Genomic DNA, 66,527 nt, shown 5'->3' with positions numbered 1-66,527 from the left:
TCATCTTCTGTGTTTAACTTTGTATTTTTATTCTCAAGGAGCAAAGTGTACAGACCTACATTATACAGCCATGAACATAATTTTACTGAGAAGAACTATGAGTGTTAACCACCAAATTGTACTGGATGTCACATAACATTTGGCCATTTCATTTCTCTCATACAAGGCAGGGAGAACAGCATGAAGCCCTCTATAAGACAGCTATGCTTATTAACAGTGTTTAATTAGCTAGATGAATATAGCGCAGCTGAGCTTAGAACATGGCCTACCTCATTGCCACACGAATGGGAAGCAAGCATGTGTTGTGATTTGGGATATGTTTTTCTTTGATTTGTTGAGTTTTGGAGGCAAAAAGCCTCTAAAGATGACATCAGAAGTTATCCAAGAACTTACAGCATCAATGAGAGGATTATGAGCTACTGTAATCTTTTCAAGTGGCTAGCACACATCATAGACAAGCTGCTCAGAAGTGATGTGGCTGCCTTGCAAGTGATATAATCTTCAAACCAAAAGGAAATTTAAGATAGAAGGCAAAGAGGTATCACCAATACAGCAAGGAAACCCCACCTTTTGAAGTTATAGTGGAGAGAAGAAGGGGCTGAAGTAAAGAAATGCTGAGTATCTCGTCTTCAGCAATCCTTCAGGGATTTATCAATTTCCAGTGTGAATTTAGTTGTTGCTGGGATCATCTTCATTCTGGACAGTGTGGCATCCACATCAGAGGTGTGTAGGTATGAGCTCTAATTGATCTGCACACCTGTATTTCACTGATTTGAGTGAAATAACATTTTTAGACTCGTGTTTTATGTCATTGAAAATCTGATCATCTTAGTTTGATTTTGAAACCTGAAAATAAAAAGAATTTTTAATGTCACACAGTATTATTCATGGTATCTAAAGTGGAAATAAAACACAGATTGTATTTTACTACAATTAAATCTATTTTTATGGCCCTCTGATGACACAAACTGAGTGAAATCTCTTTGGATATCAGTAACATTCCCATTGAATTCATTGGGCCAGAACTTCACTCCATGACTTCTACTCTGTTTCCATAGCAAATAATAAATTTTTTCTCATCTCCAGACATATTCATGGATTCTTTCAAATATTTCCAGCAGTAGAGTTTCTCCCTTTAAAGCTTGCAATTTACTGGTTAAATAGGAATGCTTTTTATTAAAACCTTTTTGGTTTTTTACAAAGATGCAGCTTGTTTCCCTTTGATCTTGTCCCATGATAAAACAACCAATTTCATATCCATACATTGGAAAATACAAAAATTCTTGGATACCAGAAGAGTGTTCTTGAATGGAGAGAGAACCATTCTTACATCATAGTGCAAATTTGATGCCCTATATTAATACAGACTCTGCAAGAGGCAGTACAGTTTGAACAATCAAATCAAAACAAAACAAAACAAAAGGATGCAGGATCTTCCTTTTCACCTCAACTAAAGCTTGCTTGGAATTAGCTTCAAGTAAGGCTGCTCCAGCCTGGATTGTGGCTGGAGTGGGCCTTTCAGTAGTTTAGTTTACATCTGCACCAAGGGAGGGGAAAAGCAGGGACTTAAAATACATTGCAACCTCTCTTGACTTAGAGAATTGAACAGAACTTGAAATCCCACGTGATTTTTCCTTCAAGAAGAAAAATGGAAACAGGTATTTCTTTAATGCAACTCTGTTCATTTACAAAGGATGTTTACAATGATTTCCCCCCCCATGCTCTTAGGAAGACTATTTTGCTTTGAGCACAGGTTTGTCTTTTCCTCTGGGTAATGTTTCCTATAGGGCTGATCTCCATTCACTTTTTAAGATCATGCTTTTGTGGCCATCTTTGAGGTGTTTGTGATGGGTTTGCAATTTCTTTATTTTGCATGCACATACAGACACACACAACCTACATAACTGTTGCATTTTGGTATGAGAAACTCACTAAGTGCCTGTACCATCTGGCCCAGCCACAACAGTGCACATTTGCATGTGGTCTGGCTCCTGGGTGGCATTTTTGCATTGTTTCAGCCATCCCTAGACAAAGAGGCATTTAATTGTGTTTTCAATGAGCATGAACAGGAGACAGCTACCAAGAGCTTCACTGGGAAAGGGGGGCTGCCCAGCCCCCACTGCTGCAATGTAGAGAAGCAAAGCGAGGAGGGGGGGACCCAAGCTGAGGTGCTCTCTTAATTAAGTCATGTCAAATTCAGTGGCCATTTTGTCCCTAAGCTGCAGCTGTCTCAGCTGCCAGCTGCTCTCGCTTTTGCGCAGCTGATCTCTGACCCGTGAGACAGTGCTGACCTCCCCTTCTGCCCTCCTGGCTGCCCTCACGTTCTCCCAGCCCTGCATCACTTTGGAGAAGCTGGGAGGACAGCAGTGGACACAAATCAAGCCTCACCAATGGGCTGTAAAATTCGTGACTCACGCGCTGGTCTCTGTGTGCGTTGGTCTGTAACACAGGGGGACAGGCAGCCAGAAAGGGACGTGAAAAGCCTGACAGAGAAAAAAGACCTCTGCTCAGGTAAGGTCATAGCAAAGGTCAGTGAACTTCCCCAGTGAGAATGAGTGTGCCACCAGATAATGGGAAATGACATGGACGGACCTCCAGGATGCGGGAGCCAGTTCACTTTTTAAATCAGAACATCAAGGCCAAATTGGAAAACAAAAGCGTTGAAATACCACAGAAAACGCATACTTTTTAATATGGGGATGATGATGCAGGGTTGTTTAAAAACCATTTCAACAGCAAACCCTAGGCCAGATCTTTCAGAGTTTGTTATTCTAGGCTGATCTGCCATTGCAGTCTGTGTTCTTTCCAAAGACTGTGGAGAACAAGTACACAAGATTGCAAATTCCTCATTAGGGGGATTGCTGTTCTTTAAATTACACATATATTTAAATTGTTTAATTAATACATGCATCCTTGGTTTCTCTAAGGAAGCAGGGAAACAGCATGCCTTTAATTTGCACTTCAGAAATACAGCAAATAAATGAAACTGAATAACAGAATGAGCCTCATCTACTAGTTAAAGCAGGAGTCCTCTTTTTTTTCTTACATGCCTCCTTGTTGACCACTACAAAATGAGCACAAGCATATACTGACATTGTCCCAGTAAGGATGAAAGACAGAAATAGGAATAAATTGTGAATTTATATTCAGATATGAATTTGAATGTGAATTAGATGATCATAAAATTTAGTAAAGTATCCTAAATTATTAATAACGATTGTACTGAAATCTCATCAAGAAGCAGATGATGACATTTGAGCAGGAGACACTGAAACTAGATCAGCCAGTATCCTTCAGGATTTTTACACCATGTCAGTGACAACAGGTACTTGCAAACCCTGCTTAACCAGGTAAACGATGTCTGCAACTCCTCAGGGCTCCTTAAATGGAAAAAAGAGGCAACTAAAGTGTATGAAGGTACCTGTCCTGCTTTGCTTGATAGCTTGGTTTGTTGGTTACTTGGAAAAGCAGCACTGATTTTTCACAGTACAGGACCTGCTAGCACATGGGTCATCAAGGAGTGATTCTGCCCATTCAGCAACACTTTCCTTCAGGAAGGTTAAAATAAGCACTCAATGATGTGTCCTTTAAAGATATTTCATGATGTTGGTTGGCAGTTGGTTGCCTATCTTCAGAATTTGGACATAAAAACTGTCACAGCGTGAGCTGCATGAATCAGAACACAGCTATTTTCACTTGTTTAAGAAAATAATTATTGTAATCTTTGTGTTTTGCAGGCACCCTAGAAACATTCCTAATTTGCTCTGACAGTGAATTCATGCTTTCTACAAATGGTAGGCTATGATACAAGTATTATCAGTACTGGAGAAAGGAAGGTGAGAACTCTCAGAAACACAGGTGTTCACCTGCAACTACACTTCAGTAATAGCGTGACATCAAATTCCTTTGGTTAATTTGCCATGCTAAGCAAACCTGGATCACACACTGTATCTGCTGCCCTTGTCCTATAGGTGGCTGGGCTACTTAGCCACTTTTTGCCAATTAACACTATCATAATGCATCAAATAGATTTATATGAATACACTTATTCTGAAAAAATAGGATGTATGCTTTTCTGTTCTGGGAAAGCAAAAATTTTCACCAAACCTCTAGCCTAGGAGATAAGCCTAAGCCTAGGAGATTAAGATTTTTTTAATTACTGTTATTCTTTATTAAAGATGGGACAGAAGACCACAGGAAATAAGACAGTTGCAGGAAAAACTGAGATTATAGTTTGGATTTTGAATCACACTTTCTGGGGAGTCATCTGGATGCTGGGAAATCAGGAGAATATTTTGCGTACTAAGATCAGAATAAAGATCGGTGCAGTTTCATTGAAGTTAATGGCACTGAAGTAGAAAGACAGAATCTCATCCTGCAAAGTTTTAACTGAAATCATAGCCTGTACTTGCCAGCAGTGGGAAGACAGATGAAACTTAAACAAAGAATGGGATCCCAGTATTAAGGGCTGGATCTTGCATATACATGCTCTGAAGTGTTTTGCAGCTATTCTCCCACTCAATAGGCATCTCCCTGTGCTCTTTTTGAAAGCAACTGCTTATTGACATGAACCAGTAAAAAGCACCTTGCACTGATATTAAGTTAGAGATGTTTTAGTACATGGGATAGTGATCATTCCTCTGTGATACTGTTGAGGCTGCATCTTAAATCCTGTGTCCAGTTCTGAGCCCTGCACTACAAGGAGGACATTCAGGTGCTGGAGCATGTCTAGAGAAGGGCAATGGAGCAGAGGAAGGAGCACAACTCTGGTGGGAGGCAGCTGAGAGAGCTGGGGGTGCTTAGCCTGGTGAAAAGGGGGCTCAGGGAGGATTTTATTTTTCTCTACAACTCCCTGAAAGGAGGCTGTAAGCCATGTGGGGGTTGGTCTCTTCTTCCAGGTAACAAGTGACAGGACAAGAGGAAATGGCCTCAGGTTGTGCCAGGGGAGGTTTAGATTGGATATTAGGAAAAGTTTTTTTCCTGGAACAAGTTATAAAGAATTAGAACAGGCTGCCCAGGGAGGTGGTAGAGAGTCACCATCCCTGGAAGTGTTCAAAAAACATAGATATGGCACTTGAGGATGTGGTTTGGTGGTGACCATGGTGGTGGAGCAATGTTAACAGCTGGACTTGATGACTGTAAAGGTCTTTTCCAACCTTAACAACTCCATGATTCTACATTGACATTAAGTTTGACAACACCCAGAGAACATAAGCACTGTCATTTTACAGGCACAGGTAGTATCTTTTTTCACTCTCTAACCCATGCAAATGGAAGAAATATAATAAGTGCATTAATCACATTTATTTTTATGACAGAACATTGGTTTCTAGTCTTCTTCTTTCCAGGAAGACAATCAGCATCCTTCATGTGACAATGCCACCTTGACTCTGCAGCCTGTTTTTCTAATTTTAGTTACTGCCTTACTGAATATTGAATTTGTGATGGTTTGAGCTAAAAATAGAGCAAAAGAATTGTTATAAACCACACAGACAGACCTACATACCACAGCCCACACTCCATAATAAAGAAGATATGCTTGAAAAATTTCTTGTACAGCCTCGCAGTTGAAAACTACTGGAAGTTCTTCACGGAATCAATTAGGGTTGGAGGGGACTCTGGAGATCATCCAGGCAGGGTCACCAGGAGCAGGTGAAACAGGAGTGTATCCATGAGGCTCTAGAATGTCTCCAGGGAGGGAGAGTCCATGACCTCCCTGTTTTACCCTCATTGTAAAGAAATTCTTCCTCACGTTGAGGTGAAGCTTCTTGTGCTTTAGTTTATGGCCGTTAACTCCTCATCCCCACCGAAAAGAGTCTGGCACCATCCTCTCGACACCCACCTTTGAGGCATTTATGCGATCCCCTCTCACTGTTCTCTGGGCTAAATAAGCTAAACACCCTCCGTACTGCGAGGGTGCCGAGGCGCTGGCACACGCGGCCCAGGGAAGCGGCGGACGGCCCCTCGCTGGCAGCGTTCACGGCCGGCTTGCATGTGGCGTTGAGTGCCCGGAGCCTCCTCCCTCTCCCCTCCCTCTCCCCTCCCTCCGTCCCGCTCTCCCCGCCCGCCCCAGCCGGCGGCAGCTCCGGGCGGCGGCTCCTCCCCCGTGGCCGCCCGGCAGCATGGCGGCGGCGGTGGAGACCCGCAGAGTCTGCGAGACCGCCGGCTGCAGCAGCGAGGCCAAGCTGCAGTGCCCCACCTGCCTCAAGCTGGGCATCCAGGGCTCCTACTTCTGCTCGCAGGTGAGCTTCCCCGCGGCCCAGACCCTCGCTCGGCGCTCCGGGCGTGCGGCGGGCGCAGGATCCAGCTCCCCGCGCCGGCTCCCGGCCGCCCGGGCCCGGCCCGGCGTGCCCGGCACTGCCTCTCTGCCCGCCCGCTCCCGGCCAGCCTGGGCCAGCAGCGCCCGGCCAGGGAGCCCGCACGAAGTTCCCCCTCGGTTCCTCGGTTGTTGGAGCCGGGGGAGCCGGGCTGGCGGCCCCCCGGGGCGGGAGCCCCGTTTCTCCTCGTGGCCCGGGCGATGCGGGACCTCGGCGGCACGGAAGCGCAGCCGGAGCGCTCGTGAGGGGGTGCACGGACATTCTCTGCCTGAGGGGGTGGGTGCTCCGTGTGCCCCCCTTAAAAATAAAGGCTTAGTGGGACAAAGTGAGGACGTGCTCATCAAATTCCAGCGGCTGCGTTTCCCTGCCGGCGTCAGCTCTGGAGTTGCTCGGCTTTGATAGAATAGACACCGGGAGACTTGTTGCTCTGAAAACAGATTTTCTTTAAGTTATGAGTTTCTGTGAAAACTATTTGATACTCTTCATGTTTTGTCTTATTCCCTTTTCATTCCTAACTTTTTTTTTTTCCCACTGTGTCCTTCGGCGTTCTGCTCTGAGGGTGCCAAACAGGAAGGTTCAGGTTAGGCCACATGTCATAGAGCAGTCAGCTCCCTCGTGGAAATGTCAGGATTGAACGTGTTCTGTGGGCCACCGTGGTAACACAATGTGGTCCTTCAGTAGAAAGAGCTGTCTGATGACTGTTTGAGTGTGCTTTTTGTTTGTGGGGTTTGTTTTGGTTTTGGTTGGTTTTTTTATTAACTTCCAAATGTGCACTGAAATACATAGCCTAATCCTTTGAACTTTTTGTATGTGTAATTCTGTCAAAATCAGTGAGGACGTACGCGTTTAGTGCAGAGATTAACACTGCCTTTCTTTGTCACAATTATAACACAGAGTAAAGTCATTGAACTTTTGTGGATAAACATAAGAAAACAATTTAGTCACATCAGCCAGATTAATTTATTAATGGGGAAGAAATTTTCTGAGTCAGGATCTAAGCTGATAAAGGTTTGCATAGGACTAGGGGAAAACTTCCCACGTGCTTGTGACACACCTACTGCACAGTTTCTGGTACTTTCCCCTGAGGTCTCTGTGCCCTATGTTGGGAGTTGGTGCCAAATTAGAGCAGCTGCAGCTCAGAATTGTTCTGACAGTTCTGCATCTCTAGTTCCCACGTGGTGCTTGTGGTTAACTTCTAGGATTTGTTCTAGGTTTTATTGTGTGTTTTGACATGTCTGATATAAAACTCATCATAAATGCATCATCGGTGTATACAAATATTGGTTGGTGATGACAAAACCATTTGTTAAGAGAACGAACAGGCCAGTGTGAAGAGTTCCAGTTACATTTTCACTCCCCTCCTTCCCATCTCTAACTCAGCTAATTCCATATGGAATGCAGAGATTCTTGTTTTCTATATACTGAGTTTAGTTATTTGGAAATATCTGCTACTGTTGTTAAGTAAAAGAGAAATTACTGGAAATACTTTTTGGCTTGTTAAAATAGGCTGCTGGATAACTGACTGCATGCTTGTAAAGCATGTAGAAAATGCCTAGAAAATGAAGTACTGAACTGGGAATCCCAGTCATTTCATTTCTGAGTGACTTGGGGCATGTTGTGCCTTGCTGTGCCAGTCAGGAATGTGGGTAAGCACACTGAAGGTGCCTGGCAGGTGTTGGGGCGAGGTGTTACAGAGAAGGACATTAGTGTCAGCCTGTTTTAAAGATGTGCAAGAAAAGTCATGCACAGAGAGAAGAGTGCCCATGTTCACCCTTTAGCAAGGATCCTTAGCCCCCTTAGTACCCTGTGTTGGCCCAGCATGGAGCTGTCCCGAGGCTCCAGTTTTCCTTGTCACCTGGTGCATGCCATGGAGGAGACTCGCTGCTGTCCTGCCCTGGTGTCTGGCAGGCACAGTCAGGAGGGTGAGGTGCTGCTCACAACCTGGCTGCCTCTTCAAATAAGCACATGGCAGGTGAACTTCCAGCTTATTTTCCCTGAACTTCCAGCAAGTTTCGCCTGATAGCCGTGGACTGGTTAGCATCCGTGAAACTTTTCTGGAGCTCTCTCTTTGGTGGTTTTCTTTCCATTCATAAATAACTCCTAGATAGGCTAGTGAGTGGACCTAGGATGTTATTCCACATCACAGCACAGCCTGTGTTGTAGCTGGCTTGGTGCTGCTCCCTCCCTCTCAGGATGCATCCTTTACCCTTTGCCTTAGGCTGTCCCTGATTCCTTGGTGATCCACTTCTGAGGTCTTCAGAGTTTTCTTTTAAATGGAGGAAAAGCAGTTACATTAATTGTTTGGGGTTTTTTTGCTGGTTTAGCACTGCAGGGTCATGAAACACTTCAGGAGAGTGCTGCTGAAGAGCAGGCTTGCCCAGTGTGGCCCAGTTTAGCCCAGCCATAAAGTCAGCCTGTCCTTATGGAATGCACTGGTGGTAGCCAGGTGTGTGGGTGCTTCCTTTGGGCTGAGGGTGGATTGGGAGCCACAAGCTATCTGGCATCTCCTTGACAGGTAAAAGCATCTGTATGGGCATGGACACCAGGTAATTAATTTGCTTGGAAGCCTACAATGACTTTTCTGTACAGCCAAAACTCCAATTAGAGCTAAAACCAAATTTGTAGGAATTTATTTTCTCCAGTGCTAAGATTAAACAACAGAAAATTGTGAGCTGCTGTAGGATGGTAACCATGTGAAGGCATGTGTTTGGATTATAAGTCACTAACATATCATTTGCTAAGAAAAAATTGATATAGGACTGAAAGGTATAGGAGGTATAGTAAGTATAGGGCTGAGAATCCCAGTGTAGTGTGGAGATTGATTAAAAAATATTTTTCATGACTGCACATAGAGAATTTAGTGAACTTTCCAAGTAGATTGCATCAAGACAATGATTTCCCTGGTGGATTTATCATTTGTGTTTCTACTTTCCTGGAGAAAGGGTGTTACTCTGGTCACTTATTTTTTTCTCTTTCTCTGCATCAAAATGTATGCCTCAGCAACATGCCCTGAAAATGCTTAGGCTGGAGTAATTTGACATTCTCTGGGATTTCTTTGAGCCAACACTGTTTCCTCTCTGGCTGTTGGGCACCTTGGAAGCTGGGTACAGCTGCTAGATAATAGTTGTGCTTGTGGATCATGGATGGAAAGGGGGCCATGTGGCCAGGTTCTGGCCTAGCAGGGAGGTTCTGAACTGGTCATGGAGACAAGGTAAAATGGCTTTTAGCAGCAGGGAAGCTCTCGAGGTGGTGTGTTGAACCCTAGCTTATTTTTCCCCTTTCACTTCAACCTGCACCAAGAAGAACTGTTCTGTAGAGGGATTCTGTCTGCTGTTAACCCTTAGTAATATTTTGGGCTAGTAAATCAAGTACTGTCACTACCAGCTGTCTTTTTTCACCATCTGGTTTTCTTTTTATTTAGAGACTTACTGCAGTGTGTGTTTATCATCTTATGGTGAGATACAGTAATTCAGTCTATTTTCTGAATGTGGAAATCACACAGATGTCCAGCATCACATCTCAGGTGTAGAGTTTCTCTTGCTAAGATGATTTTGTTATTTTTGAAATCTACCTTACAGATACAGTCACTTGCATGTACATTGTGTGTAGTATACATAAAGAGTTTGTAGACATAAAGAGTTTAAGTAGACAAATACATAAAGAGTTTAAGTAGACAATTTGCATTTCTTTTATGTCTTCTACAAGTGGATGAAGGATAAAGAAGGGCAGAGTAGTGACTGTTCTTGAGATCTCCAGTTACCCTTTTCATATGAGCCTTCTAATTGTGAATGGATCACTTATTAGTGGTTTTGTGTTGCTTTTTATCTTTCATACTACTTACATAATAAATAAGTACTTACTTACTTGGACAAAACAGAATAGGTTTTCTGTGGTGTGGACTAGATACTGGTACAGGGCCATTTCTCCAGCCAAATTCAGAAATATCTACTTGTAGACACATTCTGGAAACAATTCTCTTACTCTGAAAAATGGCCTTTGCCATTTTTGTTTCTCTGAGAGCTGCTGGCCATGGGTTGTATCCTAACAGTCATAACATACTCAAGAAGTGCTGCCCCTTCCTGTTTTGTGTGCCCTTGTGTTGTCAGCCCCAGGTGTATGAAGTGGTTTGGTTATGGAGTCAGAAGTGAGGACTGGGGTTGTCTGGTGACTCTGCCACGTGTGTTTTAGGTGTTTGAAGGGGTAGCATTTCTCCGAACTGTACAGTCAGGGCCAGTGTCTCTCTTGCACTGGTGGGTGCCTCCAAATATCTCGTGATACCTCTTGATATCTGAGGTGGGGTGTGATTTTCTTCAGGAAAGAAATGCTGTTTTGTTCTCTCAGTGAGTTTATATACAATTTGCTGCTTTCTGGAAGGCACATTTTCACTGACACTCAGCCCTGGGCCCTTGACAGCTTTGGATGCTCAAGGTGAAAAATTCTGGACCTGAAGAGAAGATTGTTGTCCCATCTGCTGCTTTGCTGTTTCCTTTCACTGTCAATGTGCTGGGGATGGGGAGCAGGGGGCAGTAGACCTGGATGAAACTATTTTTTGTCCTCCCTCACATCTGACCATAGGACATCAGTGCAGTGTTTCATCCTTGCTTCAGTGTTCTTTGTGCCTGAAATAGGCTGAAACCAGCTGCTTGGATTCAGCTGCAGCACACAGGAGTTTCCTCAGGCATAAATGGCACTCAGCTGATACCATCTTCTAGAAAATCAGATTTTCTTCTTTAGGAAGCTGACATTTTCAATTGCCTATAAATCACCAGGAATACCTGTGTCTGAGGTGAGCACCTGATTGTTGGTGAGATATGAAAGCTGAGCCCTCATGACTTTCTGAAAGTAAAACTTCAGACTCCTGCAGGCAGACTTGCTGAGCTAGTGTTCCATGCACTGACAGGATAGTCCAGTTGGAATTCCTCTGGTCTATTGTTCACTCAAACAATATTGTATATTTCTGTAAATCTGAAGAGCTGCAAAATGCAGTCCCTTCCTCAAAGGAAGGGCTTGGTCATGAGGGACCTAGGAGTCTCAGGGTAAGGTGGGGTCTTAGATGAAGGAGAAAGTCAATCAACCCTGCTGACACCAAGGTTCTGCATGTAGGTGCTTCTCTTGGAGTTGAAAACACATATTCTGAAAACACATATCCGACTCTTCTGAAAAACTGACTATTCAAGTGTGCTGCTTAGACTTCTTTGGGAATTTTGTACAGAGTTTTTCAGACTGGAGGCTGTCTCTGTGGGCTTGTACTGCCCTAGAAGGATTTCAGCATGCTGAAAAGAATCAACTGTTTCATTTAACATCAAATGTATTAACACCTCAACATACTTGTACTTATGGGTAAAATATGAGTTAATCTGTACTGTATTTAATATGGATATATAATCAATAGCCTGGTGTTAAACTAAATGCTGTACTTCAGAGGGTTTTTTGTCTTCTGTTTTGCATACCTTTAAGGCATTTGGTTAAAAATGAGGCATTTGCAAAATGACATAGTCTCAGGTTAAGCCCCAGACAGTTTTACATTCTAAAGGACATTTGTAAATTCTGTTAAAAAGATTGCTCAGAATATTTTTAGCTACAGTGTGCTGCTGGGTACTTGCAGTTTGTCCATTGCAGTTCAGGATATGATGACATGCAAAGAGACAGTCTGTCCTCACAGTCTTGATTCTGTCTTTTTTTTAATTTTCTGTAAAGTAGATAGTTTTTGAAATTCATTGCAGTGGCTCTAAATGATGACCATAGAGGATGGAGGGGGTAGTTCTGTGGAAGTTGGACACAAGTTGGAGTGCTGACAGAGGGGTTGCCAGAGTTAACTTGAAATGAGCCTTTCCCATGCAAAGGCAGTTCAGAAACGCAGTCTGTCAGCATGTCTTAGATTCTGTGCTGTGGTGCCTGCATAGCTTCCTAAGCTTGGCTATCACAGAGTGGCCTGGCTTGGAACAGACCCTAAAGGCTGTCTAGTTCCAGTCCTGTGCCATGGGCAGGGACACCTTCCACTAGACCAGGTTGTTCAGAGCCCCGTCCATCCTGGCTGTGAACACATCCAGGGATGTGGGGCATCCATGTCTCTGGGTAGCTTATTTAAACCTAGTTTGTTGTATTTGTGCTATATAGAAGTTTGTAATGTAGTAATATCCAATCTTGATTGAGCATCTTTTTTTCCTCTGGAATTTGCAGTTGGCTGTACTTCTCTACCTCTTAATCAGATTGTATGCATACATGAACGGAATGAATAAGAAGCTTTCTGTTATTACTGTAAAAATTACAATAAACATAGAATAATTTTTTTCCCTAATTACCTTAATAACTATTTTAAAGGTTTTGTTCTTTCAGGGGTTGATTAAAAAAAAAAAACCTCGAGGTATTTGGTAGTGAGCAGTGTGTTCATAGTGAAAATGCACTAGACTATAAAACAAATGCTGCTATGTCACGTTATTCTCTTGATATTGGGTGAGCCCTTAAGGTAAAAATAATTTTCAGAAATAACACATCTTCCACAAGGAGATCCAACAGGAAGCTTTTCAAATGGTAATGCTGGTTTTGCCTTTGGTTACCTTTTGATACATTCTGATGAACCCTGGGTTGAACTTGTCTCTAAACACAAAACCAGTGGAATTGGTTTAAGAATGTCCCGAAGCCAGAAATTTTGTTGAAGGTTTCTGTATGTTGGCTGCATCTGTCTAGAAGACACATTTATATTTTTCTTTCTGATAGAATAGTTGTACCCAGGATTGCCCTAAACAAGTCAAGGATTACCCCTCTGCTTTTTTTTTTTGGCCATACATTTGATCTCTCTTCTTCTACAGTCCTCTTCAGTGTTTCCACGTCTGTCTTGATTGAGGTGTAAAAGTCACATGCAATAAAAAAGAAAAATGCTTTAGGTGAGAAGGGTGGAGATATTAATATCAGGCATGCTAATGGATTATGTAGTGCTTGAAATGAAACCTAGGAAGTGTTCCAAGGGGAACTTGAAGCCAAATTAATATTGTTCCTGTGTACCTTCCCACTGAAGCTAATGTTTTAAAATATAGCCATGCAGTGTTACGTGTTCCTTTTTTCACTGTATCTGAAAAAAAAAATCTTTATTTTCTTCATTTTAATTTTAAAAGTCATCCTGGATATTTTTTCCCCCTGATTTTGTTTGTTTAGTCATTGAAAATTTTCTATCTTGACCTGGGTAGGAACACAGAAGAATTGTTAAGAGACAGGAATGGCAATAGCCAGATTGAAGTAGATGTGTCAGGAGAAGGCTCAGTGAAAACTATAATTTTCTCCAGAAAATACTCCAAACAGTGGCCCAGATGGAGAGAAAAAGTAGGTTTCTTCCAGAGCTTGTTGGGAAATCTGCAGTATAGAAGGTGAGGGTGTTTGCAATGTGCAGTGGTACTTTGGGAGCACTTTGTTGCCAGAGCTATGATTCTCCACCCTGTGAGATGACAGCTGCCATATTTTTGTGTGGAACTGCCAAGGCAGAGCTCTGCAGTCATGTGCAAAGTGGTGCTTGTGCAGTGGGTTGTTGAATATAAATAATTTGTATGTACCCGGTCAGTGCGGTGCTCGCAGGAAGCGTATGACTGATCCTACACAAAATAGATGGGCTGTAGGTGGATGTGCAGCATGTCCTTTGAGTGCCTTCCAGCAGTGTCAGACCAAGGCAGAGAGAATGATGGATTGTACAGTGCACTTGTAACAGCCCCTGCTCACCAAAATGCTTCGGATGTACTGTGCGTGCCTGTTGCAGTTGATGGATGTGCTCATGGGGCAGGTGTCTCAGTTGTCTTGGGCTACAGCAGCTTTGGAGCTGTGCCCCAGGAGTTCTGGCAGAGCTACTGCTTCGCTGGAGATAGAGGGCAAGTAAAATCTGGGAGACATGTTTGGGAGAACTTAGGCATATGGCAGCCTTATGCAGAATCATCTTAGGTTATGCACAACTGCAGGAAATGAAAAGCCAAAATAGAGCCTCCCAAGTTAGGCTACTGTCCCTGGTGCTGTGTTTGCCTGTTTTTTTCTGGTTAGCGGCCAGCATAGAGGAAAGGTTGTTGGTATAAGATAAAGCCAGGGCATTGGAGAACATCCCCCAAAATTTCATGGGAAAGCAGAGAATGAGCTACAATCAGTAATTGCCACAGCTGATGTATGCCTTCCTTCCCCAAATACTCCTTTATATTCAAAAAAGTGGATTCTAGACTTACAGACTTGGTAGCTGCTCTAAGTGCTTAGCTGCTTAGTCCTTTTTTAATGTTTCAGAAAAAAAGACCTCATGTTTGAAAGGGGATTAAAACCTTACTGGTTCTTCCAGTGTCCTTGAAATAGTGTTTTTAGATTTTTTTTATTTTATTGTTTTCTTTTCCCTAAAGCAGACCTCTGTTAAAACCTGCTCCTTTTCTCCCAGCCGCCCAGCAGGGAACAGTGCAGTGTGGATGCCATAAAACAGGGAGAGAGAAATGGCAGGCGATTCTCACAGCAGCTTGTGAGAAGTTTTAGAGAGCTGGGAAGATGTAATAACCGTTGTCTATAGACAATTTGCAAGTACTGTTTTTCTATTTTATTTTTCTGTTCCTCTCAAGGACAGTGTGTGAGAAAGATGTTTCTGTTAGTTAGCCAATAGAATAGAATCTATTGTACCACTCTGTAAAAACCACGCGGTTCTTTTGAATAAAGCCTTCTTCGCCTTTGCTGTGATCCTGCCTCTTGCCTGTTCCTGCCCTGACCCCGGTGCACGAGTGACAGTGCAGTGCAAAGGTCTCTGTGTGCAGTAGGTTATATAAGTGTGGCAGTAAACTTGGGCTGCTCTTGGAAGTGACCTTCTCTCCGCTCATCGGAAGTGTTGCTTTCGAAGCTCCTGGCAGTGCAGTCACTGCTCGTGTGTGGGGCAAAACAACACAAGGAGCAGCTGGTTTTGGTCATGAGGGGAACAGCACACACACAGCAGGGTCTCTTTCAACGTAGGTGTGCTTGTGCACCACTGTACTATTTGTTTGTGGGTGCACTTTGTTACCTGCTCGTTGCAAGACTAATGAGGGAGGAGAGAGAGAGGGTGGCTCAGCAGGAGCACTGCTCACAGTGCTCAAGAGCAGCCCTGAAGCAAGGGTAGAATGTTACAAGCTGGGCTCAGTTTGCAGATGTGTTGTCTTGGACTGGTTGAGTGTTGTATACTTTAGGTTGAATCAGTTGTTGGCTCTGTATGGTAGTTTTACAGTGATGATTCAGCATTACTATTGTTTCTCCTTAAAAAGAAAACTGGTTTGCTTCCTGCCTCTTTCTTCAGAAATTCAGCTGTAATTGTCAATGATTGGAATTAGCAGTTTCTTAATGGATGTTTTGAGTGCACGCAGGCATTGATTTAGAATTTCTGCTACAAACCCAAGTAATTTGCTAATTAGCACCTTAAAGGATCACCTTCAATGCTGCCTTCTGCAGTTTTTCTACTTAAATTTCTTTTCTTTAATGTATTTTCTTCATCTTAGTCCTTCTTTATTCTCCAGCTGCTAGTCATTTCCATCTGCCCCTTTGCTGAATCTTTGTTCCTTGCATTAACTGCTCTATTTGTGCTTGGGAAGAAGAGAAAAGGCCAAACTCCTCCACAGTCACTCTTTTCTTGATTTCCATTTCAACTTTCTCAGTATTTTTTTTTTCAATTTCCTATTTTCACTCAGTAGCCCTCATTTCCACCCTTTAGTCTAGTTCATTAGTTCCCCTGTGGTTGTGCTAATTGGCCTTTGTTGCTTTCCTGTGCTGGAGCAGGAGGCAGAAGGGAAGCAATTAGCAGGGGGAGATGGCTTCTTGCAGGAGTCAAGGGAGGACCTCGCTGCTCACTGCAGTGCTATAAGATCAGGTACAGAGATAGACTCTGCTTCAGCCAACCTGCAACCACCACGGTGTTTAGTTTCTCACTGAAATGATAAATAGTCAATATGTAGGATTATGTCAGTGTATTTCACTGCCATGGGTGTTGTCTGTTTGGCTGTGCTTTTTCTGCCTGTTCTGATTCATAAACCTTTGAATGTGATGTTTTCTATTGCTAAGACTAGCAATTACCAGTAGCATTTACAGCATATTGCTGCAAGGGTTAATAAAAACAGTCTTCCAGTTTTCTTTTAAAATACATTTGCTTCTCTATTTTGTCAGCTTGGCATGTCTGTCCATGTAAATACTGCTTAAAACATGTATTTATACATTTTTGTTTGCAATTCTAGGAATGCTTTAAGGGAAGCTGGGCCACTCACAAATTATTACACAAGAAAGCAAGTAAGTACATTACTTTTTAAAATGCATTTTCATATTTCTTTGAATTGGTTTTGTCCTGTGCAGTGAGCTTTAGGTGGCCTTGCTTGAGCTGGGGATTGGACCAGATGACCTCCAGATGTCCCTTCCAACTTCAGCTACTCTGTGCTTCTCTCCCTAGGAATGGTATTGGGTTTTTTTCCAAGATACCTGGCACTGGGTGATGCATATCTGAAATTTTGTCCAGTTCTCAACAATCTTAAGCACTGTGTAAAATTTCAGAGGCAGAGGTTCACAGAAGTGTTTGTTTTTGTTCACTTTCTATTTGCATGAATTATTGCTTGAGCTAAGTTGCCAGGTATATGAACACAGGATGAGGGGTGCTGAAATAAAAGGCAAGGAGAATGATAAATCACTATTGTAAGGCAATGTTCCTTCATAGCATTTTGATGTCTAATGCAGTCAAAGGCAGTACAGCGGGAAAGGTTCTTGCAAAGTCTTTGTGATTAGACACTTGCTGGAGCACAGTGAGTCAGAGTGCAGCTGTTCTGTACATTTTTGGGAAAAAAGGGAGAATGCTTGTGCCCATGGTGCAGCCACTGATAGAGGATGTATCGTAGCTAGGATTTTGCTGAGTTCAGTTCAAGGTGGTAAGAGTATCTGTGTGCTCTAGTGACAGCTGGTAGCTCTGTCACAGAAATACTAGGACAGTGGTAGATTCTACCTTATCTGAATAGCGAAAAAAAGCTATAAGTTTAAAACCAAAAAGAGGGCAGACCTCAGTTCTGCCCCCTTGCCTCCTCCCTGCCACCACCTTGCCTATCTTCGTTAAGCCTTGCTGAAAAGGGAGGTAGGATTAAAAAGTGGTATGGCAGAAACCCACATTCTCAAATAATTTACCTTCTTTCCTAAAACCCAGTAAAGCTTCTTTTTCCATGATAAATGTTGAATGGTAAATAGGTTGGAGTAGTACAGATAATTACAAATGTTTTCCTTCTTTCTGCCCTCCCAGTGTAGGTATCCAATAGTTCACACTTGCATTCTGCATCCTATTAATTTGTGTGAATATGGACAGCTTTGGACTTTTAAGTTGTTATTTCTCAGTTTCATCTGAACTGAATGTCATTTGAGCAGATGGCTCAGATGTCAGCCACAGAGGCTGTGAGGAACTGACATTAGGGCTTGTAGTGGCAGCCCTTTTGCTACCTCTTCATCCTTCTGAGATAAAAAAAGAGAAAACAAACAAGTTATCCAGTTATGAGTTAAAGATTAATGTCACCATGCTTTTCCTTCACCCTTGCCTTCTCTTTCTGAGTAAGTACTTCTCCTTTTGGTATTGCTCACGATCTGCTTGTTTCAATCCTTTATTTAAGCACCTTCAATTTGCCCTCATAGGAAGGTGTTATTTGTGAATGAAGTCAGTCATTGGACCACATCAGACATGAATTTCACAAGATTCAGAGAGCTGGGAAGCTCCAGCAGTTTGGGACCATCTCCTAAGATGTGAGCACTGTTTGTCCTGAACTGCAGAAGTGCAGGACCTGCACTCTCTCCATCAGCTCTGGAGGGGTAGCAGCCTCCTGACAGTAGGATGGCCTCCCTTCCACCTTTGGATGGTCTCCTTCCCACCTCAGGCCATTTTGGTCACTGAGTGCTAAGGGAGATCACAAGGAAGGAATGTTCCCCTGCAGTGCAAGGGTGCTAATTGAAGGGATACTGAGTGCCTCTGTAGATACAGGCTTTTTTCCCAGGAATGAAAGAAGCACTGTGTTATAAAACTGCAAATGAAGAACAACTTAATTACTGCACTTCCTTTGTGCATTCAGTCCTGACATTCCCCAGTTTGCTGTTGAATAGGGTAGGAAGAATGTGAATGTGGAATGGACAACACAAAATGATAACTGCTACTTACACTTGCATATATCAGTATCTGAAATTCCAGAAAGAGTCAGGTCCAGACTTCAGCACTTCTAAGTGACTTTCTAGACCCCACAGTTCTCTTCCTTAGTAGGACAGGTTTTGCTGCTGCAACTTTTTTTCTCCCTTTTTCTTGTCTTTTCAGAAGATGAAAAAGCTAAGCGTGAAGTTTCCTCCTGGAGCCTGGAAGGCGATGTTAACACAAATCCCTGGTCTGGTTATCGATACACGGGGAAACTCAGGCCACACTATCCACTGGTAAGCAAGAGCTGCCACTCTACTCCAGCACTGCTATGTTCTGTAGCAACTAATGGACCACTCCTCACCTGATGACCTCCCACATTTTTGCTGAGAGAGGAGAGCTTCTTGATCTGAACCCGATGGCAAGGACATGCATGGCTGTCCTTATCGTGGTTCATTTTGGTTTAACTTGTTCTATCTCCTGGTATATTTATAATTAAGGGAGTGCCTGTGAGCTTCAGTAACAGGCTTAAGCTCATACCTTTTGGATGTACACAGTGAGATTTATTCTGCAAAAAAGCTACTGCTAGTTCAGATGATGTCCTCAGCTGTTTGTTGTCCTCACCCTTTATGGAGCTGTCTGTTTCTAAAAAGTTCAGGTGAATTCATTTAGAATTTAAATAAATGGTTTTTTATTATGTAAGTGGTTTAAAATAACCTGGTGAGCGTACTGGTGAACAGCTGAAAGAACAGAGGTTACAGTAATCTCCTGCACTGGAATGGTGAAGAACAGCAGAGGTCAGTAAGACCTCTTGGTTGTGAAAGGTGGGTTTAGAAGATTATGACATATAACTGTGTGTGTGTGTGTATATATATATATATATTACACACACACAGAGGGACATACAGATGTAACTGTATTTTTAAATTGGTACAAGTTTGTACACGGAGTAAGCTGAAGCTTTTTTTTACAGCAATAATGGCATTTTCTTTACATTTGTCTTTTATAATTGGCCTGTGCTAGAAAAGCTGCCCCAGTGGCATCTTCTGTCAGGTCTTCTCCATGTTACAGGCTCATTAGACAGCAGATTAGCTGAGCCTGAGCCCATGTGTGTTTCTTAGTGTTGTTGGAGAAAAAGGTGTTTGGCACATTTCACTGGCTAAGTAATTTGGTTTTGTTATCTCTGAACATTGGCTTTTTTGTCTTGTGATTGCTGTGAGGCTGATGCAAATGAAATTAGAGATTTTGGCTAAGATGATGATTAGAAGTAGCAATCTTGATAAAGAGAAGAGGGATGTATTTGGAACCAGTGCATTTGCAGTCTGGAAAGCAGCAGAAAAAAATGCTACAATAAGGCATAATACATCATAAAACCAATTTGATTCATTTGACAATAAAAATTGATTTTTACAAAGCTGTACAGTTGGCTATTAAAAGTTGTATAATGTGATAGCAACAGGGGGTAACAGCAGAATGTCTGGGATTGAAACTTGGAACTTTTTGAGTGTTTACATACTTTGCAACTTTTTCTAAATGGACTTAGCCATATTTCACATGAAATATTTCATATTGTATTTAATTTTGCAGTGCGACTCTGTTTTTGTAACTATAATAAGTGTTGTTGCAACCTAACCAGCTTTGCCTGTGATTTATTTAGACACCCACAAGACCTGTGCCAAGTTATATTCAGAGACCGGATTATGCTGATCACCCACTAGGTAACATGAAACAAATCACAATTATGAGTGTTATGTTTGCTTTCTATTTTCCTTTCCATTGAAAAAGCCTTTAAAGCATGAAGGGGATACTGGAGAAGGAAACCTCTTTTATCTGTTATCACTTTACTACTTCTCCACAGTAACTTCCTGATTTTTAAAAAATCGTGCTTGCAAATATTTTTTGGTAGTCCAAAGTTTGTAATGGGCTGTCTTTCAAAGGTGTACAGGAAATTAAGAGTTGGTTAATTTGGTTTGGGTTTTTTTTTTCTCTCAAACACACAAGTCCTAGTTCTCTTGCTAATTTGATAACAAGCAACAATCAGTTGACTGACACAGATGAATTCTTCTAAACCATTCTCTGTGGCATCAGTGTATCTGTTGAAAATGTATTATTTTATATCAAAACCAAGAAAACCTTGCAATATGCAACCCCCAAAAGAAGAGTGGGGTATAAGTTCCTACTGTTTTTGGACAGAGAGGGAATGCATTCAAAATTATTTACTTTTATTGGATTGTATTTGGTATTTTCTTCTTTTTATACCAGTATTGGGGCTTTGCATTTCCCCAAAAGGCTGCCCTAAAGTCTGTTAGCATTATTTTTTAATCTTAAGGTATTCCATAGTTATTTTTTTAAAGAGTGTAAATATTAAAACAACACAAAATACTGGATTTTATGGGGTTGCTCATCTATAAAGTTGAGATTGTACAGAATTTGGTAGGAAGAATTTACATGTTTTTGTCAGCTGATTCTTGCAGTAGTATAACCAGGTATATTCCCAAACTCATGTAACCCTTTCTGACTGTGTTAGAACGTAATTTTCACTAATTTTCTAAGAGCAGCTGAAAAATGCTTTTCTATGAATAAAACAACTTCCTTGTCAACCTGGTATTTAAGGTTGTGTTTTGATTAACTGGACATGATGGTTTTATGCAGTAAGTGAATGGGCATTATGGTATTGTGGGAGGCTTATGAATTCCAATTAATCTGAATAATGATGACAATACTATGGCTTGGTGGGTTTCTTTCTTTAGGCTATGGTGAGAAAGTCTGTACTTCTGTTGCCCTTGGGAAGCTAAGGAAGTTCCTGGATTGGATATGTGTAGCAATCGTCACTCTATATAACTTGGGGTTTTTTCTTTCTTTTTTTAATCCTCTCCCTTTTTTCTTTTCAGGAATGTCTGAATCAGAACAAGCTTTAAAAGGAACCTCTCAAATAAAAATACTGTCATCTGAGGATATAGAAGGGATGCGAGTAGTGTGTAGGGTAAGGGGGTTTTGATTTTTCTTGCAAGGTGCCTTTATAGTCTTTGAAAATCTGTAATTATTTTACCACTTTGTCATAGCACATTTGAGAGTACAAACTTTGAAACCACTTCAGAGCACTGAAAAATACTTTGGGAAGCTTGATATTTTCTGGCTTTTTTCCTTCTTGTAACCCCAATTCCCAGTAAAGTATTTTGCAAGCAGAAGGATGACTTTTATCTGTTTCCTGCATTTGTTATTAGTAGTAAGACAATCTGTGCCTGACACATTGTTTCTGTTAAGAATATGTTTTATAGTGCATAAATGAGAACTTTTTCCTCTCCTGGCGTTGGTACTAAGTAAAAACTGAAAAGCAGAACAAAGCCCCATCCTTAAGAATTTTTGAAAAAGAGCTGTTCAGTTGTAATCACTTCCTTGGGCATAAAGTCAAACTTTGAAATGCATTTAGGTAGTCTGATTCAAGATTATGGCATTTAAGGAAAATGTGGTCCAAACCTTAACTGGGGTATTTTCAGCTCTCACAAAGGTGGCTGAGTACATGACCTGGAGGCATCTCAAAGTCTTTCTAGAGCCCAACTCCACACAGCTTTCCTGGTGATCTCAGTGTAGCTGTCAAAAATGGGTTACAAGTCTTGTAGAGAGTAGTCCTGGCCTATTTTAAATCAACTTAAATTAAGCCAGTAGATCAATTTTAAATCTATTTTAAATTTTAAATTGTTTCATTTGCAGCTTGCAAGAGAAGTATTGGATGTTGCTGCCATGATGGTGAAACCAGGAGTAACTACTGAAGAAATTGATCATGCTGTCCATTTAGTAAGATAAGTTTATTATTCTTCTGTTTATAAGTGTTTTCTTCTATCTCTGTATTTTTAAATTATTATTGTGTGGTTTTCTTTGTTGCTCAATTTCCATGTCTTTATTTCAAACTGTTTTCCACTTTGAAGCTGGTGGGTAGTGCAGATGGCAGAAATGTGCTACAGTGCAATGGTAGGTTCAAAGTGATTTAGGAACTCCTGGGCCTCTCTCTGTATCAGTTGCTTCCATATTTCTGGCTTCAGATTTCTTCTAAGTTTCTTCACTTGCTTTCTCAGTTAACATCATGTTTTCTTTCTTCTAAACCCCTTTTGCTCCACAGATACAATTATATAAAGAACAACATTTGTAGGCCATGGACTTCTTGTACTCTGTCGTTGGCTAAGACATATAGAGGAGAAAGTTATTTGTGATTGGGAATCAGAACTGAGGTGCCTCAGAGAGAACTGAAACAAGATGTTTGATGCAGTCTGACAAAATAAAGCCACAGTCCAGTGAAGTGTTTTAAAAACATGTTCAAGAATGCTTCCTGCGTTAACTTTCCATTGATACTTGAACTGTATAATTTTTTTGCTTTGCTGTGTTCTCTATGAATCATTTAATCTGGCACTTGAGGCTACTTCTGTGCGTTGTGAGAAAGGAAACAGTTTTGGTATAGTTAAGTTTGTTAGAGAGCTTCCTTTTTATCTGCATCTGCAGGTGTTGAGCTAAGATTCCTTTCATTAGGCTGGAGACTTCTGTTTAACTGCATTGAACAGTTCAAAGTTGTTAAACACAAACTACTACATTAAACATCAAACTACTTGCTTAGGCATAATGTCTAATAGGAACAACTAGTAGCTGACATGGAGTTACCCCTCCTCAACAGTTTATGGAAGCTTTGGCAGGTTCTTGATACTGACTGATATCCCTAATTGGTATTTTGATTTAAAAACTATTTTTTTTTAATTAAAAAAAAAGGTAGCACAGTATTTTTTTTCAGTACTTTGCTCAGTATGTCACAAAGTATGTGTATGTATGTATGTGTAAGTGTATATGAAATGTGTCAGTTTTGCAAAAATACAGAAAGGTTATTACAGTGCAAGGGAAGCAGCTGAAGGTTTTAAAGCTGGGGGGAAATACTGCTAAATATTATTTTGTTTAGCTTGTGTGTCTTGCAAAAATCTTGGACTGGGCGCTTAAAAGCAGTAATTGAAAATGACTTTTTAAGAGTGAGTAAATATTGCCATGCATTGTTTCAAACCTGAATACCTCAGCACTCACAGACAGACATGAAAATGAGTAGAAACAAAATGAAAGTAGCTTTAATTTCTTTCTGGTAAGAAATGCAAGGTATAACAAAAACAGTGCCAGGAAATGATTGAAGAATCTTATTTTCTGGAGTCACTGCTTTTCAGCCTATCATTCTTACTGTAAAGCTGTTGCACATATGTTTTTTACAGTGCTTTTTCTTTGAACAAAACTTACTAGTGTAAATTGTATTTTCTCTATTTAGGCTTGTATTGCAAGGAATTGTTATCCTTCCCCTTTGAATTATTATAATTTCCCCAAGTCGTGTTGTACATCAGTGAATGAAGTGATCTGTCATGGAATTCCTGACAGGAGGCCATTGCAGGAGGGAGATATTGTTAATGGTAAGTGCTGTGAAAGTTAACCTTCAACATTTTTACCTTGTGTGCACTTAAACCATGCAATAAGGTGAAGTTTCAGAAGCAGGCAACATCATTAGAATAGCTTCTTACAAGAGACTTCTGTTCTCATTTACCAGTTAGGTTGTTCTCATTTACCTCTGCTCTTTACATACTTTAATTAATGAATTTATGTAATAAAATAATTTCAAAAGTTCAGTCCACTTCAAGAACTTTATAACACTTCAAGAACTTTATAATTCTTCTACCGTGATTTGTGCATTAGTGTAGTGCCTGAGTATTCCACTTGCAGGCTAGATTCCAGTTGTTCCAGGCTGTGTATATGATTCCAGTTGTTCCAGGCTGTGTATATGATTCCAGTTGTTCCAGGCTGTGTATATATAGTGAATAGAATGTATATTGAATTATTCAACTGAATTAGTTCAGTGTGAATTGTTGATTAGATGGCTCTAGATTGTTAGAATTTTGCTATGCTCATGATGATTATGATGACTGTAGAGGGCCCTAACGTGCAGGCATTGTATAGGTGCATTTTATCTTTTTTTGAGCATCTCACAGCCTAACAATCCCAGTTGCTTTTTGTTCTTGGTACTCAAGTTGCTTAGGACTTCTTGGGTGGTGAGAGATACTTTTATAAATTATTTGACCATCTCTTGTTTTAACCTTCATTTCTTCTTGGTTTGGCAGTAAAAATTAATTATGCTTCTTTTATACGAACATTTTCACCTTTGTTTATTGCATTGGTTTGCCTTTCTCTTACCCGTAAATAAATACGCAGAGTGTGCTAAGGTTTGACCTGCCTCTAGAAGCAGGTTGTAATCTTTTTAGATTATCAGATATTTAATACTTATTAGCTTGTAATAATAGCTACTAAGTCTACACCTCAGTGCTGTGGGTAGCAGCCTTTTCAGAACAAGACTGGGTAAGGTGTGGTTGTGGTTGAAAGCTCTGAACTTGTAGGGCACATGTAACAATGTATGCCAAAGTTCCTTTATTTTACTTTCATTTCGAAGATGATGCCTTTGCAGAGCTCTTTATTATAACCAGCTATTCTGGCATTGCTGGAGTCCAGCCTAAGAAGCCCAGCTCACAGAATCATGGTTTGGGTTAAAAGAGACCTTAAAAATCATTTGGCTTCAACCCTTGTGCTGTCAGCAGGGACACTTGCAGTATAAACCAGGTTTCTCAAAGCCCCATCCAGCCTGGCCTTGAACATTTCCAGGGATGGGGCATCCACAGTTTCTCTGGGCAGCCTGTTCCTGCGTACTACTCTCACTGTAAAGAATTCTCCTTTACTATCTGATCTAAACCTACTCTCAGTTTGAATTCATTCCTCCTTGTCCTCTCCCTATGTGGAGAGGGACCTATGTGGTCTTGTAAAAGTTACTCTCCATCTTTCTCCTTGGCTCCCTTCAGGTGCTGGGAAGCGACAGTTAAGTCACCCCAAAGCCTTTTCTTTTCCAGGCTGAACAATCTGAATTCTCTCAGGTTTTTCTAATTGAAGAGTCACTCTAGCCTTCTAATCAACATGATTGGCTTCATCGACACAGTGCCTTACCTCTGCTATTTGCATGCCAAGGCTGTACCTCAGTCCTAGAGAACACCTTCTGTAAGAGGCTTTAGTCATACCTTTGTCCACATTCCTGCACTTGATAGAGCTTGGAGCCTTCTGCTTTGTTATGATAAGAAAGAACTGGGCTTCTTTTCTGTAAAGTACAGGCTCAAAAGCATCTTGAAAAGGAGGACCAAAACAGTTTATAAGGAGGGATAGAAAAGGTACCTTGGAGGGAATGTACCCAATGAATGACTAAAAGGAAGCATCCATTTTTTATTTTATTAAAACTTTTTAGCCTGGAAGCCATGCCAAAGTCCAAACCAGGTTTATTGAATCACAGGAACTTGTCATCCAGAAGGTAGTAGCAATTGATATCTCGTTGTTGACACCAGAGTGTGTTTTCCCACATCTTCCTCTCAAGATCATATTGGTCTCTCTCAGCAGCTCATGTACGATATTCCTGATGTATTATTGTTCACTACAGTTCCCTTCATGACTGTTTACTTGTGAGAGAATTTGGCTGTGAGTTTTTTTGTGAATACCAGAGCAATAACTCTTCCAGTGGGTTTGGTGATCTAGCAGCTATTAGACTTACCAGCTGACTGACAAAGAAACAAAAGTTCCCATTCAGCCATAGCAAGACAACTTGATATGCAAAACAATGATTACCTACCTTTTAAAATTTAATTTCCCCCTATAAGTGCTGGCATTAATTCTGAGAAAGTACTATAACCAGGTAAATCACCATAGAGCAAAGAGCTTCTCTTTCCCATTTTTATATTTACCAAAAAAACAATGCTAGCTTGCTGTGTCTATGTTGCATTGTTGGGGGATTTTTTCCTTCCCCTTCCCCCTTTTATTTAAGTAAATCAAACTGTTCACTAACTTATAAACTACTTATAAATACTAACTTATAAATTATTATATAGACTCTACAGGATAAGCATGAAAGAACTGATTCTGCTGGAAGAGTTTTCTTAGGGAATTCTTGTGAGGTAATCACTTCACAGTTGGGATGCCCCGTTTGTACAGGTTTGTTCTTTCAGCCGTGGGGAGGCAGGAGGTGAGGAGCAGGGCGCTAACGTGCCGTGTGTGCTGTTGTTGGCAGTGGATATCACCGTCTATCGCAATGGCTACCACGGAGATCTCAACGAGACCTTCTATGTCGGAGAGGTGGACGAGGGTGCCAGGAGGCTTGTCCAGACAACCTACGAGTGCCTCATGCAAGCCATCGATGCAGGTGAGACGTGCCTGCAGCAGGAAGCTTTTGGTTCTCAGACATGCCTGCTCGTATTGCCACGGCTCAGGGTGACTCCCGGTGCAGCACACAGAAGCGCTGGTGTGTTGTCACCAGCTGAGGATGGGTGTTGTGCAATGCGGTCATGCTTCTGTGAGTGGTAGCTGCAACTTCTTTTTACATGTGGGCTGATGACAGAAATGTATTCGATGCTGAGCTGATCTGCTGATGATACTGACATGGAAACAGCCTTTTTTTGACCATTGATGAGTAAGACATCCTTGATCTGAGTAACTCAGAGAATGCAACAAGCAAATATATTTTGGAAAACCCTACTTTTATAATTTGTATGGTGTTGCACAGTGAACTGGTAAGGTAAAATATTGTGTGAGCACCTAAACATATATCTCTTTAGCCCTGCCAAACCTGATGGTTACTTCATAAAGCTAGTTATGAGCTCTTGATTTTGTGTGGCAGTGTGCCAGAGAAGACAGATCCATATCTTCCAGTACCTACAGAACTGTAATTATCTTGCTTAGATAACAGTCAGGGCCGTTGCATCAAGATATACAATGAGATAAAAATGCAGCTACCTTTCTAACTTCAGAAAACAAAGGAAGAATTTCTCAAGTCCGTGGAAGTAGTTGTACCATCTGTATCTTTTATACCCTGCAGCTTCTTAAATTCCCCATTATAATTTAATTACTTCTTGGCCTCTAAAGATTGAAGTTTAAGGTGCTATATGTAGTAAGGCTTTAAATTTGCATTTAATGAAAAGTAAATGTAGATAAAAGAAATTAAAACTAACAATTTGGTTTAAAAATTTAGAGATAGCTAGTCCAGCTGAAAAGACAAAAATCCATTGGATTGATGTCTTGTGTATCTGTTGTGTGATCAAGAAAATACTGCCAGGTTGAGCTGTGAAGAATAGAGATTACCTGTTTATGTGGGATTACTGTTCTGAAATGACCACTTTATTTTTCAGAGCTAAACCAGACCAGTGTGTATCTTTGGTCCTGTACTTTTTTATAGCAAATGTTATACATGTTCTCTCTTATCATTTGTATCCTGGCTTTGATGTAGAAACTGAGACAGAAATTTCCCTGTGTTCATTGCAATGAGATTAAAATTCTCACTGTAAGTCTTTTTTACCAATTTTTTAGATGCTGTAATGTATTTTAAAGGGGTTTAGACATTGCATGTGAGTAGGAATTCTGGCAGCGAGTGTCTTAGCTGTTAAAAGGGGGTCACTTCTCCCTTCTTTAAATCATCTTAACATCTTGGTGTTGGACCAGCTCTTCACAGCTATTTAGCACAAACACAACAGATGAATCTCTTTCCCACCATGTCCGTTTTTAAATTTTGGAGAAGCATGTATATTCCAGTAATAAAGTTTCTTGTTATTTTCTGTAAATTCAGTTTTGGGGTTTCAGTTGTAGTCGCTTACATTAGCAGAGAATTGAACTAAATGGTTGCTTCACATAAAGCTTTAGTTTTATGTGAACTCTGCTTAAGATGGCTCCACACAACCACACATCTGGCTCCCTGAGGGAACAGCATATATTCAGAGAGTTGGGAATAGTTGTGGAAGAGCTTGATATTTTGTTTTAAGGGGCTCAAGGTTGTTTTTGGGATGAATCTCCACTGGCTGAATGATGAAACATTGTTGCTTTTATGGTTTTATTACTCCCTTGTCCAAGTGCTTAAAGTGAATTTCTCACACCATTTTCGTGTGTTTCAAATTCTCTAATTTGTAAGACTTCCTAAAGGGATCGTCAAAAAAGGTAAAACTGAATATGAACATTGTTATTTGCTGTAGCATTGTCACTGAGAATCTTGTGTAAGAGTAGAGATACCTATTTTGCTTTTATTTATTTTTCTAAATATCAGTCCTTTGTGTGTACTTTTCACATAGTAGAGGGATAAGTGAATATTAAAATATGGTTCCTACATTCATTGCAAAAAGCACTGCATCTCAGGTGTGAGAGCTCACAGAGTACTTTCAAAGTCCTTTATTTTTAATTTCAAGCTTTGGCATTCTTTTAATGTGAGCAGTTGCATCCATGAAAGGAAGAAAGTAGTATTCTTGTGAAAAAGGCATTTTCTTCTGCCTCTCTTGTGGTTTTTTTTTTTAATATGAGACAGATTCCTCCCTTTCTCAAGTTATGCACTCACATACATACTCAGTGGATTAAGTGATCATAGGAAGTGGCATACTGGAACAGATGAACACACAAGCCATGAGTGCTACACAGATGGTGTTTGATGGTTAGTTGTGTTGAAGCTCTCTCAATTCCCTTCTGTATCTCTAATTTTGCAGTAAAACCTGGTGTTCGGTACAGAGAACTGGGGAACATAATTCAGAAACACGCTCAAGCAAATGGATTTTCAGTGGTTCGGAGCTACTGCGGGCACGGAATCCATAAACTTTTCCATACAGCTCCTAACGTGCCCCATTATGCCAGTGAGTATTCATTCTCTTCGTGCTATCCTGTAGGCAAGTGATTTGCAGTCAATGCACCCAATTTACTTGAGCCGTCAAGATGGCATTTTGGCACTTGAGAAATAATTTTTGTTTTTTAACTCTGGACCATAACATACTTTATGAACGTGTGCTTACATTATCTGCCTGCACTAATGGTTAGTCTTAACTCTCATCAGTACTGGATAAGTGCTCAAAGTTTTTGCCTGAATTCCCAGCTGAATTCCCTTAGACATTCTTGTCTGACATGAACTGCCAAATGTTTCTCTCCTTAGAAGTTCTACACCAAACCTTACTGCCAGATGCAAATAAAAAGCTCTTTGAATAGCATAGATGGGTATTGTGCCTGAATATGGATCTTGTTTCTTTAACTTTTCTGTATTTGAGTGCTGTCATTTGGTTTTTCTGGAAACTTCATCCTAGTGTGTGGCAGAGGAGGAATGAACATTCCCCCAGTAGTGGTAGTTTTTGGAAATGTCCATGGCGCCATAACAATTTTTCCAGCAAGACTGAGAAACAACATCCACAGAGGCAAGAAGGACAGAAGGTTAAGTGCCAGTGGACAATTAAGGGCAGAGTAAAAATCATGAAGCAGTGATCAGCAGTTCACACTCACTTCAGCTGTAAAGCTACCTTGATAATAGTTCACTTATTTCCTCAGACCTGACAGGTGCCTCCATCTTCCCTTCTCCTAATGAGCTTTAACACATATTATGGTTATAGAATAGAGTCTAGCAATTCCTGACTTTCCTTGTCATCATTTTCCCAAGTTATTTTTTCTGACAACAGAGAAAATCTGTTAATTGCAGAGTAAAAGGGTATCAAATTTTGTTGTGTAAAATGTAGAAAATATGGATTCTTTGGAGGTGGAGAGCTTTTTATACCAATTAAAATCCAATCCAATACAAAGGAAATTTCTATCTTTCCTGGCTATTTGGAACTTTCATTTTTTTTTCTATTGGGCAAATATGTCTGTTCCCAGAGAGAAAGATTCTGGTATTTTTAAATACAGAGTCACAGCAAAAGTGGAAATATCTGAGGGACTTAAAGCCTTTGGAGAAAAAAGAATGCTGCTGCTTATTTCTAACCTACTATGAAAGGAGTTTGAAGAGCAAAAAGATAATTTTCTAAGAAAAATGTTCTGTTGCTGTTGTGGCAGCTTGATGTCTGAGATTTTTAAAGCCTCTAGGTGATTTGGGAAGTGTAATAAATTAACACAATTAAGGTTAGGGGGATGTAAAATGAATGCAAATTGTCTACAGTAGCAAAGTAGCTTGGAGCTAATGGTTCCTGTGCAGTTCTGGAATTTGTTCCAGCTCTCAGGCTCAGTTACATCTGAGCTGCACTGTCCTTCCAGGTGAAACAGGACAGAGGAAATGGGCTGAAGCCTTTCTCCAGTCAAACTGCACTCCTGGAGTCATTCTGTAGTTATGCCTCCACATAAGCACTTTTGGTGCATTTAACATCAAAAAAGTTCCTGTGTTATTGTCCTGGATGCCTCAAAATGCTCTGCTATTTTATGTTAGCTGATAAATGCAACATTATCACTCTGACACTGCTATGACCCCATTATCCAGGTAATGAGGAGGCAGTGTGTCTTTCATTAATGGAATTATGGGATTACTTAACCACTGTCACATTTTGACAGTTTATTGGAGCTAATGGCTCAGTGCAAACAAGGAGATTCCAAGCCTTCTCTGAATATCTTAAGTGCTTCTTACTTCTGTTTATTAATTATGATTTTCCATTATAGAACTGTGCAGAAATTCCTGTATTATATTTTTTCAGTGTTTTATAGAACTAGAGTTGAAATTCCAGTTGTTGGAGAGAAAGACAGCAATTAGTTTTAAGCTGTTTGAGTAAGTATTACCATGTTGGTGGATGGGGAGAAGGAAAGAGCTAAGGGAAATCTTTATGTATATGTAAAAATGGAGAAGCGAACAGATCATCTCAGAAGGGCTTTTCTGACTTTACTATGTTTCTGTTGTATTCTGCTAGGACAAGGATTTATTGATTTAATAAATGGTATTCTTTTTTCTAACCTGAGTGTTTATTTTATTGCAGAAAACAAGGCAGTTGGAGTCATGAAGCCAGGTCATGTATTTACAATTGAACCAATGATCTGTGAAGGTGAGCAGTTTAGCAGTAGAGTAAAATGCTTACTCTGGTTTGCTCCTAAGTAGTGATGGAACAGGATGCTGGTTCTATCCTGTAGAGCTGATAGACTTTTCATTTCTCTTTGGGGAACTGATGGCTGTTATTTAAAAACTGGCAAGAAGTGATGCTCTCTGTTTTCAGGTGGCTGGCAGGACGAGACCTGGCCCGACGGTTGGACTGCGGTGACGAGGGACGGGAAGCGCTCGGCACAGTTTGAGCACACGCTGCTGGTCACTGACACGGGCTGCGAGATCCTGACCCGCCGCCTGGACAGCATTCGCCCCCACTTCATGACCCAGTGATAGTCCACACTGAGCAGGTGCATCAGAACCAGAAATATATATATATTTTTTGCCCCTGTACTATGCATTTTTTTAAGAGTACAGAATAGAAAGATTTCACCATTTACTTTGTTCTCGGTGATTGTAGATAAGAGGAATATCTCGAAGAACCTGACCCAATGTCTGCAAAAGCAGAGAAAAATTTAAAGAATTTCCTGCTTTCCTCCTACCTACAACACTCATGCTGTACTTTCCTTTTTTCTTCAATTATCTCTTTAGCACCTTTCTTCCAGTTAGACCCACAATTGCTTCTGTTGTTGCCATATTAGGTAGAAAAGCGTGGGTAAGCTTTCCCACTGGGACTTGATATTTTGGGATCCAGGTTTTTTTCACCATTTCAGTGTGCCCTGTCACTCTTGGTTTGTGAGAGGCACCTGAGATTTTAAGCATTTCTTATTCCAAAGACTTGCTCTTACTTCTGTAGATACTATTTTGGGCCTTGTTTGTTTATCACTTGAGAAGGGGGGCAGAAGGGAGAAAGACATGCACGTACAAGAACGGGCTACCTTTAATTCTGCCCCCATCTCTCTGCTGGTGGTGATTGCCACTGTGGGTGGCACACTGTGTTAATGGCAGGACTTGTTTCTCTTGCTGGAGATTTGATAGGATGGGAAGTTAACAAAGTCTGTCTTATATGCAGCTGCCTGGAATGAGCTGCTTTTTGGCAAAGCAGTACTTGCAGGCAGCCTCCTGCACCAAAAGCTTGGTGAAGCTGATGTATCAGACTTGCCTAGGTAAAGGAATGCAACAAGAACCAAAAAGATCCCATGATTCATGGGATCCCTATGTCTGTTACCTGTGGGACATTTTTAAAAAGTACATCCACAGTAGCTGTGGGGGATTGGATTTGCAAGACTTACAGTGAAGTATCTCGAAACAAGTCTGAGTGTGTGAAAATGAAACATGTTCAACACTGTATTCATTTTCTTTTGGTAATTTTTAAACGGGTCATTTTCTTCCCCCTTGGTTGAGAGAGTTTCAGGCTTTTGGGAAAAGTCTTAGGGGGGCAGCTATGAAAACTGATTTTTTTTTTCCTCAGACAGGGTATAGAGTGGGCAACTTTGGTATATATACCCCTTCATATTTTGTTAGTGGGTCATGGTGAGCTGAAAATGGTTATGTTAAGGATTGTGGATTGATTAAGCCTCTCTTTTCTCTACCCTTTCTTTTTCCATTCCCATTTCCCTTCCATTATCTTTAGTGTCTCTGCTGAGGGAATTATTTTTTTCTTCTGAATTGTAATGAAGAATTTTTCAGACCCCATTGTAGACTTTGTCTTACACCACTGTAACACAAGAAACACTTAAGCCAACACAGACATTAAAAACCATACAATCATGGGCATAAAATACACCTCTTAAAAAATGTCTGGTGAATTTGTTGCCACAGATCCAAGAACATGAAGTGCTGCATACCCATGGCTCCCCTTGGCACTGCAGAATTTAGGTGGGAGAAAGGGGTTAGTGCTTCACAGAACTGGACTCGTCTACTTCCAAATTTGCCAGAAAACATCTTCTCTGCCCTGAGTGCCTCAGACCTCTGTTGCTGTATCACTGCAATGTTTTCATTACTTTATTCTTGTTTTAATTATGCAGTCAAGTGACCTGAAACGATGCACAGAGAGCGCGTGTGCGTGCGTATGCGTGTGTGTGTAGAGATTTTTAACAAAACAGACTGTAGTACTTGAGTGGGATTACCTGTGCTGAATGAGCTGTGTTGAGGAGATGCCTGTCCTGGAGGTTTGCCCACCATATCCTTCACTTGAATGGTTACAATGGTCTTGCCTTTTCTATGTGTGTGTGTATGATGCAGGGGGTGGGGGGCTTCATTTTTGGTCTATAAAATAAAAGTTGCAGCTGCTTTTAACAGAAATAGCTTTTTTTTTTGTCTTGTCATCCAAACCCAGACATAGAATTTTCCATTACATCCAGGTTTGCTTGCAGTAGTGCGAATCCCCACTGGTAGAGGCATGCACCCAGTTAGAACTCATCCTTGAACCCACACATGTGCCACTTGGATACCTGTTTGTTGTTGCACTGATACAACCAAGTTTAGCACATTTTTAATGCAGGTAGTCTATGACACTATGCATTTCTGCCTATCACAGCATGGTAACCGCTTGTAGTGAGTTCATACTAGTGCAGTCCAGATCTTGCAATATAAGAGGTCACATCAGCCTTGAGAACAGAATTTATTAAATAAAAATATTAAGAAAAACTATTTTTTCACCTGTCTAGCTGTGTCTGCTTGAACACGACATACTAGACTTGTGCTGACTGGATTGTGGAAATTAACAAGTTGCTATCCACTTAAATACAAGATCCTAACTTAAATCTACTTTTTAATGATGTTTTTAGTAATTTTATACATTTTTACCAAAAACACAATCCTGCAATTAGTTCCAAATCATTCTCTTAATGTATTTTCCCTTTACTGCTGTAAAGGGAAAATACATTAAAATAACTTACTTTACTGTAAGTCAGTGTGGAAATTCTTCATGCTGTTTCTGCAACTTGACTTGAATATTTAGGGATAGAAGGTTTGGTAGATGGTGTTGAGTAAGAGTAACAGCAGGAGGAGAGTGGCCAGCCTGCATGTTTTACATGACAGCCAGCAGAGTACATGCACATTGCATTCACAGTGGATGTGCAGTTCAATACAATTCCTTGCTCACCAAAAATGGGATAGAAGCTCTTGGGTTTGAGTCCTTTTGTTTGCTGAACAACTTCAAAAAACCCCTATTTTAAACATGCTCCATTCAGTGAAAAGCTTTGGAAGATGAAGTAATGGCTGGGACATCAACTCCTCAGGCTGGGAAGTCTTTGACCTGAGCACTCTGGTATTGCTTCATTTCTTTATTGTTGGTATTACAGCCTGGCTTCCCACAAACACTCTGAGATGCAGATTCTCTGAAGTAATTATACAATGCAGAAAAGATTGTGTGATCTTGATCTAGTCTGTGCAGCATAGAGGAACAGCTGTTCCAGTGTAAGTATGTTAAATCTGTTAGATCCAGCTGGGGGGTGGTTTGCCAGGTTAGCTAGCATTGTATTGATACCATCTTCTAATTATGGAGTACTCTCACTGGAATAGCTTAACAGCAAGTTTTCTACTGGATTTTCTGATGTTCAGCCAGCCTTCCTGGAGCTACAGGGTACTGAGAGTCACCTCATTGCTGGGCTATAGGGCTCAGTTCCTTGTTACCAATTCAGTTTTTATTTCCTCCTGATGGTCAGAATTGAACTCTTATGACATTCACATTTGTTCTTTACTGTCTGAAATGAAGTAGAAATTCAGTACCTCAACTATTTTCAGAATGCTGTAGGGGATATTTTTTAATGAGAGACGGAAAAGATGTGATTGTCCCAGTTTTATAGCACTGGCTTGGAGTAATTGTTGGTGGTGAGAGGGAATTTTTTCTAATAAGATTACTGTTTGCAGTCTGTGTTCTCTGCTAGAAGTTGTTTTGACCAGGGTTCTTTAAAACATGAAACTTCTCACTTAAACAGTGTCCTTGATTTACTGAGAAACACTGAGTCTCTGTGTATCTAACTCTTTTTTTTTAACTGGCTGGGCTGCCTCTGCTTTGCAGTCTTTCTGCTATTTCTCTTTTTTGGAATGTGAGGCATTGATTCCAGGTTTCAATATAAAAAGAACCGTATCCAGTCAGTTCACTTCACCTGGAGTTAAGAAAACCTGCAACTGCAAAACTGAGACTTAACCCCTCCCCCTCCAACAAAAAAAAACCAGAAAATGCTGAAGCCATCATCATGCAATGCTTTCCTCTTCCCCTGCAGCCCTCAAGAGCAGACTTGCTCTAATAGTAGTAGTTCCTGCTTTAATGGCATGATCAGGTTTCTGACTAGAGGTGACAATCCCATGCTGTGTGTTTTTGCAGTGTTGGTTGCAAAGTTTGCTTCATTTGCCTGTAAGTTAAGGAAATGGGACAACTGTCCTACTGAAGCCTTGGAGGACACTACTAGAGCAAGTGACCAGAGCAGTTTGTGCCATGATCTTTACAACAGGCCTGCCAAAGACACCAGTGAGAAATAAGGCAGAACATGGACCACCTCAGTGAACATGGGTACTCCCTGGACACCAAAGTCTCTGCTCTGTATCTATCACCTTCAAGGTGATCTGGATGCTACAAATCCACTGTAGTCCTAGAATAGCCTCAGAAACTTGACAAGTTCTGGCCCCTCCCTCAGCACAGTTGCAGCAAATGCATGCTGCTTCTCACTCAGCTGTGCTCAGCTGTGCCTTGTGCAGTGAATCCCACATCATCTGCTGTAGACTCTGCAGAACACTCCCTCTGTCACATACACACTGTGAAACCACTAGAGGAAAACAAGTCACTCTTAATGCTAAATAATTCCAATACTGGGTTTAGAAATAAGATTTTATTAAGTAGTTTTGAGTTAGCCACTATTGAATTTGAAGAATGAGTATAGAAACAGAAGTTCCATAATCAGGACTAATTCCATAATGCTATTCAGCGGTTAACAATTTTTTATTATTAAGTACCCAGAATGCTCACCCTAAAATACATGGTCTTCCTAGTCCCAGTGAGTTTTCAGTTGCTTGATTCTATCTTCTATCAAAAATTCCATTATAATAAGGCAGTTAGCATGGTGCTGGCCAACTAGAAGATCCACATTTGGCTCTAAAATTTTAGGACAGTTCGAATGCTTAAAATAAAAAAGAAAAAAAAATTACCAAGAAGTCAATTTTCTCCCTATCTCTCCCCTCCCTTTCATTGCTGAACATATTTTAACTTCTGTCTTTTGTAATGTATGAAGTCATGCTTATGCCTATAATATTTATTAAAAATCAAGGATAATGCTTGTTCTCTTCAGGTTATTTTTTTGTCTCTTCTCCAGTTAAAAAAACTCCAGATGAACTCTTTTTCAAACTAGGTATCAGCTTTCAGTAGCTAGCCAAGATTAATCAGGAGCAGTAATATTTACAGGTATTCTCCCTTTTGTCTATTTGGAAAAATTAGGTAGCTTTCATTATTAGTTTTCTAGGACATGCTAATGTATGAATACAGCACTGAAATGATACTGAAGTTTATAACTGGGACAGGGATCAACTGCTGGATGAAACTTGCATAAATGTAGTGTTTCCAGTTGTAACAAACACAGTCAACTGATTTATCCAAAAGAGAATCCATATGAGCTAAAGCAGATAAAGCTAGTACTTTCTCCAAAGTTATATACAATAGATCTTCAGTATCTTTACATTCCTTATTATAAGGGAGAATGTTTTAGTAATGGTGCAAGCCTGAGACTGACCTGTCCCCTTTACCAGCTTTATATCTGTATTTCTCTTTTACACTGTTGCTTGCTTTTACAGTGTGCCTGTGTTTTGGCACATGCCTGGAAGGTCAGAGGAATGTGTTTGTGTCAGAATCAATGCATGTGGTATATGTCACCCTTTAGCTTCCCTGTTTAAAACACGACAGTGGGCAGGGAACCTGTACTTTGACAGTATCTGATCAAGAAGTCTTGTATACCTTTCAATATTGTAAACATTACCTTTTTCCTGAATGCATCAGCTCAAAAGCCTCATTGATTTTGTCGAAAGGCAGCGTGTGAGTCACAAATTCATCAACCTTGATCTTTTTGGACATGTATTCAGTCACCAGTTTCGGTACATTGTCTACACTCTTCCAGCCTGAAAGAAGGAAAACATGCCTGGTTTCCCTTTTCCATCTCAGAAAATTAAAAACACAGCCCTAACACAAAACTTGTATGATCAATATGAAAAGGAACGGAGACGAGTGACATGTTTGACATGTTTGTCCCTCCCATGGAGATCTAGCAAAAGCACATGTTATCCAAACACACGCAAATGTTGGTGAAAAATCTTTCAGTAGCTGTTCCAGCATTCAGCATTAACAGCAGCCCTCACCTAAGAAAGCAAACACAAGCCATCTCTATCAGGGCCCCTACATATCTTTTTAACCCAACCCAGTAAGTTTTGTATTCCTTGGACAAAGAGCAGTGTAATAATTCAAAGTCTGAAATTGAACTTCCCTCAACTTCAGCAATTACTGAATTCCCCAAAAAAAGAACTCAGTGGGGTTTTGCGCTGACAGAAGGAAATGTGTATCAAGCACTTGTTCCCTTTTTGTTTTAAATGTCTTTACAGCACATTGTCATGTTGGTCCCACAATTTACTTAGTGGTTAAGCAACACAAACATACTGATGTGAGTTCCCATCTCCCCGAAGACCAGGTCCTTTCACTGGACCAAACTGAACCAAACCTTCACCTGGTGGTAAAGCAGTTTTCCTATCCCACTCCTTTAGTACTGAGTAGGATATAGATACATTCTCTCTCCAAAATATGTTAGATATGATACCAATGTGTTAATCTGTACCCTGTCTGTAGGAATGAGAGATTTTAAGAGTCCTTATTTTAAAAATCAACGCAGCCCTTATGAACAGCCTGTCAATAGTACATTTCTTGCACAAGCAAAGCCAAGGGGGTGTGTTCTTCCCAGCTTTAGCCCAGAGTAACCCCACAGCAAGAGAGAGTTACCTCCAAAGGCGGTCCCTTTCCACGTCCGCCCAGTCACGAGCTGGAATGGCCGTGTGGCGATCTCCTGGCCAGCGGCAGCCACTCCAACTATCACACTGAGTCCCCAGCCTTTGTGGCAGGCTTCCAAGGCAGCCCTCTTCATGGACAGACAGGACAAAGCAGGGTGTTTATTGCTAAGGTTTATGCTGCCTGGACTGGTAGCACTTCCTTTCCCCCAATTAATGAATCACCACATCAGCATTTAAGGAACAGTAAATACACTGAAAATTACATTATATTTTCCATTCAGGGTTTAGATTCCCTTACACTGTGAAAGGTTCACTTTGCTCTTTTTATACCCTATCTAGCTTTTACTCTAAGCTCGAAAGGTTCACTTTGCTGTTTTTATACCCTATCTAGCTTTTACTCTAAGCTCCCACTGAAAGTTGAGATAAACTGTAATCAGAGACCATATTACCAACAGTAAGGAATGCTACTGCAATTCCTGAAAAACTAGTCCTATTCCTGAAAATCTGCATTTCCAAAGATGAAATTAATTACTTGAGAAATTAGGGAAAGGCTAAGTGATCCCTGAGATTTTATTGTTCATTTTTTTCATTTTTTTATTGTTCAAAACTCATATATTTAATATGAGTTTTGCTAATTTCAACTGTCAGCACAGAGAAACTCAGGATCTCAAAAAAAGTCTGATTCAGGAAAAAACATTTTTAAGTGCCATTTTCAACCCAAGAAGTAGCAGCTGCTTCCACTATATAATTAGGATTGAGTGTAAATTGTCCTTTTGAGTCATAGCAGGTATCATTATTATTAAGAAAAAAAAAAAAGGTTAGTGAGTCTGGCATGTTTTGTGTTAAGAAAGCAGCTGATCTTGCTGTTCAGCTGAACTGGTCCCCTCCCTGCACATGCTCCTGTTGGTCAAGCACTCACCATGACTCCAACATTTCCGATGCACTCAAATGAGTAGTCCACACCACCATCGGTCATCTCAACCAGAACCTCCTGGATGGGCTTCTTGGAGTCTTGGGGGCTGATGCACTCAGTAGCTCCAAACTCTTTGGCTTTGGCATACTTATCCTTGTTAATGTCGATGCCAATGATCCGGGATGCTCCTGCTATTTTGCAGCCCATAATAACCGCCAGCCCAACTCCTCCCAAACCAAACACAGCACATGTAGAGCCAGGCTCCACCTAGGAGTAAGAAAGGAATCATGAGCAGCAGAAAAAAAATTCATCCTTCCAGGGAAAGAAGAAATGCAGGTTAAGGAGGCTGTAAAAAAGGAAAAAATGGAAGCAAATATACATGGCTATGAGATTTTATAGACAAGGGAAACTGAAGACTCATGCCCACGTACCTACCACCTCCGTCTCACCCTGACGTTCAGACTATGAGAATGACTAGCAGCAAGATTAACGTGAACTAGAAAAGTAATTCATATATAGCTGCTGTCAAAAAGGGTGCAGAATATTCCACCTGAATTTCCTCCAAAGGGCAACAGGTTCTTGTAACCTGATCTGGCCTCTTTTGGGGAAGTTAGAAATTCTTAGCTAAACTTCATCAGTTGAAGAAGCAACACAGATTTGGTACATCCCATTTACAGTCCTAGTGCAGTTGCTAAACTGTGTGTGCCACAAGCCCGGCCTTTACCTTAGCAGTGTTGACAGCAGCCCCATAGCCCGTGGAGATGCCACAGCCCAGCAGGCACACTTTATCCAGAGGTGCTGCAGCATCTATCTTGGCTACAGAGATATCAGCCACCACGGTGTACTCAGAGAAGGTACTGGTCCCCATGAAGTGGTAAATCTGCTTTCCCTTGCAGGTGAATCTGCTGGTACCATCAGGCATGACTCCTTTCCCTTGAGTAATTCTTGAGGCAAAGACAGGAAAGTGCAGAGTTTTAAGAAGCAAATACTCTCACCAGACAGAATCCACTAAGCAGCACAGGGAGGCACCTGCATACTTGCACCTTTATATTTTGACCACTTCAGTAAACCTAGAAGTTCACAGAAGTGAGATGCTAAATTCCTAAAACTTTATGCAGTTAATTCCTCCAGGAAAAACTTGAAAGAAACATACTCATATGTTGACCTTATTAGTTACCAATGCTACCTGTGCCACAGCACCACACCACTGTCTTGGCCTCCTTCAGTACCCTCCCCTGAATAGAATCTGTCAGTTATGTCACTGGGGCTTTTTTTGAGTTTGGGAGACTTTTCCAGAACAGGAGCTGCAAATTTATCTGGGAAGCAGGTGTTAAGGAAAAAAAAAGAGCTGTCCATATGATTTTGTACCACTTGAAAGCCTTGGTGTTCACTCCCAAGAGCTAAATTCCCTGAACTGCTTTCTTTAAGTATGGATTAAATATGGAGTCAGAGCCTTTATGTTTTCCAACCTGTGGACACAAGGTGGTAGTTTGCACCTTCACATACTTGAAAAGAAAGAAACAGTTTCATTTAAGGGAAGAATAGAAATTTTAAGGAAGACTGCAAAAAAATTGCCTAAGTGGCTCCTGAAACACCTACTTTCCAAGTTATTAAATGATGCATCAACAGATTTATTCTTCAAAGAAAACTCCTATCAATTGCTTTTGCTAACTACAGCAGGTATACATTGAGCAAATACCATAGCATATGTCAAAGTCATACAGACCTTATCTTCTGACACAGGTTTGTTTTAGGATTCTTACAGAACTTGCACTCTCCACACTGAGGGATGTATAGAGGGATAACAGTGTCCCCTAAGGAAAAAAATACTCTGCGTCTAGTTATTGAGTCAAGCAAGGCATTCTGAAAAAAAAAATGAAGTTACTTGATTCTGCATGTTTTTCTCTGAGCTTGAGTTCACTTAAAACCTTTGTGTACTAAAAGCTGTTTATCGTATACAGAGGTATTATGAAGTGCTAGATAAACAATTTTAATCCTGGCTGAGCAGACAACCCAGCAGAAATTCATCATTCCAGAACAAGTGGCAATGTTACTGTGAAACAAAACAACCCCAAATCGACAGTGAACAACAAGACTAAACACTTTAAGCCTTTTCATTAAACCAACAGATAAAAACTATAATTTGAAAAAATAATAAACCCCCAACCCTCTTGTAATTATACACTGATCTGATTTCAAGTAAAAAAAATGCTATTCTGGGCTCTTTCAAGCTTTAAATGAAGAGCTCATTGAATAGATTAGTGTTTTGTCTCACACACCACAGAAATCTACACAGGCATACACCACAGAATAAAATATTGTATTAACTCCTGCAACACGGCATTTCAGTGGCCCAATTTGACAGTGAGTCTTCAAATAAAGTAACACTTTCAAGGAAGGCAGAAAACTTGTAGGTTATTTCCTTACCCTTCTTTACTTTTGTTACTCCTTCCCCAACACTCTCTACAATTCCTGCTCCTTCATGTCCCAGGATCACAGGGAAACATCCTTCAGGATCAGCACCACTCAGAGTATAGGCATCAGTGTGACAGACAGCAGTGGCAACTATCTGTGAAGAAATAAATAATCTGAGACATCCTGAAGAACAGAATAGCAGCACAGATCTAAACAATTCCCTTTGGTCAGAAATTTAGAAAAAATGCCAGGCAGCATTTGGGATATGGGCAACATACTTTCAATTCCTGGCACGGTGGTTTTTCTTATTTTGAAAATGCAAAGTCACGACAGTACACTTTTATAATTTCCATCAGCCAAAATGTGACACTGAAAGAGGTAAAAGATTATCTGTCTTTTCCTATAGCTAGAAATCAGTGCTCCAAGTAATTTAGCATCTCAGATTTGAAATAAGTTAAGACTCGGAGGTAAAATTTCCAGAGAGATCATGCAGAACTCTCAGTACTGCATAAATCCTGCTTAAGTCTTCAGCACCATGCAGAAATCCTTTCCACAGGAATAAACTTCACATTAATGTATACTTTTTGGCAGATACAGGCTCCTGGAAAGTCCTGACGAAATCAGAAACTTGGGTATAGGAATCCAAGAGACCAATCCCATCTCAGCAGCCAGTAACTTATGGCCTGCCTGAAGTAAACTCCAACATGTTACACAGCTGGCAAAAATGACAAATTGCTGTCCTTGAAATAAGATAAAGGTGTTCCCAGCTCAGACATTTTGAGGGAATTTAGTCTGTAACAACTGGAATTAATCCTCAAGATTAGCCATTACCCTCAGACCAGATTGTGAAGTGAGACTAGTAGAAATTAAAAGTGTTTTTCCTAAACAGAATATCTAAATATTGTCATTTTCTTCTCTGTAAAGCCAGCTGAGATACTAATGAACTAATGATATCTATTTCAACATTTCTTCTGTTGGCAAACAACCTATTCATCTCTAATACTCAGTCTCCTAAAAAAGAAAACACATAGGTAAGAATTGATGTAATTACCTTGATACGAACTTCATGAGCTTTTGGTGGAGCAACCTCCACCTCCTCAATAGAGAGAGGTTTACCTGCCTCCCAGGCAACAGCAGCTTTGCATTTAATAACCTAAAAGATAAGAACAAGAAAAAAAAAAAAGAGGACATCTGTTGTATGGTTCATTTAAAATAATTCTTGTTCAGCCAAGTGAGAAAATAAAAGCAGCACTACTGGCTTTTGGAAAGAATCCCAGATCTGAAATTCATAATTGCCCCACATTTGCTTTCAGGAAGCTAAACAATAATGAGTAAGCCAAGATCTGAAATTTGGATATCATTCTCTTATTGTGTAAAAAAAAATAAGCCTGGGAGTGCTTGGGAGACACGCTGCAGTGAAGGGAACAACATGAATGGAAAGGTTGCATTACAAAAATGGTGGTTTAAAATCAAAAATTGCCATTCATTTCAGGTATGTTCATTAAACACAGTGTTTGAAGTTGGGAAGTTCAGAAAGGGAACTGTGGAGACCCACATCAAGATTGAATTTCCTGTTCCTGATCAGGATGGTTTCCAAGCAGGATTCCAGCAAGGAGATGTGGCTGACATGCAGAGCCCCCAGTGATGCAGAGGGACCAGAGGGACTTTATTGTAAGGCTCTATCACCTCTGCAGTGGCGACAGGGATCACTGTTAGAAAGTCTTCCCTCACTGCTCTCAGTGCCATGACAAATCCTGCTCTGCAAGCACACCTAAACATCCCGGGAAGCTTTTCAATCCCAACAGTGAGAGCATGGATAACAGAGCAGGATTTCTGGATCTGTAAACCCTATTGACAGGTACATGCACACCACTGACTGAGAAAATCAGCAGGCATTACAGCCATCCACTCTAGAGGAGCTTCAGGATAAGCATCTAGATTACCCTTAGAGGTTGGTTTCATGAAGATGAAAAGGTCTAAGCCATTGCTATTAGAAATATATACCAAGAGAAGAACATGACACTTTGTGTGTTCAAAATAGCTGTGGTGTTCCCATGGAATGCTTGAAAGAAAGGATTAATGTAAATTCCCAAGATCAGCAATACAGTCACTCAACTTTTTTGAAATTTCACTTGCTGGAAGAAATAACACTGTGAAGACCACCTTTTGAGCTTGCCAGCTCTCATGCATCACCTGTGATCAGGAGAAAATAATGGCTAGTCTATGCCTTTCTGTAGTATTTCTGTTGTACAATAAACAGTACTAGACTTTGCAGAGCCAGTTAAAATCTTCACTGCACCTGTGACAGCAGAACTTAGATACCTACCTTGGCTTAAATTTGCTAAAATAAATACTACAGACCCAGAAAGCTTTGCAACCAAAAACAGGTACCTATTCCAACAGCCAGCAGGGCTGTTGGAATTAAACAGAATTAAGGAATTAAACAGAAACATTCCTAACTAGAACAATGAAATCTTCTTGTCCTGCTTTTTATACCAGAGTAAATATAACAAAAATGCATGGAACGTGCCATAGTATCTAACTGTGAAATCACAGTGTGAGGCCATCAGTCATAATCTCTAAATCTACCAAAGATTTTGCCAGAAAAATCTAAATTCAAAGCACAAAGTGCAAGGGGAGCCATAATTCAGTAAATCATTTACTGATTTTCAACCCATCCCCTCATCCTCCCCTTATTAAGTCATCACTTGTTCTTGCATGGGAGACTGCGCATTCCTAAAGTTTGATTTCCACAAGCTTAGTTAAACACAAAATTAAAGAGAGGAGAAAAAAAGTCTCCTGACAGGATAAATTCTGATCATCTAAAACTAACAGTATGCATCTGGAAGCACATTTTGAAATAGTAATTTCTGATTCAGTTCACAGAGCCCCAAAGGCCCCTGGACTATTCAAAATGGGTATCAGAAAAGCCCCATCTTCTTCTGCCCTCTTATTATTCATAACTTAATGCTGTTGCTTTGTTGAAAATCTTGACGCCGACAACTGGAAATAAAAAACCGTCAATAAAAACCAAAACACCAACTTCCAGCAGTTCTTAATTTCCTCTATTACCATGCTAGCACTGGAGCACAGCTGTTGGGTTGCCTGTGGCTATGCACAGCATCAGCTATCTCAGTCGGGATGAAACCGAGCTCTGGCAGTGACAGAAGCTGCTCCAGACCAAGTGCCAGCCTGGAGCAGCTTCAGCGTCCGCGGGCCCCGGGCACTGACCGCCTGCGCAGAGCTCAGAGAAACACTGAGAGAACCTCCGGGCTATCGCGCTGCTCCTACAGCTACACTGCAAACGTGCCAGCAATGGCTTTGTGAGCAAGCACGGTCTTGTTGTACCCCTTCTTTTAGGCCAATTCGGTCGCACCTGCCCGAAGCCCACAGGAAACCAGCAAAGCTCGAGGGTCTTCTTGCTCGTTCCTCCACGCCGCGACCCAGGAGCGGCCGGAGCGCAGCCCCCAGACCCGCAGGAGGCGCACGGGGGTGGAATACAACACACGGCGGGGATCAAACGCGTGTTTTCCTTCCTATCCTGCAAACACTCACAGCGGGAGCCTCCCACGCCAAAGCAGCGGCGCCGACTCCGCCGCACGCCTCACACGCGTGGGGCAGGAGCGCGGAGGTGCCCAGACAGCCCCCGCGCCCCGGCTCTCACCAGCGCTGGGGCGGGAGCGGCCCCGGCGAGCCCGGCCCGCGGTCCCGGCAGGGCAGGGAGGGCTTGCCCGCCTCATCCTGCCCGGTGCGGGACCCTCCGCCCGCCCCCGGGCGACCTTCCCGCCGCGGAACGCAAACACTCACCCCGCTCGCCATCGCGCACGTCTACTGCTGCCAGCGGAAGGGGAAGGGGATCCCGCCTCCTTCTCCGCTGCCTCTCTCCCCGCCTCCCTCTCAGGGGCGGGCGAAGGAATTGGCCCCTTCCTCCCTTTTTCGCCTCCCAGGCTTGCCGGGCCGGGGTGCGTTAGATCGGTCACAAGACGCCTGTGGCGCTTTTCTTCCCGCAGACCGCGGTGCGGGCCGAGGTCTCTGTTTTTCCTGCGGGTGCCCGCAGTGTTGCTCTCTGTGTTTTCTGTGGGTGCCCGCAGTGTCGCCTTGCCGTGTGGCCGGGTTTGTGGCTGCTGGCGGCTGCACCAGTGTCTTCCATCGCGGCTCCTTTAGTCCGGCCGGCAGATGGACATTACTGTGCCCGTGAGGGAGCAGGCCCGCTGTCCCGGCCCATGGGCCCGTTCCTGCCGACTCCAGGTTGCCCAGATTCCTTCCCGACTAACGGGACGCCAGGGCCAACTCCGCGCCGCTCCCTGAGGGCCGCAGCAGCGCCTGGGTGTGCCTGCCTTCCCCGGGCGGGGGAATGCCGCCCTGGCTCCCGCTCCGGGGATGCTTGGTACCGCCTGTGTCCCACCGGGGCACAGGGGGAAGCTGACCATGTCTGCAGGGCATTGTCCTTTGTGCCTGAATCTCTTGGTTGGAGAAACTGCAGTGGTGCAGGCGTTACTGGGGGGCAGTGTGAAGACATCACTTCAGACTGGGTGAAGGCGGCCCGCTGCCAGGGTAGGTGAAGGGATCTGCAGTGGGATGGAAATTTTGACTGGGCTTCTTGACATTCCATCCAGCAGCCTTCAAAGTAAAGGAGTTATTGCTGCAAAATGGGGTCATTCACTGGCTCATGCTGTTGTTTCATTTTCTGAAAAACAGTTTTTCTCCTGGCAGGGTAGGAAGGGTTTCTTGTGAGGTCTGCAGACGTGATTGTGTAAGATGAGGGGAACAGTTCTGCTGTGAGTTGCTGAGATTTTCCACAAGAGGTGATGGTGCTTGAGGAATTGCAGGGTGTAACTAAATCCCCTCAGTAAGAAAAGGAATTTTGAATTTTTATTTTCCAGTGACCTGTTAACAAAAGCTTAGCAAATACCACAGATAGGAACAGCACCAGCATGTGGAAAATTAATAGCAGGACATAAGCAACTATAGCATTTACTAAATAACATGAAAGTAACATAACATTTAATAAAAAAACTAAAATGAGAAACTAAATCTATAGGCTCATAAAAGCTGACATGGAACTGGAAGGTAATTCGACCAGCGAGGGTGCTATACAGGTTACACACCTTGTTGAAATCAGTGCAGGCCTTGTCCATTTCCTTGGCTAAATTCAGCTCTGCCAACCTCCCCTGCTAATTTCATGCTCTTGGCCACCCCTGGTTTATCAGTGCTTCCAAAAAGCCTCCAAGCATTTTATGTTTAGCTGAACTCCACAGATGCTGTGCTTTTTTTAGTATCTTTGACATTCTGAACATTGTAGGCACTGATTCTGGTGGACAAAGGGACAGATACATAAATCAGACCTCTTTAACACTCACTGTCCAGTTTCAGAGTTGAAAGAGGTTGTTTATTTTTCCATCTTTCCTTCCCTTGCAGTTTTGTGATGCTGCCCCCAGTGTTGCTGTGTACTTCTGCAATCCCCTGGACACTGTAAGTGGTTTTGCAACTTTCTTTCTGTTCTTAGCACCATGCAAGCAACTCAAGTTACCACTCCATGATCTTGACTAAACTATCCATGCTTTGTCACGTTTCAGGTTTATGTAGGTAATTTCTGTGGGAGAGGACTTCCACTGCTGCTCTGGATTTTACATTTATGTGGTCTTGGTGTTGTTCTATCAGGTGTTACATGTTAATCAGGAGCATCAGCTTGGATGGGGAAAAGAGGAGGGCTTGGGAGCGCTCTGAGCATGTGGGAGAGAGGCCTGGCAATCATGTTGATGTTTGGTGGATGTGGTCTGTCAAGTGGGAAGAAAAGTCCAAAACAACTAGACAGCTAGGGATCTGTATTCCATTCTTTTTTTTTTTTTTAATTTTTTTTAAACTGTTTTATTATGCCTACCCTAGAGGCATTCATTTTTTAGTGAGGCTTTTTCTGTACCTTAGTTTAAGTTTGAAGCACAAGAAGATGTGGGGGAAGAAATCACTTGCAAGCTTGGCAGGCAGTGTATGGCTGAACAAAGATGCAAGTGATCTGCCAGGGTTCCCATCCCGGGACGGTGTGAGTGCCAGTGGCAGAAGCTGGCTGTGTGCCTCCCTCAGAAGGAGGAGCTGCTGCTTTGGCACTGGGACTGCTGGCTGCAGCCTCACATACTGGTGAACACATTGGCAAGGCACAGGGAGGCTGGAGCAGACTGACAAGTCTACCTGGAAGCAAAACTGAAATGCATTAGTACAAACATTGCCTGATTTGTTTTCCCCAAGCAGATAGGGTCCTACATTGACCCACTGACCCCCACTGAAAGGTAATTTTCCTTCTATTAATACTGTTAGTTCTCCAAATCAAAGCAGTACTTTTGATAGAAATATTTCATTAGAGCAACCCTCTTAGAGCTGGGATAACCTGTGCGCTAGTTCCAGCAGTGGATGCTTGAGTGTAACTCTCTTTTTGTGGGGCATTACTCTCAAAAACATCCTTTTGAATTCTTCTTTAACTTTCCTACATTTTCCTGTGAAGTACTGGAGGATAATAATTGTGCTCAAAAATGCTCAAAGCTGGTTGGTATTTCTTTGGGTAATTCTTAGGTAATTGCAATATTTTGTAAACATAAATATAAATCTAATATTATCTGGTAATTCAAGAAATGGTTGGTTCCAAAGGAAAACCTTTAGGAATAATTTCACTAATTGATCCTAGTATAATTCTAAAGTATACTAGAGTAAAATAACTTTTCAAAACAAATCTGATGTACTCAAAATAAGTGTGAAAGTGACCACGACAGTTTTGCAGTAGGGACACGTGAAGTTGGGATGCTGAAAGATGTTTAATATTTTAGATATGGAAATAAGTAATTTGGGGAGTTATGTGATTAAATATTCTCAGGTATCTGCATTCACTGAAAACCAAATAAAACACAAAAAGCTGATCTAATAAGTGCTGATTTTAATATGTTAATATTAAAATAACTATGCAAGGGAAATTTGAAAGATGAAAGTGGTGAAAGAATTGTGCTGTCACCTCCTTCTTTGCACTTGGCAGCATTTTCCCCTGGTTTGTATAAATGTCTTTGCTTTCAAATGTAATTATTTGGCCCGCTGTGAAACCAGTGATGTTTTAGAAATCACGCAGAATTTGAGGAGCTCTCTAATTATCTGCTAAAATTTGAAGTCCTGCCCAGTTAGCGATGGTTGCCGAAAGGGCAGGAGGATCTCTGAGATCCAAGGCAGCATGCCCGGAGAGCGGGGACAGGTGACCACCAGGTGGCCCTGCTGTAGCAGAGAGCTCCTCAGTACTCAGAAGCGCTTACGCAATTTTTCATGTAGCAACAGTTCAAAAGAATTGGTAAAGCGCAAGTTACAATTTACTTTAGGCAGAATTTTTTTATAGTGATCGAACTTTTTTTTTTCATCGAGTTCTAGATTTTTTCAAAAAAGGAAAAACTATTATATTTTGTCACAATCTTGCACAGATTTGTGTGTTTATATTTGTTAGACAGATGCTTGGCAAATTGATTACATTTTTGAGACTTGTCACCTGTATAAAATTAAGACTGTGCAGATGCATGTGCAATATTCGGGAAAGATTTTTTATTGGAAGTTCTTGGAGTTTTCTCAGTAGGGAAGTGCTAGAACTCAGTTAATTAACCTTTATTGAATTATATTGGTGTTGACTCATTACTGTCACTTATTGTCTTATGTGTAAAAAGTAGCTAGGAGAATTATAGGTAATTTATGTCATGGCAGAGTAATATGTGTAGAAGGCACTAAAAATTGGTGGACAGGATGGGATTTGTTTACCTTTGATAACTCAGTTGTGTGTTCATGATATGCTGTGTAATTGCTGATTGTGCTAAGGGGTTTCCAGAAGTTCAAAGGGCTGTGGGATGTGATAAATGTTGCACAAAAGAGGTCAAAAGGCATGGTAGTGTTATGAGCTCCAATGTTCAGCACTGAAAGAAGGATCCATTTAGCAGAATGACCATCTGGGAGTGACAATCCTATTCTTTGGGGGAATATTTTTCAGAGTTGTACTGTGATACACCGTGGGACTTGGGGTGGAAAATATATTAAAAGGACAGTAGGATTTGCCAAAATGAAACAGCATCCATGGATGCTGTAAGAGTGTTACACCATTATAAAAAAGTTATCTACTGCTTTATATAATATGCTTCAGAGCAGCAGCAGCAGGGGTGGTTTCCCTGCTGGGCTTTGCTGGAAGCTGCAGCATTCACCCAGCTGAGACAGGGGCAGAGAGGAGAGGGCCCAGTTCACTGAGGGAGATGAAGGTGGGAGGCAGCAGCAGAGGAGGGGCAAAGGCTATTGCTCACTGCTGAGAATACGGGTGTGGTGGGAAGGGATGTGATGTGGCGGGGAGCTTCCCCTGTCCTCTGGAAACACTTTTGATTGAGTGCGCTGCATGAGACAAGTTTGACAGAAATCTTTATTAGCAAAAGCTTTTTTCTGGGAGAGACATCCTTCTGGATTTTGTCCAGGCACAGCAGGACCAGCAGTGACACCAGCACAGGTGAGTTCTTCATTCTCTTCTCCTGGTGCCCCACAAGGAGAGGTGCTGGCTGAGAAGGGCCGGGGCCCGGAGAGTATCTGCTGCGCTGGTCCCTCCGCTCGGCTTCCCTGGCCGTGTCCTTCAGAAGAGCAGGACAGTGCGGATACTGAAACGTGGAAGGGGAGGGAGGGTTGGCTGCAGCTCAGGAGCAGGCAGTGTGGCAGGCAGGTGTGCCTGGGGACCGGCCACCTTCTTTGTCATCCAGCCTCTTCCTGGCTGAGCTGCATGAGTCGTGCAGCAGCGGGGCAGCCTTCAAATCCCTGCTGAGGGGAGCCCCTCACGGGATAAGGCCACAGGATCTGTGCTGAGCTGAACCATGAGCAAGAGGGTTCCCTGTGCTGAGCATGGGCTCTTCCCTCTGGGCGATGGCAGATCTTGCCAGCACTCAGCTGGGAGGCCCTGCTTCCTCAAAAGGCACAGGTGCCCTTTGGGGAACCAGTGTTGCAGGCTCTGCCTGCTGGAATTTTAGGAGGAGGTGCTGAGGTTTGCTGAACCTCCTGCCGGTCAGAGTCTCACCTTTTTCCTGCACGTAACAACTCAAATCCCTCGTTCACTTTAGCGAATGGCAGCGTGTGCGTGATCAGCAAGTCTGAATTGAATTTCTTCTCCAAGTAGCCGGAAACTAATTTGGGGATACATTCTCTCATCTTCCAGCCTAGAAACAGGAGAGAGCAGCTGCCTGAATAATGGGAGAAAGGCAGTTTTGGTAAGGTGGTGTTACTGTGAGGGTCAGGACTGAGTAACCAGTGCTGGCACCACACACTTGTGAGATGTTTTCTGGCATTTAGGATTAAAGGGTTACTGTGTGGAACAGTTAGAGGATTTTTTGCATGACTAATGCTAATGTTCAATGCAGTACTCCTCTTTAGTTGTCTTTAACTTGAAAACCCTCTTTTACTGTGGGTTGTCAACTGCCAAGAAAGCAAATGCTGAAATACTTAGACTGCATTCTTAAGTTCACTACCTCCGAGCACAGTCCCCTTCCAGGTACGCCCAGTCAGCAGAAGTGTGGGATCGATGGAAATCTTGGAACCAGAATCCAGTTCTCCGACCATCACACAGACACCAGTGCTCATATTGCAGGAAGCCAAGGCAGCAATCTGATGGGACAGGCAAGTGAATGAGAGAAAGCCATGATGAGTTGGTCATGGGAGTGCTCTTTTTGTGCAATCTTCTGCTCCTCCCTGGTAATCTGAAAACACACACTGCCCCTTGTGGAGCAGACCTGGAGAGCGTGGGGCCTCTTTTAAGATTTGTACACTGTTTTATGCCCAATCCAGCAGCCTACGTTTGTGCATCCAGCAGTGCAGGCAGCCTGTGAGGAAATTCCCATGGGGGGTGATTTTGTCCTGAGAGGAGCCTGTGATGGTCTGGGAGGGAGGACAGGTGCTGAAGTGCCACCTACCATGGTGTCCGCGTACCCGATGGCCTCAAAGGAGTAGTCCACGCCCTGCCCGGTCATCTCAGTGAGCACCTCCTGGATGGGCTTCTGGAAGTCTCGAGGGTTGATGCAGTCGGTGGCTCCCAGCTCCTTGGCCTTGGCAAACTTGTCCTTGTTGATGTCCACGGCAATGATGCGGGAAGCTCCAGCTGCCTTGCAGCCCATGACAACAGAGAGGCCAACTCCTCCAAGGCCAAAAACGGCACAGGTGGAGCCTGGTTTTACCTGCACAGATGGGAGCCTGTGAGTCTCCAGGAGCAAGAGGAGGAGGAGGAGGAGGTTTCTTTTGCACAGGTGGCTGTGGGTTGCTGAATACCAACCTTGGCTGTGTTGATTGCAGCCCCATAGCCCGTGGAAAACCCACAGCCAAGCAAGCAGACTTTGTCCAGAGGTGCTGCAGCATCTATCTTGGCAACGGTATACTCTGGGACCACGGTGTATTCTGCAAAGCTGCTGACCCACAAGAAGTAATGGATCTGCTTCCCTTTGCAAGAGAAGCGACTGGTCTTGTCTGGCAGCAGGTTTTGTGGTTCAGAGAAACTGTGGGGGAGATGCAAGTATTTGTATTTGATTGTCTGAAGCACTGATGGGGGTGTCAGATTTGCCATAAAGTCAATTCCATGTAGGTGTAGGGGAAGGCAAAGTAAACTTACTGGGACTTGTGGCAGTAGTTGGATTCAGGATTCCGGCAGAAGCTGCATTCCCCACACTGAGGGATACAAAGGGGGATCACTTTGTCTCCTGGAAGAAAACAATATCTCATGTTAGGTGTCTCTATGGATGCTGCCTGCATGAGAGCTGATTCCTGGGCATGTGTTTGTGTGTGTGTGTGTCAGTTACCTGGTTTCACAGAGGTCACTCCATCTCCAACGCTTTCCACAATTCCAGCTCCTTCATGTCCAGGGATAACAGGGAATTCTGTGTTGGGAAAGCAGCCTTGCAGAAGGTGTTCATCTGTGCGACAGATGCCTGTGGCCACAAGCTATTTGGAGAGGAACAAGCAGATGTCCTGGCCTCTGTCTAACTCAGTTTGTGGAATCAATTTTCTCAGGGGTGTTATGATGCCCCTCAGTCAGTGCTGGCACTCTATGGCAGCACACAGAGCCCAGGCTGGGCTTTCCCCTTCTGCTCACTCTGAATTCTCCATGTGGCTTTCCTCTACACTGAGCCGGAGGTGGACGTGGAAGGGAGGCCAGAGTGTGGCTACCAGAGCCCTGTCCAGCAGAGCAAGGGCTGGAGACAGGAATTCCTATGTGACAGCTTAGACAAGAATTAGTCCAAAAAGGAGCCCCTGGCAGATGGTGCATTTGAGCCAAGGCAGCTCTGGGCAATGAAAGCTTCTTGGAGGACACAGATCCCTGAGTTTTACTGAAGGTATAACCACAAGAAGAGCAATTCCCACAAGGAAGGGAGAAAAATTTATTGAAGTGTATTTTTACCTTGATCCGGACTTCCCCTGCCTTTGGGGGTGCAACTTCCACCTCCTCAACAGAGAGTTTGCCAGGGGCCCAGGCAACAGCAGCCCTGCACCTGATAACCTGGAAACAACCAAGAGGAATACCTTGCATGGGAACATTTGCCTTTAGCACACGGCTGGGGGAAGTCATCCTGCAATCACCTGAACCCAAGGTGTTCAAACCTGGTGATGCTCAGCTGCACCTGAAGCCAAGTGCTATCCAGTAAACACTGGCCTAGTTTAGGGCCTGAGGAAACCCCATGTGTGATTTGTGACCCAAAGAGTATCAGGTGTAGCCTTGGAAAGTTATTGGGTTCTGATGGCTTTGGTGGCCATTTCATAATATCCCTACGTGTTACTGGCCAGCCTGTGGTGACAGAGGACTGCAGACCCTGCCCAGTGGGAATGCCTATGGAGAGCTTTGATGTGAGCCTTGTGACACGCTGGGCTGAAGGTGAGAGAGAGGAGTTATGGAATTGTTCCCATCTGATTGGCACCTGGACAACATTTTTCCTTTACCAAGGTTTGATTTGTGTGTGCCATGGCACAAACCCTTCCCCAATCAACTCAAAGCATTTGGCGTCAGCAAAGGGGGCTTGCAGCCTGAAAAGGGTATTGCCATGGACAAGGTTGAGTGCAGCAGTGGCTGAAGAGGGCACCACTGAAGAGCTGCGTTTGCTGCCAGAGCAGGAGCACAGGGTGGGATTGAGCAGGAGGGTGTTTTTGAGAGCAGCACAATTGCCTATTTTGTCTCCTGAGCCGCTGGGCAGGACAGAGAGGGAATGCACTAGGGAATGCAAGTGTGGAGACGTGCAGTTGCCTGAGAGCAGAGTCTGTTGAATTTCACAGGGGTTTGGGAGAGGTGGGGGAGTAAGGTCGGGGGAAAGAGGGCACGCGGAGTGGTGAGCAGGCTGAGCCTTTTGCAGCGGATTTGGCCTAGAGCAGGGCGCCTCGGAAAGGAGGAGGGGAAATGCGTTGTCCTTACTTTTCCCGCGGTGGCCATGTGGTCTTAGCAGAGCTGTGTCTGTCGCTGTCGCAGGTCGGAGAGAAGCTGCTGCCTCGGCGTGTTGCAGGATCCCCCAGGCGTGGAGCGGGAGCAGCCCCGGTGCGGCACCGTCTCTGGAGAGCGCTGGTTAATGTGTGTCAGGTGCTGGATGCTGGGCGGCACAGGGAGTGCTGAGGGGAGGAGCTGGATAGCGGCAGGGAGATGGATGGGAGCAGAGGTCCTCCAGGGAGACCTTTATCGGTGACTCTGCCCTTGGGTCATTGCCTGCTCTCCCTGCCTGAAAGGCTCCGAGAGCTCAGAAAGATTGGTTTATTTCTTCCAGATGCTTCTGGCAGGTGTGGAGGGAGGAGATCTGTATGACTGCTGGGGCTTCCTTGGCATCCCTTTTTTGCCAGGTTGGAGCATTTGGCCTGGTGGCCATTCACACCACAATATTTGCAAAAGGATTAAAAATTTTTAAAGACTTAAAGAAAACAAATCAAAATTCTATGAAATTGTGGTGTGTTGGATAAAGACAATGTGCTCTTGGATTGAAGCATTACTGTCTGTGGTACTGGAGCTGTTTTCCCCCAAGCAGTAAGGGCAGAATGTGTCAGAAGAGGATTTTTGTTCTCCAAGTACCCATTTGCTTCACTCCAGCGTAACCAGGTTTTTAGGTGGGTTACTAACTCCCCCCAGGCTTTTCAGGTTCTTCCAGAGCTGTTTTCTGCTGAGACATTGGACAAGGTGAGGTATTGCAGGGATTGGATGAGCGAGAACTTGTTGGAGGACCAGGCTAAGATGAGCAGCCAGAGTGTGATGTAACCCCCACAGTTAGAAAGGAATCTTCCTTCTGTGTGGCTGAAAAGACACTTTTGCAAACCTAAGGAATGGGATAATTTCCTAGAAGACTGCCACTAATGACATCAACCCCTTTTTGGATCAGTTGCCATTTAGAATGCTATAACAAGGAGAAGTTAGCTCTTTGGCTATTGAGAAAGATTATATGTATGTGCATATATATATATATATATATATATACACACACACACACACACACATATAAAAAAGGACTGGACATGATCCTAAAAAAGTGTAGCATTCCTGAATGAGGAGGGCATTTCTCTGTAGACTCAAGCTTGCAACATTCATTTCTACAGTTGATTCACATGTCCTTCACAAAATCACAGAATGGCCTTGGTTAGAAGGGACCTTAAAGATCATGTTGTACCACCCCCTGCCATGGGCAGGAACACCTCTCACTAGAGGAAATTGCTCAGAGCCACATCTGAGTGACCTCAAATGCTGCCAGGGATGGGGCATCGGCCACTTTTCCTCAGCCTGTTCCAGTGACTCAGCACTGTCACAGTAAAGAATTCCTTCCCAATATCTGGTCTAAACCTAATCCCTCATGCCTGTTATCCTAGCTGGTCAGCCACCAGATGCGGTGGATCAAGAATACAGTTCTTCTCCAAGATTTTCATGTACTTTCCTGTGCCTTGCAATCCTCACTTCAGCCTGAAAGTGGGCTGATTTAAGTGCTCAGCCAAAACCAAAAATACTCTGTAGGCTGTTCAGACAGACCCACTGTACAGAACTCCTGGACACAGAGTAGTTGGCTTTGATTCCCATGCTGTCTTCTGCATTGCACAAGGGCTAGAAAGCAATTCCAGAGGACGAGTGCTCTGTGGCAGATATCCCATATGGTTGGCAGTGTTTGAAGTTGAAACCAACGAATTTCAGAAGTGCTGTAACAGAGAATGAATTCATTCACCTGCTTCCTAGATAGCATTCCATACAGATGGCTTATGCTTTCATCTCACACCATATGTGCTACTTGTGCTGGCGCTTCATGGCTCTGAAGATGTGTCTAGTGTCTGCTGTTGAGTGTATAACCTACACAATGGTTGTAGAAAGATCTTTCAAATATGTACTGTTATTTTTCCTTAAAACATCCATAGGATGCTCTAGTCCCCCAGACTTGCAAACCCCCCACTGATGTGTAATGAGAATTTCTGTCTGCCCTGCTTGCAGTTGTTAAGGGCCATGGGGAGCTGGCACCTCTGCAAAACATGTGAAAGGCATGTAATTATTATAGGGAGCTGATACTGAGATCCTGTTGCTGTGCAGCCTTTTTTTATCTTTTTTATTTCAAACAGGAGGTTGTTGTTGTTTTCCTCTTATCCAGGTAATAGAGGGAAAATAAGATCAAACTTGTATGTCAGCAGGCATGGCTTTAATGATTGACTTTTCAATGGCAGATGCTATCTACGTTCTACAATATGTGCAATCCTGACTTGCTGTATATATTAATGCACTTGATAAGCTTTAATAGCTGGTCTGTGAGGTCAGATGCCAGTAAACACAGGCACAGACCTCAAGGTGTTTGTCTTCTCCTTGGTAGTCAGTTTTCTGTCCCTCTCTTTATGTTCTGGTTGTTTGCTGCCTGTAGCAAAGAGGTGGAAAGACGGTGGAATATTTGACAGAAATCTCTGTGGAACAGATGCTGAAGTGCACTTATGAGGGCCAAGTACAACTCTTATCTTTTTTGCTGCCTGCAGCAGGCTTCTGTAATTTTTAATTACCAGTCAGAGTCTGATATGAATGCCCTTATTAATGACCCAGCATTACATTTCTGTCCCCAGTGCAAGGGGGCATCTGTTTCAGAGACAATTTTTACATTCTACTGTGAAGGACAAACTAGAACATGTCCTGGCAGGATTTGTTAGCAGTATGGATAATTCATTATTCCAACAGATGCCCTGGTGCTTTAATTTCCCTAAGAACAGAAATATTGTGTGCCTCTTACAAAATGATAGTGGCGTGAGGCAAATGATGTAAGGAAAGGGGGAGTTAGATTCACCCTGATATATTGTACCTAGCAGAGATAAGGAAAACAATTCTGACAAAGATCTATTAAAATGAGCAATTGATTGTGTTCATGCTAGTGGAGGAGAATGGCTGAGGGAAAAGATGTTAAACTAGGGACCAGGACTCTTAGAGCAATTGCTGATTTTGAGTCCATTCTGTCATAGAATGATGGAATATCTCAGCTTGGGTGGGGGTGGGACCCATTAGGACCAAGCCTTGGTGTTTTTTTGTTTTTGTTTTTTTTTCTCAGAACAAATTCCTTTGCAGGACTGAATGCGATCATAGTACATCCTACAGAATTTCACTCTGCAATTACATTGCCGAGGAGGAATTTTACTTTATGATTTCTGATAGCCTAGGTATAGCACGTCTAGCACCCACATTTGTTTTGGTATGATGGGACACAAATGCACATGTAATGTCTCTTCCCCATTACAGTCTGTACATTTCTCTGAGGTTGTTCCAAGATGAAAACTAGAGCAGGAAAAGAGCGTCCAGACTAAGATCAGGATGTAAAGAGGAAAAATAAGAATGAAAGAAGGAAAAATTAGGTGAGAATAGTATAGAGCGCAGTGATGGTCTATAGTAGATACCCATGGTGACATCCACATTATTTGTATGCCCCTTGATACTCACCCAGAGGCTCTTTTAACTGTGCCATTTCAGCTCCATATATTCCTACCCTTCTATTCCATGCGGTGCTACCCCCTGCCTCTTCTGCCCTGCCTTTCCCTCCTGAAGAGCCTGTAACCATCCAACAGGGCACTCCAGGCACAGGGCTTGTCCCACCAGTTTCGCTTCTGCCCACGATATCAAGTCTTTGGCACCGGGGGACAGCTTCCTGGTCATCACTGGCTGTCCCTCAAGCTGCATTCATTGGTATAGAAACATTTTCACAAGTGGTACTTTGCAGCCAACACCTGTGAAGCACATTGAGGGGTTCCCTTTCTGATCCTTTCCTCACCTTTTGGCACACAATGCCACTGTTCATCACTGGCCAGCCTGGTATTTTCCCATTCCCCTTCCCAGACTAGTTTAAAGCTCTGTCAAAGAGTCCTGCTCACTCCTGTGCTAGAACTCCTTTTCCCCTCTGAGAATAGCTGATCCTGTCAGGTGTGTGTAGATGAGGTGGTGAATAGATCAGCCCACAGTCAAGAACGGAATTTTTTTTGCTTACACCAGCCTTGGAGCCATGCATTGACCCCATGGATCTGCCTATTCCTACCAGTATGGTTCCTCATTTCCGACAGGTCAAGGAAATCACTGCCAGTGTTCCTGATCCATCAACCAATTGTCCCAAGGCCCTGGAGTCTCTGTTGATTGAATGCGCGGTGTCAGATGAGTTGGTTTAAAAACCTTTATTAGCAAAAGCATTTTCTTGGGAGAGACATCCATTTAAGTCCTGTCTGGGCACAGCAGGACGAGCAGTGACACCAGCACAGGTGAGTTCTTCATTCTCTTCTCCTGGTGCCCCACAAGGAGAGGTGCTGGCTGAGAAGGGCCGGGGCCCGGAGAGCATCTGCTGCGCTGGTCCCTCCGCTCGGCTTCCCTGGCCGTGTCCTTCAGAAGAGCAGGACAGTGCGGATACTGAAACGTGGAAGGGGAGGGAGGGTTGGCTGCAGCTCAGGAGCAGGCAGTGTGGCAGGCAGGTGTGCCTGGGGACCGGCCACCTTCTTTGTCATCCAGCCTCTTCCTGACTGAGCTGCATGAGGCGTGCAGCAGCGGGGCAGCCTTCAAATCCCTGCTGAGGGGAGCCCCTCACGGGATAAGGCCACAGGATCTGTGCTGAGCTGAACCATGAGCAAGAGGGTTCCCTGTGCTGAGCATGGGCTCTTCCCTCTGGGCGATGGCAGATCTTGCCAGCACTCAGCTGGGAGGCCCTGCTTCCTCAAAAGGCACAGGTGCCCTTTGGGGAACCAGTGTTGCAGGCTCTGCCTGCTGGAATTTTAGGAGGAGGTGCTGAGGTTTGCTGAACCTCCTGCCGGTCAGGGTCTCACCTTTTTCCTGCACGTAACAACTCAAATCCCTCGTTCACTTTAGCGAATGGCAGCGTGTGCGTGATCAGCAAGTCTGAATTGAATTTCTTCTCCAAGTAGCCGGAAACTAATTTGGGCATACATTCTCTCGTCTTCCACCCTAGAAACAGGAGAGAGCAGCTGCCTGAATAATGGGAGAAAGGCAGTTTTGGTAAGGTGGTGTTACTGTGAGGGTCAGGACTGAGTAACCAGTGCTGGCACCACACACTTGTGAGATGTTTTCTGCCATTTAGGATTAAAGGGTTATTGTGTGGAACAGTTAGAGGATTTTTTGCATGACTAATGCTAATGTTCAATGCAGTACTCCTCTTTAGTTGTCTTTAACTTGAAAACCCTCTTTTACTGTGGGTTGTCAACTGCCAAGAAAGCAAATGCTGAAATATTTAGACTGCATTCTTAAGTTCACTACCTCCGAGCACAGTCCCCTTCCAGGTACGCCCAGTCAGCAGAAGTGTGGGATCGATGGAAATCTTGGAACCAGAATCCAGTTCTCCAACCATCACACAGACACCAGTGCTCATATTGCAGGAAGCCAAGGCAGCAATCTGATGGGACAGGCAAGTGAATGAGAGAAAGCCATGATGAGTTGGTCATGGGAGTGCTCTTTTTGTGCAATCTTCTGCTCCTCCCTGGTAATCTGAAAACACACACTGCCCCTTGTGGAGCAGACCTGGAGAGCATGGGGCTTCTTTTAAGATTTGTACACTGTTTTATGCCCAATCCAGCAGCCTACGTTTGTGCATCCAGCAGTGCAGGCAGCCTGTGAGGAACTTCCCATGGGGGGTGATTTTGTCCTGAGAGGAGCCTGTGATGGTCTGGGAGGGAGGACAGGTGCTGAAGTGCCACCTACCATGGTGTCCGCGTACCCGATGGCCTCAAAGGAGTAGTCCACGCCCTGCCCGGTCATCTCAGTGAGCACCTCCTGGATGGGCTTCTGGAAGTCTCGAGGGTTGATGCAGTCGGTGGCTCCCAGCTCCTTGGCCTTGGCAAACTTGTCCTTGTTGATGTCCACGGCAATGATGCGGGAAGCTCCAGCTGCCTTGCAGCCCATGACAACAGAGAGGCCAACTCCTCCAAGGCCAAAAATGGCACAGGTGGAGCCTGGTTTTACCTGCACAGATGGGAGCCTGTGAGTTTCCAGCAGCAAGAGGTGGAGGAGGAGGAGGAGGTTTCTTTTGCACAGGTGGCTGTGGGTTGCTGAATACCAACCTTGGCTGTGTTGATGGCAGCTCCATAGCCCGTGGAAAACCCACAGCCAAGCAAGCAGACTTTGTCCAGAGGTGCTGCAGCATCTATCTTGGCAACGGCATACTCTGGGACCACGGTGTATTCTGCAAAGGTGCTGATCCCCAGGAAATAATGGATCTGCTTCCCTTTGCAAGAGAAGCGACTGGTCTTGTCCGGCAGCAGGTTTTGTGGTTCAGAGAAACTGTGGGGGAGATGCAAGTATTTGTATTTGATTGTCTGAAGCACTGATGGGGGTGTCAGATTTGCCATAAAGTCAATTCCATGTAGGTGTAGGGGAAGGCAAGGTAAACTTACTGGGACTTCTGGCAGTAGTTGGATTCAGGATTCCGGCAGAAGCTGCATTCCCCACACTGAGGGATAGAAAGGGGGATCACTTTGTCTCCTGGAAGAAAACAATATCTCATGTTAGGTGTCTCTATGGATGCTGCCTGCATGAGAGCTGATTCCTGGGCATGTGTTTGTGTGTGTGTGTGTCAGTTACCTGGTTTCACAGAGGTCACTCCATCTCCAACGCTTTCCACAATTCCAGCTCCTTCATGTCCAGGGATAACAGGGAATTCTGCGTTGGGAAAGCAGCCTTGCAGAAGGTGTTCATCTGTGTGACAGATGCCTGTGGCCACAAGCTATTTGGAGAGGAACAAGCAGATGTCCTGGCCTCTGTCTAACTCAGTTTGTGGAATCAATTTTCTCAGGGGTGTTATGATGCCCCTCAGTCAGTGCTGGCACTCTATGGCAGCACACAGAGCCCAGGCTGGGCTTTCCCCTTCTGCTCACTCTGAATTCTCCATGTGGCTTTCCTCTACACTGAGCTGGAGGTGGACGTGGAAGGGAGGCCAGAGTGTGGCTACCAGAGCCCTGTCCAGCAGAGCAAGGGCTGGAGACAGGAATTCCTATGTGACAGCTTAGACAAGAATTAGTCCAAAAAGGAGCCCCTGGCAGATGGTGCATTTGAGCCAAGGCAGCTCTGGGCAATGAAAGCTTCTTGGAGGACACAGATCCCTGAGTTTTACTGAAGGTATAACCACAAGAAGAGCAATTCCCACAAGGAAGGGAGAAAAATTTATTGAAGTGTATTTTTACCTTGATCCGGACTTCCCCTGCCTTTGGGGGTGCAACTTCCACCTCCTCAACAGAGAGTTTGCCAGGGGCCCAGGCAACAGCAGCCCTGCACCTGATAACCTGGAAACAACCAAGAGGAATACCTTGCATGGGAACATTTGCCTTTAGCACACGGCTGGGGAAAGTCATCCTGCAATCACCTGAACCCAAGGTGTTCAAACCTGGTGATGCTCAGCTGCACCTGAAGCCAAGTGCTATCCAGTAAACACTGGCCTAGTTTAGGGCCTGAGGAAACCCCATGTGTGATTTGTGACCCAAAGAGTATCAGGTGTAGCCTTGGAAAGTTATTGGGTTCTGATGGCTTTGGTGGCCATTTCATAATATCCCTACGTGTTACTGGCCAGCCTGTGGTGTCATGAGGACTGCAGACCCTGCCCAGTGGGAATGCCTATGGAGAGCTTTGATGTGAGCCTTGTGACACGCTGGGCTGAAGGTGAGAGAGAGGAGTTATGGAATTGTTCCCATCTGATTGGCACCTGGACAACATTTTTCCTTTACCAAGGTTTGATTTGTGTGTGCCATGGCACAAACCCTTCCCCAATCAACTCAAAGCATTTGGCGTCAGCAAAGGGGGCTTGCAGCCTGAAAAGGGTATTGCCATGGACAAGGTTGAGTGCAGCAGTGGCTGAAGAGGGCACCACTGAAGAGCTGCGTTTGCTGCCAGAGCAGGAGCACAGGGTGGGATTGAGCAGGAGGGTGTTTTTGAGAGCAGCACAATTGCCTATTTTGTCTCCTGAGCCGCTGGGCAGGACAGAGAGGGAATGCACTAGGGAATGCAAGTGTGGACACGTGCAGTTGCCTGAGAGCAGAGTCTGTTGAATTTCACAGGGGTTTGGGAGAGGTGGGGGAGTAAGGTCGGGGGAAAGAGGGCACGTGGAGTGGTGAGCAGGCTGAGCCTTTTGCAGCGGATTTGGCCTAGAGCAGGGCGCCTCGGAAAGGAGGAGGGGAAATGCGTTGTCCTTACTTTTCCCGCGGTGGCCATGTGGTCTTAGCAGAGCTGTGTCTGTTGCTGTCGCAGGTCGGAGGGAAGCTGCTGCCTCGGCGTGTTGCAGGATCCCCCAGGCGTGGAGCGGGAGCAGCCCCGGTGCGGCACCGTCTCTGGAGAGCGCTGGTTAATGTGTGTCGGGTGCTGGATGCTGGGCGGCACAGGGAGTGCTGAGGGGAGGAGCTGGATAGCGGCAGGGAGATGGATGGGAGCAGAGGTCCTCCAGGGAGACCTTTATCGGTGACTCTGCCCTTGGGTCATTGCCTGCTCTCCCTGCCTGAAAGGCTCCGAGAGCTCAGAAAGATTGCTTTATTTCTTCCAGATGCTTCTGGCAGGTGTGGAGGGAGGAGATCTGTATGACTGCTGGGGCTTCCTTGGCATCCCTTTTTTGCCAGGTTGGAGCATTTGGCCTGGTGGCCATTCACACCACAATATTTGCAAAAGGATTAAAAATTTTTAAAGACTTAAAGAAAACAAATCAAAATTCTATGAAATTGTGGTGTGTTGGATAAAGACAATGTGCTCTTGGATTGAAGCATTACTGTCTGTGGTACTGGAGCTGTTTTCCCCCAAGCAGTAAGGGCAGAATGTGTCAGAAGAGGATTTTTGTTCTCCAAGTACCCATTTGCTTCACTCCAGCGTAACCAGGTTTTTAGGTGGGTTACTAACTCCCCCCAGGCTTTTCAGGTTCTTCCAGAGCTGTTTTCTGCTGAGACATTGGACAAGGTGATGCATTGCAGGGATTGGATGAGCGAGAACTTGTTGGAGGACCAGGCTAAGATGAGCAGCCAGAGTGTGATGTAACCCCCACAGTTAGAAAGGAATCTTCCTTCTGTGTGGCTGAAAAGACACTTTTGCAAACCTAAGGAATGGGATAATTTCCTAGAAGACTGCCACTAATGACATCAACCCCCCCTTTTTGGATCAGTTGCCATTTAGAATGCTATAACAAGGAGAAGTTAGCTCTTTGGCTATTGAGAAAGATTATATGTATGTGCATATATATATATATATATATATATATATATATATATATATATATACACACACACACACACATATAAAAAAGGACTGGACATGATCCTAAAAAAGTGTAGCATTCCTGAATGAGGAGGGCATTTCTCTGTAGACTCAAGCTTGCAACATTCATTTCTACAGTTGATTCACATGTCCTTCACAAAATCACAGAATGGCCTTGGTTAGAAGGGACCTTAAAGATCATGTTGTACCACCCCCTGCCATGGGCAGGAACACCTCTCACTAGAGGAAATTGCTCAGAGCCACATCTGAGTGACCTCAAATGCTGCCAGGGATGGGGCATCGGCCACTTTTCCTCAGCCTGTTCCAGTGACTCAGCACTGTCACAGTAAAGAATTCCTTCCCAATATCTGGTCTAAACCTAATCCCTCATGCCTGTTATCCTAGCTGGTCAGCCACCAGATGCGGTGGATCAAGAATACAGTTCTTCTCCAAGATTTTCATGTACTTTCCTGTGCCTTGCAATCCTCACTTCAGCCTGAAAGTGGGCTGATTTAAGTGCTCAGCCAAAACCAAAAATACTCTGTAGGCTGTTCAGACAGACCCACTGTACAGAACTCCTGGACACAGAGTAGTTGGCTTTGATTCCCATGCTGTCTTCTGCATTGCACAAGGGCTAGAAAGCAATTCCAGAGGACGAGTGCTCTGTGGCAGATATCCCATATGGTTGGCAGTGTTTGAAGTTGAAACCAACGAATTTCAGAAGTGCTGTAACAGAGAATGAATTCATTCACCTGCTTCCTAGATAGCATTCCATACAGATGGCTTATGCTTTCATCTCACACCATATGTGCTACTTGTGCTGGCGCTTCATGGCTCTGAAGATGTGTCTAGTGTCTGCTGTTGAGTGTATAACCTACACAATGGTTGTAGAAAGATCTTTCAAATATGTACTGTTATTTTTCCTTAAAACATCCATAGGATGCTCTAGTCCCCCAGACTTGCAAACCCCCCACTGATGTGTATTGAGAATTTCTGTCTGCCCTGCTTGCAGTTGTTAAGGGCCATGGGGAGCTGGCACCTCTGCAAAACATGTGAAAGGCATGTAATTATTGTAGGGAGCTGATACTGAGATCCTGTTGCTGTGCAGCCTTTTTTTATCTATTTCAAACAGGAGGTTGTTGTTGTTTTCCTCTTATCCAGGTAATAGAGGGAAAATAAGATCAAACTTGTATGTCAGCAGGCATGGCTTTAATGATTGACTTTTCAATGGCAGATGCTATCTACGTTCCACAATATGTGCAATCCTGACTTGCTGTATATATTAATGCACTTGATAAGCTTTAATAGCTGGTCTGTGAGGTGAGATGCCAGTAAACACAGGCACAGACCTCAAGGTGTTTGTCTTCTCCTTGGTAGTCAGTTTTCTGTCCCCCTCTTTATGTTCTGGTTGTTTGCTGCCTGTAGCAAAGAGGTGGAAAGACGGTGGAATATTTGACAGAAATCTCTGTGGAACAGATGCTGAAGTGCACTTATGAGGGCCAAGTACAACTCTTATCTTTTTTGCTGCCTGCAGCAGGCTTCTGTAATTTTTAATTACCAGTCAGAGTCTGATATGAATGCCCTTATTAATGACCCAGCATTACATTTCTGTCCCCAGTGCAAGGGGGCATCTGTTTCAGAGACAATTTTTACATTCTACTGTGAAGGACAAACTAGAACATGTCCTGGCAGGATTTGTTAGCAGTATGGATAATTCATTATTCCAACAGATGCCCTGGTGCTTTAATTTCCCTAAGAACAGAAATATTGTGTGCCTCTTACAAAATGATAGCGGCGTGAGGCAAATGATGTAAGGAAAGGGGGAGTTAGATTCACCCTGATATATTGTACCTAGCAGAGATAAGGAAAACAATTCTGACAAAGATCTATTAAAATGAGCAATTGATTGTGTTCATGCTAGTGGAGGAGAATGGCTGAGGGAAAAGATGTTAAACTAGGGACCAGGACTCTTAGAGCAATTGCTGATTTTGAGTCCATTCTGTCATAGAATGATGGAATATCTCAGCTTGGGTGGGGGTGGGACCCATTAGGACCAAGCCTTGGTTGTTTTTTGTTTTTGTTTTTGTTTTTTTTTCTCAGAACAAATTCCTTTGCAGGACTGAATGCGATCATAGTACATCCTACAGAATTTCACTCTGCAATTACATTGCCAAGGAGGAATTTTACTTTATGATTTCTGATAGCCTAGGTATAGCACGTCTAGCACCCACATTTGTTTTGGTATGATGGGACACAAATGCACATGTAATGTCTCTTCCCCATTACAGTCTGTACATTTCTCTGAGGTTGTTCCAAGATGAAAACTAGAGCAGGAAAAGAGCGTCCAGACTAAGATCAGGATGTAAAGAGGAAAAATAAGAATGAAAGAAGGAAAAATTAGGTGAGAATAGTATAGAGCGCAGTGATGGTCTATAGTAGATACCCATGGTGACACCCACATTATTTGTATGCCCCTTGATACTCACCCAGAGGCTCTTTTAACTGTGCCATTTCAGCTCCATATATTCCTACCCTTCTATTCCATGCGGTGCTACCCCCTGCCTCTTCTGCCCTGCCTTTCCCTCCTGAAGAGCCTGTAACCATCCAACAGGGCACTCCAGGCACAGGGCTTGTCCCACCAGTTTCGCTTATGCCAACGATATCTGGCACCGGGGAACAGCTTCCTGGTCATCACTGGCTGTCCCTCAAGCTGCATCCATTGGTATAGAAACATTTTCACAAGTGGTACTTTGTAGCCAACACCTGTGAAGCACATTGAGGGGTTCCCTTTCTGATCCTTTCCTCACCTTTTGGCACACAATGCCACTGTTCATCACTGGCCAGCCTGGTATTTTCCCATTCCCCTTCCCAGACTAGTTTAAAGCTCTGTCAAAGAGTCCTGCTCACTCCTGTGCTAGAACTCCTTTTCCCCTCTGAGAAGGGCTGATCCTGTCAGGTGTGTGTAGATGAGGTGGTGAATAGATCAGCCCACAGTCAAAACCACAATTTTTACACCAGCCTTGGAGCCATGCATTGACCCCATGGATCTGCCTATTCCTACCAGTATGGTTCCTCATTACCAACAGGGCAAGGAAATCACTGCCAGTGTTCCTGATCCATCAACCAATTGTCCCAAGGCCCTGGAGTCTCTGTTGATTGAATGCATGGTATCAGATGAGTTGGTTTAAAAACCTTTATTAGCAAAAGCATTTTCTTGGGAGAGACATCCATTTAAGTCCTGTCTGGGCACAGCAGGACGAGCAGTGACACCAGCACAGGTGAGTTCTTCATTCTCTTCTCCTGGT

At 43.2% G+C, this 66,527-nt stretch overlaps 4 protein-coding genes across 4 annotated transcripts; 1 reads left to right on the top strand and 3 right to left on the bottom strand.

The window, feature by feature from the left end:
- The first annotated feature begins 6,084 nt into the window (after positions 1-6,084).
- On the top strand, positions 6,085-33,502 carry METAP1 (methionyl aminopeptidase 1). The gene is made up of 11 exons (XM_084204713.1): positions 6,085-6,242; positions 16,517-16,568; positions 18,607-18,719; positions 20,081-20,141; positions 21,315-21,406; positions 22,135-22,218; positions 23,714-23,852; positions 26,531-26,662; positions 28,980-29,123; positions 31,206-31,271; positions 31,440-33,502. The coding sequence occupies exons 1-11, from the start codon at positions 6,123-6,125 to the stop codon at positions 31,598-31,600; spliced, it is 1,164 nt and encodes a 387-aa protein (XP_084060839.1). The 5' UTR covers positions 6,085-6,122; the 3' UTR covers positions 31,601-33,502.
- A 2,524-nt stretch (positions 33,503-36,026) lies between these two features.
- On the bottom strand, positions 36,027-45,385 carry LOC311152945 (alcohol dehydrogenase class-3). Its single transcript, XM_084204414.1, has 9 exons — positions 45,327-45,385; positions 42,571-42,672; positions 41,532-41,673; positions 40,831-40,918; positions 39,829-40,048; positions 39,111-39,371; positions 38,184-38,319; positions 37,177-37,315; positions 36,027-36,327 (listed from the first exon to the last, which is right to left on the bottom strand). Exons 1-9 carry the CDS (start codon positions 45,336-45,338, stop codon positions 36,303-36,305), a joined length of 1,125 nt encoding a protein of 374 aa, XP_084060540.1. The 5' UTR covers positions 45,339-45,385; the 3' UTR covers positions 36,027-36,302.
- A 4,757-nt stretch (positions 45,386-50,142) lies between these two features.
- On the bottom strand, positions 50,143-53,961 carry LOC311153093 (alcohol dehydrogenase 1-like; the record flags this gene model as incomplete). The annotated part of the gene is made up of 9 exons (XM_084204679.1): positions 50,143-50,167; positions 50,578-50,716; positions 51,026-51,161; positions 51,467-51,727; positions 51,823-52,042; positions 52,156-52,243; positions 52,343-52,484; positions 52,942-53,040; positions 53,944-53,961. 9 exons carry the CDS (start codon positions 53,959-53,961, stop codon positions 50,143-50,145), a joined length of 1,128 nt encoding a protein of 375 aa, XP_084060805.1.
- A 4,415-nt stretch (positions 53,962-58,376) lies between these two features.
- LOC311153094 (alcohol dehydrogenase 1-like) lies at positions 58,377-62,199 on the bottom strand (the record flags this gene model as incomplete). The annotated part of the gene is made up of 9 exons (XM_084204680.1): positions 58,377-58,401; positions 58,812-58,950; positions 59,260-59,395; positions 59,701-59,961; positions 60,060-60,279; positions 60,393-60,480; positions 60,580-60,721; positions 61,179-61,277; positions 62,182-62,199. The coding sequence occupies 9 exons, from the start codon at positions 62,197-62,199 to the stop codon at positions 58,377-58,379; spliced, it is 1,128 nt and encodes a 375-aa protein (XP_084060806.1).
- Positions 62,200-66,527: the final 4,328 nt, after the last annotated feature.

The sequence above is a fragment of the Fringilla coelebs genome, assembly GCF_963513975.1.
Source record: "Fringilla coelebs genome assembly, chromosome: 4".
NCBI lineage: Eukaryota > Metazoa > Chordata > Aves > Passeriformes > Fringillidae > Fringilla > Fringilla coelebs.
Note: the sequence above shows the minus strand (reverse complement) of the source record. Positions and strands in the feature narration are given on the sequence as shown.

Bases quoted from the DNA above. Each gene is read 5' to 3' on its own strand.
- LOC311152945 (XM_084204414.1), bottom strand. The intron at 40,919-41,531 runs GTAAGGAAATAA...TTTTTTCCTTAG, and splicing joins AGTAACAAAAGTAAAGAAGG to GGGACACTGTTATCCCTCTA. The intron at 39,372-39,828 runs GTAAAGGCCGGG...TCTTACTCCTAG, and splicing joins CTGCTGTCAACACTGCTAAG to GTGGAGCCTGGCTCTACATG.
- METAP1 (XM_084204713.1), top strand. From the start codon at position 6,123: ATGGCGGCGGCGGTGGAGACCCGCAGAGTCTGCGAGACCGCCGGCTGC. The intron at 18,720-20,080 runs GTAAGCAAGAGC...TGATTTATTTAG, and splicing joins TCAGGCCACACTATCCACTG to ACACCCACAAGACCTGTGCC. The intron at 29,124-31,205 runs GTGAGTATTCAT...ATTTTATTGCAG, and splicing joins TAACGTGCCCCATTATGCCA to AAAACAAGGCAGTTGGAGTC.